The sequence below is a fragment of the Cavia porcellus genome, unplaced genomic scaffold (genome assembly GCF_034190915.1).
Source record: "Cavia porcellus strain 051 isolate PalLab524CR breed Dunkin Hartley unplaced genomic scaffold, mCavPor4.1 scaffold_20, whole genome shotgun sequence".
Taxonomy (NCBI): domain Eukaryota; kingdom Metazoa; phylum Chordata; class Mammalia; order Rodentia; family Caviidae; genus Cavia; species Cavia porcellus.
Genome location: NW_026947503.1, coordinates 27,363,896 through 27,435,984, shown reverse-complemented (window position 1 = coordinate 27,435,984; position 72,089 = coordinate 27,363,896).

Sequence of the window (72,089 nt, the reverse complement as noted above, 5' to 3'; positions counted from 1 at the left end):
ATTTATATTGTCCTTAGAGCCCCATCTCGAGAGTACTCTAAATTCTGACTCCAAAGGCTTAATGCACTTCACATACTATTTTTATCCACTGACCTCCTTGGTAGTGCTCAAGGACTGTGGTGCCTGAAAGGCTACACTGTTTATTGTTTCAATGCTTAAGTTCTTTCAGTGTACCATGGTCCATAACTGAAGCAGCAAAATGATGTGGAAAATCACAGAACCCAGTGTTACAGGGGGAAATTCCCAAACTAATCAACAAATAAATGTTCAGATCTCATTAACATAATATATACTGAGTCAAGAACAAGGAATACACATGTACAGTTCTGTGAACCAATCATATAGCTTCCCCCTTCCACTTCCTGAATGTCTGCACTGCTGATCTTTTTCTAGATGACAGAGCCATGGGTATAGATTGCATTCTAAGACAGAATGTTTTCTTCTTTACTTCGCTCTTTCTCAAAGTCCCTTCAGACACTGTTACCTGTTTATTGTCATAAATGATGTCTGGGTGCTTGGGAAAACCTAGGCTAGATAAATTATCTTGTAATTTCTTTTCAGATGAGGTTTTTTTGGGGAGGGGTGGTACTGGGGATCGAACTCATGACTGTGCGCTTGCAAGGAGGCGCTCATGACACTGAGCTAAATCCACGGCCCTCAGGTGAGTCTTAAAGACTGATAGTGGAGTTCCTCAGACCCTCTATTCCAAAAATGGATCAAAATTCTACCATCCCAAGAGGAGGAAAATGTTGAGATGTTTATTAAGGGATCAACCCAAGATCACAAGATATACTCATTTGGAATTGTTTTCCTCAAGTTACTTTGGAGTATGCTGGAGGTAGACTTACTTACCTCTGTTTCTCAGAGTCCTCTGATTCTCTGTGGGTGATAAAAGTCTCAGTGCAGAGAGATTGGAGGGGTTGCACATCATTGTAGGGGTACAGTGGCAAGTACCCTTTTGAGACACTGTGCCAATGAGGAAATAGTAGTCCCAGGACATGTTCTGACATCCTGAATGGAAACCCTAGCAAGAGATAATGAAAATTTATCTCTCTATTGCCATGTACAATGGTGTCTTTCTGTTTTGTGGCCCTAATTAGCAGTAACTAATTAACACTTAGACGCCTTGAGGGGGACTGGGAGAGAGGGAACTGAATGGTAGAAGAAAATGGTTGTCTAAAGACCCACAGAAATTCATTGTGTGTGAAGATATGGACAACTATTTAGAAGAAACCAAATAAAATATTTTGGTAGCCACTGTAGATCTCCTGTTGTCTTGCCTTGAAATCTGTGTCACTTACATTGTTTTCTTCTGATCTACTTCATTCTGTTTTGTTATGTTTAGTTTTACCCTCTTAAAAAAAAAAAGAAAGACCCAGAGAAAGGGAAATGGGATTATGCCCCCAAGTTTTCCAGCCACTTGCTACTTCTAGTGAAACAGTAACCCTGCCTCCCATATGGCAGCTTTGGTGCCAGTCTCCACCTCACCGAGTCTCTAGTGGTGCTGATGAGGGTGGCAGCCTGGTCTTTATGTTTCTCTTTGCTCTCGTGTTAAGCCAGGAGCACTGAAAGAACTCTTGGGAAAATATCCTTTTGCTCAGTAACTAAGTGGGTACTTGCTATGCTCTTCTTTTTATTTGTTTTCAAAATAGGAATAAAAACATGACAAAAACAGCAAATTTCAGTAATATTTTAATACATCTGCAAAGGCAAACAGTTTAGAGTTTCCCTTGCCCCATCTCAACTTGGAAACTCTCAGCACAGCAGGAAGCACTATTTTGTCTTGGCAAACTGCACCAAACAGCGTGCACCTGCGAGTGCGCCTCCCTGACGTGAGTGCTGTGGCCAGAGGGTCACTCTGTTCTCAGTTTTTCATCCAGAAACCGCATTCTACAAATGGACAGAAAACCCCTGTTGGATTAAAGTAAATCCTTGCCGTAGAGACTAAGCGTGCAACTTTAATTAACTCATCATTTTCTAATTAGCATCCCTAGAGCCCTGTGCATGGGCAGCTTATGTTGCAAAATGTGCCATCAAGCCTTTCCAAACAGTTTCATGAAATGAAGTTCTGTTTTCATGAACACAACTTGTAGAAAATTTGAAAAATATAAGAAAACATAAAAGGGTGAACCATCCATAACTTATCATTCCCATAAAATCATTTAATGATTTGGTCTTTTTTTAGTGCCTATATATCTTTTAAAGTTTACATTTTTGCACATAATTGAGATGGTGTCACTTAGTGAAGGGCCTTTGAGTATTTTTCCATTTAGGATTTTAGGTAAGCATATTATCACTTTAGTGTAAACTACATGAACAGAACTAATAATATCTGCAGTATGTTGAAATACTACTACTGTCAATTATCAATGTTTATTTTCCAAGTTAAACTGTAGAGTTACTTTAATTTTATAAAATTCCTGATGACACCTTAATTGTTAATTAGGACTTTACAAATTAGGAATTCAATGTAGACTAATCAATTCATCGTCGAAAATTGTGATGGGTCACAGAATACATACATTTGTTTTCATTAACATCTTACATTATTTACTTATTAGTACATGTTTGTAGCACATAATGTTTACATTCCTTGTGAGGAGTTGGTACATGTACATAACACCTCTTTGTTCCTGTTTTCATCCTTTGCCTTTCCCCCTTTCTTCCCTGCTCTCATCTCTTGATTCCCTTTTCCTTTGAGGAAATACATCTCCCTGCTTCCTTTTATCTATTTTTAATTTGTTCTTTACACTTTGAGTTTTTCATATAGGAGAAATCATGAGATATTGAAGCTTGTGTTGGATTCATTTCACTTAAAATTATGGTCTCAAGGTATATCCATTTTCCTACAAACCACTGAAGCTTATCCTTCTTCTTGGAAGTGCTCCATAGACTATAAATATGACACCACATTTTCTTTATCTAGTCATTAATTGATGGACATATAAACTGCTTCCAAGATTTAGCTACTAAGAAATTGTGCTGCTGTACACAAGGGTTATGTATGTATCACTGTCAAATGATGTTTTTAACTCTTTTAGAAAGAAACCTAGAAGGGGAATAGCTGGGTCAAATAAAATTTCACATTTTAGTTTTTTGAGGAATCTCCGCGTAAATTTCCATAGCCATTTTGCTAGTTTACATTTCGGTAACAATGTAGAGGGGATCCCTTTCCCCCTGCAGCCTCACCAGCATTTGTTATTATTTGATTTCTTGATGATGGCCATTTCTTCTGGCATAGAATAGAATCTTAGTCTAGTTTTAATCTGCATTTCTCTAAAGGCCAGAGGTGTTGAACATTTCTTCATGTATTTATTGGCCATCTGTACTTCTGTGAAGTGTCTATTTCATTTGCCCATTTTATTGTTTTTAAATACATATTTATATAACTGTATTCTTATTTTTTTAACTGATGGAAAAGAAAAAATTTCCCCCTTCGGAAGGTGTTTAGGTCAATTAAAAATTTTACTGAGTCCAGATTGAAGGTATTGCCTTAATTTAGCTACTAGGGAGGATAAGGCAGAAGGATGGCTGGGTAAAGACTGGCCTGGGCCATTAAGCAAGACCCCTTCTCAAAATTTAATGGAAAGACCTGGGATGTAACTCAATAGCGAGTGCTTGCTTGGCATACATGATCCTGGGTCTAATCTTTAACATACATACACATATATGTACATTTTAATGTGATAAAAAAGATACAAAAACAAATCTGTGATGATATCTTTGAACTTATTTGTTACTATTTCCCTAGAAGTAGCTCCTCGAATGTGAGTGAAAAGGTGTTCATACATTTAAGTTTGATGGTTCCTGCCAAGTTGCCTTTGAATAAGATGGTACCAATTTACACTTCTATTAACAGTGAATGAGAAATTCTGTTTTCTCACACTAGATGTTATGAAAATTTAAAATATTTGCCAATCTGGTGAATAATACAATCTCAATGCTATTTTAATTTGTATTTCCCTAATTACTAGTGAAGTGGAATACATTTGCCAGTGTTTGTTCCCACATGCATTTCTTCTTTGAACTGTCTCCTTATATTCATCTGTTAATTTTATGTTAGGCTCACTTTACTTCATCTCTTTATATAGTACACCCATTAACCCTTTGTCTGCTATGTACTTTGCCACTGCTTCACTCAAGCATTTCTTTCTTTTTAGTTGTTTATTAGTCTATGTTTGTTGTACATATTGTTTACGCTCCTTATGCGGAGTTGGTCCATGCACATAACACCTCTTAATACCTTCTTCATCCTCTTTGTCTCCCTTCTTTCCCCTCTCCCTCCAGCTCTTGATTCTTTTCCCACTTGAGAAAGATCTATCTCTCTACTTTCTACTATTTAATTTTTATTTTGCTCTTTATTTATAATTTGAGTTTCTCATATAAAAGAAACTATGAGGTACTTAAACTTGTGTGTCTGATTTATTTCATTTCACTTTATGGTCTTGAGGTGCATGTTGTTTTATTATCTTTCCTTATTAAGAGATTATTCATTTTCCTATGTAATCTGTCTTAATATTCATTTTAGTCTTTGTATTTTTCTCCAATTTTCTATAATATTACAGATTTAAAATATTTAAAGCTTCAATCTGTGTTAACTTTTACATACAGTATGAGAGAAAACATTTAAATTTTGTTGTCGCCTACTGAATATCTAGTTGTTCCCCAAGCTCCAATAAGCCTAATAAGGTCACATATCATAATAGACCCCAAATAATAGTGGTTCATACTAATTGCCAGGAAGGATATAGCACACTGTGGTGTAGCGGGTTGCCAATACTATTTTGAAGGTCTCAGTATCATTCTGTCTTACCACCCAGTCCTAGAAAAACAGTTTCTAATATGTACATATTTATACATGAAATACTTTTATTACATTTAATTATGATATTTTCAATCTTATGTCAAAGCGGTTGATTTTAGTTATTTCTTATTTTGAAACCCACTATCTTATTTACTACGATAGCTTATTACTTTCTATAATGTTCTTGAGATTTTCAAATAACAGCAATTTTTGTTGTCATTGTTAATCTATTAGATTTTATTCATCTATTTCCTTAAATAAACCAGGTGTATCAGGTTCAAGATTCTGGTTATTTGAAACAAAATTTTATTATGGACTCAAAGGCTGGAGAAAGGGTCAGGATGATAACAAGGTGAGAATTTCCTCACATGCCAAATTGAAGAGATGCTAAAAAGTTCAGTGATCAACAGAAACAAACTTTTGATGCAATAATATTTTTTAAAAGTACAATAAAAATGAATGAAAAGAATCCATGGTGAACAGGATACTGAATTTTTAAATATAGCCATGATCAGTAAGGACAGTAAGGTTTTTAAAAAGTCAGGAACCAAGCCAAACTGGCTACCATAGTGGCAACTCCCAATGACAGCCTTGTACATGAGGCCCACAAGGTGAACCAGCTTTGAGAAAGAGTGACAGTCTTGGAGAGGGCAACGTACCATGACTGATTGTCCAAGACTCACATGACAGGGGAAAGTTAATTCCTCAAAAGTCACAACTCCCCCAAATGACAACTGTCTACCATGTTACAGTCCCAAAATACATCATTCTTATGTTGAACTTTCCTCCAGCTCAAATTGCCATCCTGCAAATGTCAGGGCTTTATCTTCGCAGGTCCATGCTAATGCACCAGTCCTTCATTACTTCCCACTATACCATCTGCTCACAGACGCAGCGTTCATGTGCACAGATCATAAAACTCATGGATGAACTTGGTGATTTTAGAAGGTATTGTCATGGCTGGCAGTATAGCTCAATGGCAGAGCATTACCCGTGCCCTGGTTGCATCCTCAGTACTGAAAAAAACAAAAACAAAGAACACTGTCCAGAAAAAATGACATTCTAGGCTTTGCTTTAAACAATATTGGGTGTCTATATTTGGGAGAGGACCTCATGGAAAAACCCTGAATCTCTTCCTTCTTGAAAAGATTGTTTTGTGTTTGAAAGAAAAAGTGTGACTTGGCTGTTGAGTGCTTCATTCCAATCTCATATGTCCTGGGAAATTCCTTTCAAAAGAATTGACTTTTAGTAATGGAATGTGAATGAATATCTTCATAAGCATGTAAATGGAAATTTAATTAAATAATATTTATTATTGATAATGTTGAGGGTTTTTTCCCAGTACTGGGGATGGAACCCAGAAAATTATATTAATTACATTGTTTATTTTCTATCTTTCTTTGTAATAAAAGCAGTAGTGGTTGAGACTCTTCATTTGCTGATGTATGATGTTGCTAAGGAGGAGAGGATAGAGAGAGGAGAAAAAGAGAACTTTTTCCAGTTTTTTCCAGAGGGAACTGCGATGACAGAAGGGGAGCCGGAGAGATGCACTGTGGGTAACTTTGAAGATTAAGTAAAGGGCTGTGAGCCAAGAAATGTGGGCACCTTCTAGAAGTAAAAAGCACAGACAAATAGATTTTTTCCTTAGAACTTCCAGAAAGGACTACAGTTCTGCCAGCTTCTTAGTTTTAGCCCTGTGTCACACTTCAACTGACAGGACTGTAAAATCTTTAAAGCCACTGAATTTATAGTAATTTGCTACAGTGGCAATTGGCATGCTCCACACCAACGCAAACAGTTCTAAATATCCAGGATTCTGAATTTTGACAGTTGTTTCCAATGTTCTGCTTGTCTTCATAGAGGAGCGGAGTTTTGGATATACTCACTCTGCCATACTGGAAGAATTTTTTCCTACTTCCTTTTGACATCTGGTGCTGCAGATGAAAATCAAATCGTGTTGCTTTGTGTGTAATCTGTTTTTTTTTCTCCTCGGGAAGCTTTTTCAACTGTCTTTTTATTGTTCTGAATTCACTGTATTGTGACTAGAGTTGAGAGTTTTGTTTGTTTTTAATTCATTCTTCTAAACATTCAGTAGAGACGCGTGTCTTTCTTCAGTTCTGCAAAATTATCTTTTTTATTTACTTACACGGTGTTCATTTTCACTCTTTCTAGTCTGTCTAGATTTACTCTTAGATAAATCTTAAAACTTCTGGTTGTATCGTGCGTGTTTCTTACTTTAACATTTTTGTTTTTCCTTTGGTACTATCTGAAGAGAAATCTTCATTTTGATTTCTTTAGCTCTCCCCAGCAAAACTCCTTACTCCATTTTGTTCATTGATTAACTTTAAATTTCAATAACAAAAGCTTCTAACTCTCTGTTATCTAGATGGCGTCTATAAACACAATTCTTTCTCGTGTCCTTTAAGGATAATATATGCAATCATGAATTAGCCCCCCAGAAACCCCTGCAAATGCCAAAATTCACAGGTGCTCAAATCCCCTATGTAAAAGTCTATTGGTATAGAATTTATGTGTGTATATTTTAAATAATCTCTAGATTACTTAAACTACCCAATACAATGCTTTATAAATAGATACTATATGGTAACATGTAGGGAATAATTACAAGAAAAGTCTGTATATGTTCAATACTAATGTGTTTTAAAATGTTTTTGGTCTTCATTTGGTGAATCTGGGGATGTGGAACTCATGAATATGGAAGGTCAGCTGTACATTTTATTAAAAATCTTCACTGACTTTTAAGAACTTTGGTTTTTTCATTTTAAGTTCTGTGTTATATTGTACTTAGTGCATCTCCTGTCCTGTATTACTTTTCTCAAGTGATTGTTGATTCTTGGATCTATGTTCACTCCTGTAGTTTCTGTTTCTTGAAGACTATTTCCTATGTAGCTTATTTGGCAAAAGGATAGGACTCTTGGTACTCTTGTTTAAAGTGAGATTGGGGATGTCAGGAAGCCTAAATTAAACAAAGACAGATGTGATATGAACTACATTCTATGCATTGAAATCCAACAATTCATAAAATAAATAGGACGTTTCAGTTCTCTCTAGGTTTTGCCAGTGCCAAGGATCGTTGCCATCCTTCTCTGACCTGGGCTCCCAACGGCGAGGAAGATGTTCCTCTACTAGCCATGTCTAACTGGTGCTGGGGAAAAGAAGGTAAGATACATCTGTGTTTCAGATATATGCTTCCTAGTAAGGCATTGATATATAATGGTTTATTGGCCATGCATCTGTTTTATAAGTTGTAATTTTTATCAGTATAAAGTTACCCCATCATTTCTATAAAGTGACTTTGGCTTTATCCAACATGGCATTTCTGGCACAGGAGGTGAAACCCAGGGGTGCCTCACCCTTTTAAAAATTTTGAACCAGGGTGCTAAGTTGCCCAGGTGAGGCTTGAGCATGTGATTCTCCTGCCTCAACCTCCCCATATTCTGGGATTACAGAGCGCAACACTGCATCTGACCATTTTCTTTTTCTTAGCTTCCAATTGGAATATAACAACCTTTAAATTTTTCAGTGTTGCCAAGCCACTCTGCTTCATATATGCTTTTGGTGCTATTATTGAATTTTGTGTCTTATTATAATATAAATATTTTTCTCATAAAAATATCTATTTTCAAGTACTGACTCTACTTGTATTTTTGCCATATTTTAAGTGACTGTCTCATTGGACAAACTCAACAAATCATCTGGTAAGTAGACAAACAGTTTCTGATATCTAGATTATATGTTTACTCCTATAGTTTAGATTTGTACTGTAGATAGATTTTTCTAATACCTATGTATTTTCTCTCTCTACTTTAGTAGACACATTTAAAAATTTACTCTTATTTATATAACATATTTATAATTTTACTCATAGCTAATTGTAGGTTTTTAAAACATATTCTTTTATGTGTATGTTTCTGAGCTTCCTAAATACCTATTACTACTGCAATCACAATTTTAAAAATTGTGTGATTTTCAGGTCCATCACAGGTTACAAACAATAAAAATCAGCCTATATATTAGAGGAAGAAATGAGAGAACTGTGGATATAACATGAAAATGTAGACGTGTGAGTCCATTAGAGCCCTGTCTTTTAATTACAATTCAATTGAACTTTATAAAACTAACTCACATATCAAGAATAATCCATAGTGTGTTAGCAATCAAAGAATTACACTTACTTTTCAAAAAAGTCTGATGTGTACAATTCAATGATGAAGGTCATTAATTACATGGTAATTTCCTCAGATAATTTCCCAAGTACCATGTCCCAACTATACTGTATAAACTACCTAATAAGTATCATTGCTAGCTAGGTACATGTGAACAAAAACAAGCTCCATTATATATCTACATGTTAATCCACCTTTTGCACTATAGAAATGAAAAGGATGATATAAATAGTATGCTAACAGGGATTGTGATAAAAAGTTAAAAGAAACAATTCATATAAGGCATTTGGTGCAGGACCTGGCATTCATCACTTCCACTACTTACTAAATATATGACCCTAGGAAACCACCCAAACTTCTTTATGTCTTGGATTTATCATCCCCAATATGGGAATTACAACTGTACACACCTCATGCATTCAACATAAAAATCTCAGAACAGGGCTTAGTACTTCATATATTCTCTGTGAATGTGATGTTGTAAGTATTTAAATATAATAACGCCTACAACATTTCCACTCTGTTAAGAGCAGAAAGAATACTAAAAGAGTATCCTTTTAGCACACAAATCAAGGTGGTAATAGCTGCGATATAGTCCAAAGAGTAGAAATGGGATTAGGGCAGATATTCAGTTTCATGGCTATGGAACCATTGGTAATCTCTGTTTCCATTCTTTATTCCAGGACAAAATAGCTAGTGCAGATTTTATATGAAAATTATAAAAGCTGTGAAAATTATTTATAATGTATCAATAATCTTTATTGAGTTTTTTTTATCATTTTGATGATTAGTCTGTTATTTTATCATATCAGCTCCCCTTATTCAATTAACTTTCCTAGCCCCATCAACATTCAAAAAAGGATTCTGTATTTTTGTCAATATACCTGATCTTCTTACTTGCCCATTCCTGAGATATACATCATTAGCAAATCTGGGTACAATTACTATAAAGAGTAGAAATGAGACAATATTTTGTGAATTTCAAATAAATTTCTAACTCTTCATTTTGGCACAAAAAGTCTGAACCAGCCGCTATAGCTGTCAGGGTGATTTATGATGTTCTTCACCAAGCTGACAGCTAATGGAGAAAAACTCCATGCAAGAAAAATTCCTTGTATTTACCCTACCTAGTTTAATATCTGATGAACCATGTTATAAGAACAATTCTTAAAATATCCTTAAGGAGAGAATCTTTACATTTCCTAGGACACACCATCCATCATGGAAACACTCATGGGGAATGTAGGGGTAGATGGTGGGCCTGCTATGAATCTGCCTGGTTTATAGAAAAGTCATTGATTGGAGGCCCAGCAATAAAAACAACAGACCTATGTACTTTAAATTTTTCTTTCAATTATTTTACTTTCTTACAATAATACTTTATCTAAGTGATATTATTATCACATAAATATGAATATAAATAGGAGAGGGTAATATATCCAAAGAAGATGAGGTACGACTATTTCCAAAGCCTCTTAATTGGGAGAGAAAAGCAAAGTGAAGATAGAAAATGGTCAGTTCTCATTAGAGTTAACTATGTTTTGTACCTTTCCTGAAACCTCTGATAGTCAGAGCCCTTCAGAAAGTTGTACTTCATCTACTAGTCAACTTTTCTATTGCTCCACAAATAACCTGACAATCACAGTTTTGAAAACCAGAGCATTATTTGGCTCATGGTTTCAGAAGATTCAGTCCATGGTTGGTTCCAAGGCAGCATCATCATAGTAGAAGGAGAAGATGAGGCAAAGCTGCTTAGTCATGGCAGCTAGGAAACAGAGCAGAACAGAAGCCTGAGAAGAGAGAGCCAGACACCAGATATGATGACCAAGGTCATGTTCCATGATCCACCTGGACACACCCAGAAGTATGCTTTACTGATTCGCTGGACATATTCCAAGCCAATCAAGTTGACAATTAAGCTAAGCTATCACAGAGGTTTACATAACACTTGTTGTATATCTACTGGTTTGTATCATTTTGTAGGGCTATGTTATGGTGCAACTTTTCTTCTCACCTGGATAGTATCTTCAGCCTCTCCCAACTCTCTCTCCTAGCATAGAAAACTAGAAATCTCTCCAGCAAATTAAAGCTATTTTCTTCACTTCCTGTTTTTATTTACATCCTTATCTGCCTGCCACTCCTGAAAGCATAGACTACTGATATTCTGGAAGGGAAGGAATGTTGTAAAAACTTGACACTTGTATTAACCTGCTAACCCCACTCCTGAAAGCATAGAATTCATTCATTGTTCTACGCAGTGCTTGCTCTCTATGCTCTTGGCTTTGAGAATGTCAGTCTCTTCTTTGCTAGCTCTCTGACCATCTTTTTCAGGATCCTTCACTGACTGCTTTCTCACCTGTCTTCCCTTACCCATTGATGCCTCCTAGGGCTTACTTATTCTTAACTTCTCATTCAATTATTCCTTTGCACCAGTGTCTTAAATATGATAACAGTTCTTTGATACATATTTCTAAGGAAACATATTTCTGTAATTCAGGATTACGTTTCCAATTACATATTGCACACCTCATGTACAATATGTCAGTAACAGAACTTATTTTTCATCCAGTGTGGTCTTTTTATTTATTCATCTTCTTCATTAGGAAAACTCTGGAAGGCACACTTAATTTGCCCTCACCTTTACTTCTGTGATCTCTTTCATTCTACTTTTATTTCTTGAATGTACTCAATTGTTTCCACTTTACTTTGTATGGTCTTTTTTATCAATATTCTCACAACATTTCCTCTGAGCTCTTTTCATTTTCTCATTGTAATCCCTACTAACCCCCATGTCATCAGGGTGAATCTTAAAGTGACACTTAATGAAAGGGAAAAAATTTAAGTATGTCATTCTCCTATAAAAATTGTTGAATGACTCTCCACTCTCTTCAAGGCAAAGTTTTAACTCTTTAGACAAAGTCAAAACACTTCTAAATCTGAATCTAGTTTGCTCTCTTGAATAATCTGCAGTATTCATTCATGCAATCTTTCATCCTCATTCAATACCTTTCCTGCCTCCAAGCTTTTCTACATGCATATAGTTTTTTTCGTGGAGAATTCTCTCCACCTTGTTCTTCCTGGCAACCTCCATGTTCCCCTTCAAAACTGCATACCCAGTATCATCCTTTAGGAAGAACTCCCTAACTCCAATACTGTAAGACAAAACTGCAACATGCAAAATCTTATGGTATTCTAAGTATATGCTGAAATGATCAAGTTAGTTAGAGTTCCTATATAACCACTAGTTATACTAGTAGTATAGCCACTAGTAGATAATCAAATATGTCGAGTTCTTTGCTTAGGTTGCTATATGTGTCAGGAATGCAGATATGCACAGTAAATTCCTAGGTTTTATTTTTATCAGAATCACCTGTATTTCTGCTTAAGAACCTACTGTTTGACCTAATGATCAAAACTTCCAAGTTTCAAGTATATCATCCATATGGGAAGTACTGTGACTATTCAAAGAGGATGTCCAGGTATGAGGGATCCTTCAATTTTCCAATAGCAGCATATTAAAGGATCCCACACCCTGCTGATGACTGCTTCCCAAGCATTTACTTCTGAGGTAATTCAGTGAAAGTGTGTGTATATGTCCAGTCTCCATGGTTAACACACACACATGTGTGACTCTGGGAAACATACAGATCTGAGGTCATTAGAAGCTAAAAATACTGAACCTTCAACATTTGCTCTGGAGCTAGTGTTCTTAGCATAAATGTCAAAAAGGATTATAATAAAATGATCAAGCAGCTAGTCTACTCAGTATCTTGTGCTTTTTTTTTTTTTTTTTTTTTTTTTTTGAGACAGGGTCTTGCTATGCAGTTCAGGCTGGCCTTGGGCTCACTTTGTAGCCCAGGCTGGTCTCAAACTCGCAATGATCCTCCTGCTTCAACCTCCAGAGTGCTGGGATTACAGGCATGAGCCACCACTCCTGGCAATATATTGTGCTTTTTAAACACCAAACACAAACACATAAAACAACAACCTGGCAATAATACTTAGTGTTTCATACTTCTGGAAGGGAAGGGAATGTTGTAAAGATTTGGCATATATATTAACCTGCTGACCCCACCCTCAATAATGTACAAGATAGAAATAACTATTCATCATAAGAAGGTCTGTTGACTTGTTTGCTTAATAATGACTTTATTGAGATAGTAATTTATAAAGTTCATCATTGAAAGTATATAACTTGGTAGTTTCAGAATGTTCATTATGTTGTGCAACTTTATACAACACAATTTCAAAATATATAATTTCAAAATACCTTCAGCACCCCAAAAATGATCTCCATTATAAAATAAACATTTGTATCCTCTCAAATTTCATTTGTAGTGATGTAGCTCAGTGCAAAGGTCAGTTCAATTTCCAGTGCTGAAAGAATCAATAACGATAACAGACCAAAAAATTACACTTTATCCACATTTATGCACTAAGAATAAGACATATGAACACACAGTAAAAAGATGGCCATTACAAATCAGGAAAAAAAGTCCTTCCCAGGAACCATATTGGCTGGCACTTTGACCTTGGACTCCAAAGCAGTGAGAAATAATTTTCTGTTTTTTAAGTCACCCAGTTTATGGCATTTGTTTCAGCAACCTAAATGACTAATTTAAACCCCACACCCAATAGCAGGAACTCCCCATTCTCCTTTATCTTTAGTCCACAGAAAGCACGAATATACTTTTTATTATATGTTTTTGCTTGTTTTAATCATTTCTTAAAATATTAACTTGTTTCATTTGTGGCTTCTTTCACTTACCATAATGTTCCTATTCATGTAGTAACATGTATTTGTATTTCATTACCTTTCATTGATAAATAATATCACTTTGTAAGGATGGATCATATTTATTTAGGCTTTCATCAATTGATGAATATTTGAGTTATTTCCACGTTGGGGCTATTATGAATAGTGCTTCAGTGACATTTTTCTATGGGCATGGCCTTTAATTCTCTTGCGTATATCTCAGACCAAATTGCTAGACCATGCTAACTATGTCTGACATTTTTTAAGAACCACCAGACTACCTTCTAAAATAGCTGCATCATTTTACATCAGAACCAGCAGTGTGAGAAGGTTCCTATTTTTTCGTATTGTCATCAATTCTTGCTATTGTCCTTCCTTTTCATTTTAGACATTTTAATAGATGTGAAATGTTATCTCATTGTGGTTTTCATTTCCATTTCCTTAATTGCTAATGATGCTGAATACTTTTGCATGTGGCTGCTTCCCATTTGTATATCTTTTAAGAATATTTTAAAATTGTTGTTGCCATAAGGTGCAGTTGTATTATGCTGTCCAGGTTGATCTTGAATATTTGACTGTCTATTTAGGCTTGAGTCTTGGACTCTGTGGTCCTCCCATCTTAGCCTCCCAGGGAGCTGAGACTGCAGATATGCACCATAGTATTCAGAATCTTTGTTTGTTTTAAAATTGGCTTACCTTTTTACTGTTGTATGGTCAAAATTATTTATATATTTCAGATACAAGTTCTTATACATTTTATAATTTTCAAATATTTCTTCCTATTCTACGTCTTCTCAATTTCTTGATGATGTCTTTTGAAGTATGAGGTTTTTAGATTTGGATGTTTCAATTTTTACCTTTTGTTGCTTACATTTTTGGTGAGATATCACAGAACTCCTTATCTAATCCAAACTCAGAAAAGATTTTCCTGTGTTCTCTTCTGGAGTTGTATAGTTTTCATTCTTACATTTAGATTGAAAAACCATTTGGAGCTGACTTCTTATAGTGTGATAAGTAGGGTCGAGAGGGTATTGTTAGCCACTTTCTTCTGATGAACATCAGCTTCAAATGTGCAGAAATCTGTAGTTTTCCTGGGAGTCATCATTATAAAAAGCAACTTCTGTGGCAAACGTGACTCGAATGATTATTTGAGTGGAGTTCTGCTCAAGACGATGGAAGAGTAAAATGCAATAAAGACAACAGAAAGGGGTTTTAGCGGGACTGTGACCCAATTTTAAGAAGTTTTATAAAATCGTAAAAATATTTAAATTTTCAATATGACCTATAAATAACTATCAAATACTTTTTCAGCTCTTTTAAGTTTATTCAATCATGTGTTCATATGGAAGATTTATTCCATGTAGGTTTGATTAATTTATACAGAATTCTTCATAACTGTCTAAACCTCATTGTTGATATCTAAGGAACTCTAGGAGCTTCTCCAAAAACACTTGTAAAAATACAATACGCTTGTATTAACAACTACAGGATCCAAGTTGAAATCCTCCCACTTCAGCCTAAGGATCTTCAGCTTTGAAGAAGTCTGGGTACAAAAATCCTATTTTGCCATTTTGAAGACAAAATCCTTTCTCAGAGATGCTTTCTTGAATGTAAGTTTGTTATAACATGTTTGGGGCTGTGGACGAAGACCTTTGGTTTGTGAGTTGCGATTTTCATTTGCACTTATCATCAACAGTACAAGCTGAAGAGAATCTCAGGTCCAGGATCGGTGCTGAGGAACTGGAGAGAGTACTGAGGACTGAGACTGTCAGGGTCACTGCACATCACATTTTCTTGCTTGCTGCCATTTTTCTTTCATTCAGGGAGGACAATTAAATGAACTGATCTTTGTAGCTCACAACGCCTGGAACATTGTAGGTCCTCAATGAATGTTGATTGCACTTTCCTTTAAAGACTTTGAAGGTGCAGAAAGAAGGTTTTAAAAGGGGTTTTCACTTGTCATCACTTTGGCAAACTAGCTAAGGAGAGTAAAACCTGTGAATAAGGGAAAATTTGCAAATATCATGTCACTAAGCACATTACCTGATGGTTATATAAGTGATGAAAATCCTGTCAGCATAAGCAAATATGAACCAATAAGAATGCAAGTGAGTGCTTTTGTTTCTAACTACAATAGAGGACTCAGGTTTATAGGGCAATAGATTAGACTATTTGTGTCCTAAGCAATATTGTTGTCACCACCAATTCTAATGAGCATTTTACAATTTATGTCTTTAATGTATTTACTACGAGAAAGCTTCTGAATGTGTTACGTAAGTGATAATATGCTCTAGGACTGGAAATTTGGGAGACTTGACTTGCATATTCAGCTTGATTTGGATGCTTGGTTATTGTTATTTCTTTTTTTTTTTACTTTGAAAGATTTTAAAAATAGAGACGCTAACAAAATATATGACAGTGTTGAAAATTGTGAAGTGTCTCTTGTCTTAATATTGGTGAGAATATTGAAAACTGGCTTAAGCATATTATGGGGTAATTATGAAGAAATGAATGATGTTTTTACTGTAGGTACTTCAGAAGCATAGAAACTGCTCACAGATGTTGCTACAGGTAACAGGTAAAGTAATTTAGCTGTAACTTAATGACAAAACTCAGCAAATGTTTACTGGATTTGATAAGTACCAATGAAGAGCAAACAGGGTGGGATTTAAGTGAGTTAAGACATGGTTTTCTAGTTCTTGCATTAATCTATTTAGGATATGAAAAGGCATTCAAAACCTCTGTATCTGAACCTTACTAGTCATTAACTACTCACTATGTGAGGGACATAAGAAAGAGAATAGAATCTCTACTGGGAACAGACTTTTATTTTGGAGATGAAAATACATAGGAAATTTAAATATGAGCCTCTCAAAAATAAAAAAGAATACAGGATTTCATGAATTGCTAGGAAATAAATTCTTGTAAGTATTACTCACCTACCCCAGATGTCTTGTGTGATCATTTTTCCCTTACTGCCCAAATTACATTACAAGTTAACTTCATGATTATGAAAGGATGACCAGGCTCTTTCATCCATGGGTTTCTAAGGATTCCTAGGGAATGTTTTCAAGGCTCTGTTTTTTCTTCTGTATTTTGCTGTGTCTTAAATTAATTCATTTATTTATGTTGGTCTGGTACATTCCCTTTAGCAAAACCCATTGGAATGGAATAATATATGACATCAATATATAACCCAAAACTTGGGTTACTCAGAGTTTCAAACATAACACACTGAAGAAGGATTTCAGTAGGACAGCACAGGTTTTTTCCAGGTGTCTCTACCATAATATAAAATGGTAATCCTCTCTTCTACCCTTCCAATTAAGTAAGTTTTAAAAGTTACTGTGATTCAGTCTTATCTAAAATATACCATCCTCACTTCCCCAAAACAAACAAAATCTCCAAAACCCAAGAGGTCTAAGGGATGGGGGAAGGCATTCATCTCTCCCTGTGCCACTAGTGAGCTGCATGAGTATGGAAATATCTACTCATTAAGCCGCATCTGTATCTGTACTTTATTGAGAGTAAAACTTGTTTTATAGGATTTTAGTAAAAATTAAATGGGAAGAACACATGTGAAAATGGCTAATAAGGTGCTTGGCACAGCAGATACTCCGCTCTTTTTTCTTAGGAGGGTAGACTTTTAAGTACTGAAGGAATTCAGATCAACACTACTCAATGCATTGCACTTGCCTCTTTCAACCCAAGATGACGTATTTCATAGTAATGGAACAAGAATCAAGCCTTCCAAGTTCATTTCTGTGTTCCAGGAGTCAGAATGGAATCTTGTGATGACGTTTGATGCTTGATTATAGCTCCAGTGCCCCATATGACAGGGAAGATAGACTTAGAGTAAAGATTTTATAAAGGTAACTGTTACTAAGAAGGTAATTATTACTAAAAATACAAAGAGAATGTTTCTGAAGATTTGAAAGTTGATGCAGTTTTCTGGGATTTCAATTTGCTTTCATGATTAGCTTTGGGAATCTCAAATTACTACAGTCATCTGCTTAACTACTGAGTGGTATCTACTTTAATGATTATAGATAATAAAGGCATAAAATAAAAAGTGACATACTCTTATTAGCTTTTGGAAGGAACCTTTTGAATGCAAAGTCTTCAAATATCATTCAGTCATAATGCAGACTGGTAATATGTGTAACTTCTTTATTTTCTTCTGACCAAAAATATTGAACTTAAATGTTTGCTGCAGATATTCCCAATTTTTGTACAGATGCACAGGACTCAAACAAACACTTTCTATAAATCTTTAGGAGCAACAATAACTGCGAATGAGCTAGGGATGCTGCTGCACACCTGTAATCCTAGCATTCATGAAGCTGAGGAAGGAAAATCATTGTGAGTTCAAGGCCATTCTGAACTATATGATGAAAGCCTGTTTCAAAAAACCAACGTAAATAAATAACCACTAACTCACTTTGGAATCTAAAGATTTGAACTCACATTCCAAATTATTCGGCCTCTTAATTTAGTGTGCCTGAAACTAAGTGGTGATAATACTTTCTTTAGATAGTACCTGAAATAATCACATGTAAAGAACCTTGGACATACATCAGTAGCTAAATTTAAATCTACTAAAGGAACGCTTGGTGTGCACCAGAAGCTTCTGATAGATGACTTCACTTAATTCTCACCGTGCAACTGCAGGAAAATTTAAACCGAGAGAATGTGGGCCATTTCTCCAGTGCTCCCCATGGGAGCAGGTCATAAAAGAGCTGGGACTAAACTAAGATTGGCCTGACTCTCGAATCTCTGGCAACGTTATTACTTTCTCAAACAATGGAATGGGTAATGGGGATGGGATAGGGGATGGTAGAGAAAGTCTGTAGGCTTTCAGCTTTGCAAGGACAGAATACCCTTTCACCCTATTCCTTTGTAAATCTAAGATAGAACATTCCAAAAATCTTCATTCATCCAGTCACTCCACTTACCTATCTTCATGCTTGCTTGCTGGCTGTCAGCATACTTGTCTTTTGTACAAGGAATGCAAGAGTTGACAGGTTGGCAAGATAATCAGTACATGAATGACTATCAAAAGTACAATTATCAAGGGTACAGAAGGCAAAGGTTATAACCAAGTATTAACTTCGCTTTTACTATTATAAGGTCTATATGAGGAATAGTGAGTTTGAGGCAATTTGCTATAAAATGAGGAACTAATTAATCTATTACCACATTCCTTTATAAGACATTTAAACAAGGTACCTAATTGCCCCCATTGGAATGCGAAATTCTTTTCCTTCTATGCTAGAAGTTAAATTGGCTACGTGTACAAAGAAGAGAAACAATAAAGACCTATGGCACTAAAAACTCAATAAGATTAGTGTTTTTTGTGGCAGTCCACATAACATAAAATGATGTGAATTCTAACTATTCTTAAATAATCAAAACAAAATGAGACAGAGCAGACTTTATCAGTGTCAGATTTATATTTCCTTCAGAAATTCTCTGTTAGAATAAGTTTCTTTTCTATGTCAATCTAGGATATAGAGGATAATTTGTGGAGTTTTCAGCTCTAAGAAATAAAAACCTATGTTAACTTTCAGGTAACATTCAGAATAGCGTCCTAAACATTTAAATTTCATCAGAGAATCTTCACAAAGCACATCATTTCTTTTGGTATATCCAACCCAAATGTTAAGAAGCTTAATGAGTCCCAGTCACAATTATTTGGCTTATTAAAATGCTTGCCTTGGTGATAATTTGGGATAAAAGATTAGTGGTCAGAATTTTGTTTCATGCTGAAATTCAAAGATTTACCCTAATGCCTTTATGATGAAACCAAAGGCAATTCTACATGCCATGCAGAACTAGTCTTATTCTTAGGCAGAGGTTTTGCTGTTATCAAGTGACGTTTACGTTAAAATGCTCTTCTTGCTAAAATGATCTGTGAGTTTACAGAGGACATACTGTCTCAGCATGCTATGTCTGAAATAGATTGGAGAAAGGTCTCTTTAGAGACTGAAGTGGGAATCCATGGTTCCGCCTTCTCACAATCCACTGGTTCTCTCCAGCCCCCAGCCTCCCTTCTGGGGACTTCCTCTCCCCTGTTCCCCACAGTCCTGGTGAAGCTGTTAATCAAAATGCCCTTCTTACCAAGAATGGGGAAATGACACTAACCAGCATAAAAAGCTGAATATTGAGCAGCATGATAATATATTTTTTAGAAAATGATTGAAATTCATTCATCCCATTTGTAGCATGCTATAAAAATTACTTAATTCTTGCCACTTAGATTCCTGGAGTCATTCTTAGTTTGCTAAAGTCGACTTTTTCTGTAAATCTTTTGATTTTAGGAATTACATATTCCACCCTTCCAACAAGTTTCTTTCATTTAAAAGTAGTTGATGTTTGTTTTCTGCTTTCATGACAAAGAATCCTAACAGAAATAGATTTACTTAAACTGACAAAGATAATACAGGTCATTGTGCATTTAGAAATGAGATCTACCCACCAACAGGCAAGAGTTGCCCGTGAGGAGGAAGGCCTAAGATTGCCTTTAGCCACTCAGAGACTGGTCTGACTTCTTAAAAGTAAAAGGCCCCCAAAACAAAGACTTCAGCTTTTTTGCAGAGTTCAGGGACCTCTATAAATCCATATTCTCATTAGAAAGGCCACAAGTCCATTTGCAAAGTCTATATGGGAAAAATCTATTCTTTCTCAGAGTCCTTGAATACCCAGGTAAAGTGTTTGAGTCTTTCCAAGCATGGAAGGGGAGGGAAGAGACTTCACCTTTCCATCACCAATGTCCTCCCAGGATAGAAGGATCTGTTTTTATAGTAAATCTCAGAAGCTCTGATAGCTGTCCTGTGGTCAGGAAAATGGCCCAGTTAAATTACTGGGATGGTGTGGATCAGTGACTCTCTGGTTTTGGATTTCACACGTTACTAAAGTTTGAAAAAGTAAAAATGAACTTACTTGAGCTTGCCCATTTTTGTTTTCACAAAATAAAGATATTAAAGTTGAAGAAATAACCAAATATTGTTACCATTGATTCTTAAAAGGAAGGTAAATTTAAAGACACAATGACATTAATTCACAGACATACAAAATCAATTAAAATGAACTTAAGAAAAAGCTCAATTTATATCATCTTTGTTTTCTTTAGTTTGCTGTATGAAAAATAAACCCTGGACCAAGAAATAACCAACATTTATTCCTCTGAGGAAAATAGAAACCTGGGGCAGAAATGTGAAGCCCTGTGTAGAATCCATGAATATACACTGGTTTAGGGTCAAGCTTTCAGGTTTTCTCTTCTGGAGGCAACAACTATAATCACTGGTCCACGGGAGAGGAAATTTTTGCCCACATAAACATGTAAACTTAAGCTGATTAGCAACTGGACTTACCTTGTGTTTTTAAGAGAACACCTCTGACACATACAAGCAAATCCATGAACATACTACATAATGCCTTGGTTTAGACTATCGAACTTGAGAACTTCTCTTTGATTCCTTACTCAGCCTCCTGGACGATAGTCTCTAGTTTCTTTTTTGAACCAGAATTTCACCTCTCTGCTCAGTATGTTCAGATAGGTGCTGATGTCTTGACTGTATCCCTATAGAGAGGCCCAATAGATAGCTCTATCTGTCACAACATTTAGCCAAGTCTGCAACACTCGGGGCCTCACCCCAAATTACAGAATCCTCTGCCTATGTCTGACATCCCCAGGATTGCATTTTTGAAAGAGATTTTGGATGACTAGTGTATCACCTTTGTGGATGACATAAGAATGATAGTCTAAGTTCATTTGGGATGTTATAAACAAGTTACATAGACTGGAAATTTTCAAACAGAAGTTTATTGTCCACAGTTCTGGAGGCGGAAAGTCCAAGATGAAGGTAGTTGCACATTTATTATATGATATGAGATTCATAGATAATGGCTTAATCATTTTATCCTCATATAGTGGAATGATAAGCCACAGATCTGGAGCTCCTTCATCAGGGCACTAATCACGTACAATATTTGTGTTATGACCTAGTCACCCCAAGGTCCTACATCTTAATACCATCATCTTACAGTTTGTAATTTCAATGTAAGAACTGGGGAAGGGCACATGTAGACCAGAGAAAAACACATGCTATCATCATGCTCTATTAATATACTCTACTAGTGTAGATCAACAGACCTTGAAACATCCCATTTTAGGTCTCTGAATATTTTCTTAATAAGGCCCAACAGGTTAAATGTCTGCTCAGAAAATACTGGAAGCCTGAAAAGGAAATCACACCTGTAAAAAAAAAATGCTACATGTCATAGCTGTTACATGCTATAGTAAAAACAGAATTATGTTGGTTGCTAATCTTGCCATAGGTCAATCCAAGAAACCATGCATAAATAGAAGAAAGAGTCAATGGTAGCAAAACTATCATCTACACCACTGAAAACCAATAGTTTTATCGTTATTAGACTGATAGGTTGCTAAAGCCTCTGATAAAGTAATCAGAATTAATCATGATCTATATCAGGCATCTCAAATTATTCTGCACTAGTAAATCATTCTAAATCTTTGTCTGACAACAGAGGCTTAATTCTTTTGATGTTCCATATTTATAATATGCTGATTATTTCTTTTCACTTCAGGATTCAGATTGATGGAGCAGCTCCTCTCTGGAATATTAACACTATAGTCTTATGGCATTGGGAAAGAACAAATGGTGAAATTAAGGCAAATTAGGGATAGCCAGCCAGCTGCGCAAGTAGACATGGCCTGTCAATCACAGAGATCCAAAACCTACGTGCAGAGCGGTTTCTGGGCCCCAGCCCTTGAATCAATTAAAGTGTGCTGTGTTTAATTCTTCTGGCATGAAATCAAGAAGATTTTTGATAGGACATCCTAGATCTGACATCAGCCTGAGCAATGGGGAATATAAAAGACCTTTTTCATTAGCCTGTGCTCTTTCTTTCAAAGGTAAAGTCTCACACACCCCTTCAGAATGTCCACTACTTGGGATACATTCTTACACCCAGGGAACAATAGTTGTTTATGATCTAAATCCAGGCTCTCTGTGATCTTGGACCACTTGCCACAAAACAACAGTGCTACTCCTTCTTGGGAATGGTCCGTTTATATAGGATCTGGATACCTAATTTTGCACTAATGGCAAAGCCTTTTTATAATGTTACAAGTTCTGAATCTGAATGGGCACAAGTGACTGACTATACCTTCTAGGAAATAAAACATTCCCTTACTCAGGTTCCAGCATTAGGAATACCGACTTATGAAAACTTTTCTTCCTCTACATATCACAAAAGAGAAGAATTGCTTTGTATGTCTTAACCCAAAGGCTGGGACAAGTACTCTGCCCAGTGACATATTTTTCAAAAAACATACAGTGATTGCTAGAAGGCAATAGCAGCTATTGCTATGCTAAAAGAAGAAGCTACAGAACTAACTTTGAGTCAGATTCCCATCAGGTCAGGGCTATTCTTCCAATTAAAGGTTGTGATTGAGAGTGGCCCAGTGGTCAAGTATCAGACATGCCTTTAGATAACCCTGAGGTTACCAACAGAACTTGTACTAGTCTTAAACTTGCCTCATTGAAGCCTATCAGCTTAGAAGCTGGCCACACTTATAAACAGGTGATCTCCCAGACCATGTGCAAGCAGGCAGCACATCAGTTGCCTGCCCCTCCAGGCCCCTCAGGAAGTGTGATTCATTGATAGAAGTAGGCTGGTTCAAGAATGGCATCGAAAGGCAGATTATACAGTTATCAGTTCACAGCAGACCAAGGTCAATGCCCTTCCCCAGGAACTTCTACTTGAAAAGCAAAGTTCATTATCCTTACTTGGGCACTGATATTAAGAAAAGGCAAAAACCTAAATATTTACACTGTCTCCACGTGCACCTTTCTGTTGCTACATGCTCATGAACCAATCTGGAAATAATGGGTTTTGCTAACTAATAAGCAGTCATCTATAAAACATAAGAAGAAATCCTGCAGCTCCTACATGCAGTCTATCTTCTCAGGCAGGCTACTGTCATTCATTGTAAGGGATACCAAAGAGACATCGATAAAGTCTCTCAGAAATCAAAGTCTGATAGGCCAAAAGTGCAGCCTTACTGATCTTAGAGAACTCATTCCCAGTTCTTGAGGAAGCATTAAAACCAGACTCTATCACCCAGGAAGATAAATAGGCCTTAGGACAAGGGGGGACTAGAAAGACACTTTGGTGGTATGTCAAAAACAGACTGATCTTTCCTCAAAGGACACAATGGACAGCTATAAAATCCTTTCATGAGTCTTCCCATACAGGAGAGATGCTACATGACAAATGATTATTAACATTTTCACACGGCTAAGACTAGCAGTGACCAACCAACAAGTGTGCAAAGTTCATCTACTCTGTGCCTACAATAACCCTGGCCAGTCCAGGTCACCTCTTTCATTAGATCCTGTATGCAGAAGAGGGATATATGTTGGGGAGGACTCCACTTGCCACTATGTGGAGAATTTAAACTAATATTGGTCTTAATTAACACTTTTACAAGCTAGATTGTGGCCTGTCCTATCTGTTCAGAGAAGGCTATGTAGGTAGTCAAGGTGCTGCTCAAAGAAATTCTCTTGTTTGGACTACCCAAGTCCTTTTCGAATGACAATAGGCCTTCTTTTACCTCTTAAATAATTCAAAGGTTGGCAGAGGCTTTAGGAATAAAGTACCATCTCCATTCTGCATGGAGACCTTAGTCCTCTGGAAAGGTTCAAAGAACCAAACAGATTCTAAAGTGAATTCTGGCAAAATATTGCCAAGAGATTTCTGAATCTTGGCTCCAGTTATTGCCAGTAACCCTCATGAGGAATCAAAACACACACAATACTGGGCTAAATTTGAGTCCATTTGAAATATATGGAGGCCTTTTCTATCTTATGATATGGTAATAGATCTGGCGACCACAGACTCTTACAAAACCTTATGAATCTAGGCCACAAACAACAGGATATTCAACTATCTGGGAACAAATTCTTCCCTGCTTCTGATCCAGGGAGACCATGTAGTGTCCACTCTGGGTACCAGGTGTTTATTAAAGCTTTAAAAGACTTCCACAGACCAATTAAAACCAAAATTGAAGGGCTCCTTTTCAGTGCTTGTTGCCACACCCATTTCAGTAAAGATAGCTGAGATAGACTGATGGTTTCACCTTTCTAGAAAACATCTGAGGAAAAAGATCACTCAAAAAAACAAAATTACTTCTGAAATCTCTGAAAGACCTGAAGCTCCTCTTCAAAAAGCAACACGCCGGTACTGCTCTGAGTGCAGATAAGGTACTGCTCTGAGTGTAGATAAATAATCCTGATCCACCACAGTTAAACAGACACCTCTTTGGGGACTCCTGTTTTTACTTAGACCCACAAAATGGGAAGCTTGCTATGGCTGTCGGGATTTGAGCAGTCTATCTAATATTCTTCTCTGCCATTTTTTCTTCTCCACAGGAAATACTAAGATCTTTAATTGTTAGATAATGTCATAGTTCACCTTTGAAGACAAGCCAGAAAATACTTGCTCCTTCTCTTAGTTGGGTCTATATTCTCAATCTGACAGTAAAGTTGATCCATTCAAGGCTTCAGGTTGTGATCCAAACGTCTGAGAAATTCACCAAACTTTTCCCCATTGAACAGGAAGCTCAATAGTTCTTCATATATAGGCACTGACTACTTTCTTACCATCTTTTGATAGGTTTTTTCAACCCAGCCAATGAGTCACAACATCCCAAGGTTTGGAAAGAACATATCCCCCACAGGTAGAATCTACGGCCCCTTTCAACTGGAGGTAGCTGTATGAAGATAGAGACTGCCAGGCCCTCAATAATCCATGAAGAATTATGGGGATTTATATCTCTCAGAAGGAATGAAGCAGGAAATTAGGGCATGGCCAGCTGGGTGAGCAAGTGGACTTGACCTGTCAATCACAGAGTTCTGGGACTCATGCACAGAACAGTGTCCAAGCCCTGCACCTGGTACCGATCAGAAAGTGCTACCTTCAATACTTCTGGCAGAAAATCAAGAGAGTTTCTGATAGCATGGCCTATATCTAACATCAGCCTGAGGAATAGGAAATGCAAAAGACCTCTGTCATTAGCCTCCTGACCACTGTGTTCTCTCTTTCTCAGTGGCCCTCTCTCACTCTGCAGAGCATACTTCTTTTCTACCTTTAATTAATATAACAAAAAACCCTCATTAATTTTTTCTCTTGTCCAATTGTTTGTTCAGGACAACAAGAACTTGTAAAGAAACTCTAGAAGGATTCTATAGCACCTCAGACTCTGGTAAACAAAATCACACGGTGACTCTTAAAGTTCATGTCTAGAATTAGCATGTGACAATTCAATTCACATTCCATTGGCCAGAGAAGCCATATGACCAAGTCTAGCATCAATGGGAAGGATCAAGCATTGTTTAAAGTAATAATGCAATATAGTCTGTACGTATTTGGATTTGTCTTTCTCATTATTTCGTTAGAAATGCAAGTGCCAACAGTCTTTACAAATCTTATTACTCTGGACTTGTAAGCTGCACAGTACCCAAACCTCTGTCTTCAGGACTCTTTAAACCTTTCCAAATCAATTGCCAGTCCTTCAGTGCTCACATGGTCTTAAGGGGAGCCAGCTTACAAAATGGCAGACATGCTCACATGTGTGTCAGTTTTTAGAGTAGATAATGCAAGCACAGCGTTTCACCACAGCCCTGGTGGCTGGGTTGCAAAATTATTTATGACTCTCCCATTTATGGCATGCTGCTCAGTTTCCCATGAGTTGCTAGGAAAAATTCCTGATAGCTACTATGAGCTGTTGAAACCTATGAGACTTCATTTATTATGGCATAATATACACATTACTTCACTTGTGTTAGACCATATGGAGAGCTCTCTGTTGAATTTGGCATAGTTACTGGGGTGAAACGGGAATGGATTTTGTTCCTAGTCCTCCTCAATTATGTTGTATGTTGGATCCAGCAGCCAACTTCAACAGATCATCTGGGCCTAGCAAGCAGTCCTTAGGACAGTATCACTGCCTTCACCTACGCCAACTAAGAATAAAAATTTAACTTTGAAGGGTGTGCAGGAGATAATACTGTCTCAAGGCAGATCAGCTGGGCTCCCTGCTGCCATTAAGCTTCTAGGCGAAAGGTGAAGGACTAGAAAACTCCTTCCTGGGGTAGAACTGGAAAGCAAGAAATGCAAAAGAATCAAAACAGCTGAATCCTAAGCCCAAGTGTGCAACTATGGTAGCCGCAACTCCTTTAACAGAAGAATGGTCTGCCCAGGGAAGAATCACGGTGAACAGGCTGCCACGCCAACTTGCTTTTTGCTTAAAAAGGGAAATGAATATTTGGACTCTGCAGGCACTAAGAGAGGGGAATATTAATCCCCATAATGTAGATGTACGGGGAAAGTGGCCAACATCTAGATACTTCTTTTTTTTAATTTTAGGGCTGGTTTACATGATCTATAGTAGACTTAGTTTGTTTTGTTGTACACGTTATTAGCTTCTCCTGCTTGGATGGTAGTTAAGGTATACAAACACTTTGAGGAGCTGATTAGGCATGTTACTGGTCATTGCAGTGAATTCCTCCAAAATAATAGTAATCACATTAAAATTGGTCAGAAAATTCACATAATAATCTGAGAAAGTACTAATAGTTTTCTCTTTTTAAAATTAAATTTTAAGAATTGTTCTAAATTTTTATTTTTGGCCAGTCCACCTGTCTGTATTTGTGAATCTCTCACACACACATTCTCTCATTCACACACACACACACACACACACAAACACAAATATGAACACACATGTGCACACGTGTGCGCACACACACACTGCACTAAAATACAATGCAAAATTCAGTGAAGAATAAGATGTTAGTAAATAGTTTAAGAAACAATGTGCAAATACATAATCATAAGCCTTTCTCAACCTGTCCCCCCTTGGAATCTTCTATGTTTTTCATCTTTATGGCAATGGAACATTAATACCTGAGGAGTTCCCATTGCAACAATTTATCACTAATAATGAGCTATGGATGAAACAGACCTTCCCTTCCAAAAGAGAAGCTCTAACTTTGCTTATGGTTGACTATTTGAAATAAAATAAAAAGATTGGTGCCCATCCCCCAAAAAGTCTAATTAGTGTTCGTCTATTGGAGAGGAAGCTGAGCATGCTGCTCCACCACTGCCAAATGAAATTAAGGCCCAATTATTGATAAATGGAGAGTGGTTTGTGCTGGAGCCTGGCCTGGAGTCGCGGAAATACATCTGTCATTTGGCCTGCACAGGAGTCATTCATGTGTGACATAGCATCCTGTGCATTTATCATGCATCTGTAGATTTTTGTTTTAATTCAGTTAGCTGTCTAACTAGATTCGGTGCTGGATGCCTCGAATGGAGTCAGGATTTGGACTGACAGATGCAATTCTAGTCTGAAATGGTGTGTGACAAGACTAGCTATCCTGCATATTAATTATTACTGAAACCATTATAGGCAGCCGCTTTTGCACTAATGGTCCATTCCCTTATCTGTTTTGTGGCTTCTATGGTTAACAATTGCCCAGTTGCTCCAGGGCAGGTAGGAGACATGCTGGATCAATGGACCATTGTTGTTAAGTGCACTTACTATTACCATGGAAATTAGAATGGAAGTGCTTGAAAGGCAGGAGTGAAATGCCCTGTCTTACCATTATGCAAATTGCAAATTTCTATAAATGAGACAAATGGGGGGGGGGATACTTTTCATAAATCTTAACTAGGTAAAAGAGTTTATTAAGCCCATTGTCAAAAACAAATTGAAAACAAACATTTGTTAAGTTGATAGACAAAGAAAAAGAAAGAATTGTCTGTGGGCTTGTTCCCTTCCTCACCCCATAAACAAAGCTTAGTTTGGTAGCATGCTAACATTTAATTTAAAGTTCTTGTCATTTTATCACTAAATTGTATAAAACATTGAAAATAACTGTCACCTTCAAAGAGAAGCTACCAATGCAATTTCTGTCCAAAGTTCTGAGAAAATGTTGTATAGGTAAGACTGTAATGAGACTAGTTCCAAGGGCAATCATCCTGCCTTCAGCGCCACGATGTTCCTAGCTATTTACATACTTTACATTGTCCTGGTCCCACTGCTCCACTCCCAACCCTTTCTTCTTTTAATTATCCAGAGAACATTTGAAAACCCTATAAAAAGCTCTCCAACCACTGAGAATTGACCAAGTAAGTGTTGCTGAAATGCAGTGTTTCTTACCATTGCTTATCAACTTCACGTGATACAAACTGTAAGTTCTGTTACTGGACAAGCTTGAATTACTTATTTCCACCCTTTTAAAGCAATTGTAAAGTTTCTGTGGACCTTCACAAAGCAAAAGACAAAATGGTGACACAATGAAATGTATTATTTTGTATTAAATAGAAAATTAATGATAGAGATAAACTAGTATGATGAATTTGCATCCTTTCAAAAGATTCACATTGTTAAAGGACATTTCCTATTTGGTATTTCAGGTGCAAAAGGATTTCTACTTTCCTAAACAATTAAAAATTTCCATCTTAAAATAAATGCTTTTTCATCTCCTGATGTTTGAAAATGAAGTGTTTAAAAAGAATCTGGCTTTAATTTAAAAGTTCAATAGCTTGATTATCATATTGGGTTACAAGATTTTGGTTGTTAAAGATCATTCTGAATAAAAGCAAATTAGAAATTAATGATATATCTTTTATAAATAGATCTTCAAATATTAACAGTCATAATATTCAAAAAATATAAGTAAATTTTGGCTTTACAGATTGGAAGCTATTATCATTTTTTATGTGATTAGCTACTCTAATTTATAATGTTTCCTTCATTGCTTTATTTCTTTCAATAGGTTTTTTGTAAGACTCCAAAAACTTAATTATGGCTTATGCAAATATCATTTGAGGGGAAAGAGGGTAATATTAAATCTTTAAAAGCATTGTTAGGTTAAATGCGTGGAAAGTCATAGTAGGTTTAAATGGCATCCAGAGGAAAAATAGGACAAAGGTGGGGGAGGCTTCTCTGAGAGATTTCCCTTTCCTTCCCTAAAGCTATTTACTTGGATCAGATTGTCCCAACTTCTTAATCAAAGGTGAATGTTTCAGAAAACTAAGGAAAAGTTTTTGCTTCTGATTACGTACAGATTGGAGCCAACCTAAACCCCCAGGATGCCAAAACCACTGAAAATAACATGCATGAAGCCTGCAGCTACATCTTCATAGGCATAATGCTAAACTTATTTCAATTCCTTTATTATCACCTACATTGCTCTACAGTGATAGGAATCTCCAATCGTAGGCAAAACTTAAAGGGAAATATACAAGGGAAGTATGGTAGCAATCATGTTTAACAGGCCTGGCAAACAAAATTTTTAACCTAAGAAAACATAAAGTTGGAAATCAACTTCATGTTTTTAAATTTCCCATAATCTACTGAATACTGCACTTTTGAAGAATGTGCAATGTTCTGTTTACTATTATGAAGGCTAGCAAGAAAAATACGAACAAAAATGATGATTGAAGAGCAAAATGGCAAGAAAAAGTACAGCCCAGTGTTCAGGAAGAGAGGGGACACAGGTGATTCTAAGACCCTGTTTCTCTAAATTCTTGACTAAGGATACAGGGATTCTATGAACACTCACTGGCCTGCTGCTAATTGAAATAAAGTGTGGAAAAGGAAAAGTTTCCCTACTACCTTCTTAAATTAGTACTGTTTTGGCAGCTAAGTTAGATAAAAAATATTGTAAGCTAGGCCCTCCTGGGAGCCAGGGCAGAAGATCGGATACCTTGCAACCCTGGCGGAGACTGATATGTTCTACTGTGGGCCAGACCTCAAGACAAAAGATAAAACAAATGCAATCACATACTTCCTAAGGATAAACATCACAGACTGGTGTTCTAAATAGGTCTCTATCACCTTAAGGAAGCCAGAATGAACCACTAACACAAACCCAACAGGAAAAGGCCCTGTTGCGTATTCATGACTGCTTGCTATGTGACTCACTTCCCCATTGGATCCTGATTTAATCAATTTTACCTGAGCAATTATACTGGTAATCAGATTGGTTGACCATAGTTCTGTTCCATTTCATGTTCAGCTTGCAATTTCCTCTTTTTTCCCATATTGGACCCACTTCACATTGTGGTCTTGCTTTACAAAATTCCTAGAAAAGACAGGGTCTTTGGCAACCCACTCAGAACTCCTTCTTTCTCTCACACAGAAGCTTTCTTTCTCTCTCATAACCTCCATTGTTCCTAGAATTCATTCTTTGATTTTAGAGAGCACAAACTCATGATGTATATCTAGCAGGTTAGGAGTCTTTTTCCCCTATATCAGTATCTGGGACTTGCAAATGAAACTTTACAAAACTAATGGGGAGTGGTGAGGGGGGGGCGGAGATATAGCTCAGTGGCACAGTACCTGCAGTGCAAGTACAAGATCATGAGTTAAATTCCTCGTACAAAAATTAACAGGAGAGGAGACATAATTTTTATTAATATTTATGTGCATTGGTACTCATAGAAAAGAAACAAAACTTGGCCAATACTGATATAGGGGAGAGAAGCTCCCAACCTGCTGGACACAGTAAGAATCTGTGTTCTCTAAATCAAAGAATGAGTTTTAGGAACAATAAAGGTTGAGAGCAGAGTATCTTTATTAGAGAAAGTTTCTGTCTGAGAGAGACAGATGGAGTCCTTAGTGGGTTGCCAAGAACCCTGCCTCTTCAAGGGATTTTTATAGAGCAAAACCATGAGGTGAAGTGGGTCCAAGGTGGGGAAAGTGGGAAACTGCAAGGTGGGCATGAAGTGGGATAGAACTGTGATCAACCAATAAGATTGAGCATGATTACTCAGGAAATATTGACTAAGTGGTCATCAAATGAAGTGAGTCACATAGCAAGTAGGCCTGAAACAGAACAGGGACTTTCCTGGAGGGTTAGGTCAGTGCATCTTCTTAGCTTTCCCAAGGTGATCCACACCAATTTATATTATCAATCACTATTTATCCTTATGGGAATTATGTGAGAGTATTTGTTTTATCTTTTGTTTTGATGTCGGGCCTTCAGCAGACACCATGTGTTTCTCCCACAGTTGCAAGGTATCTGGTCTGCACTGGCTCTGTGGAGGGTCCAGCTCTGTCTGACTGCCTACAATATTTCTAAACTTAGCTATCTGTAATAATATGATCCATTTCATCAGAGTAGCCCTTCTCTGGATGTTCAAACTGGAGTCCTTTCCTACTCATCTTACGCTGCTTTGTAGATTCAGTCTGTCTTGGTCACCTCCTCTAATTAGAATCCTTTACCTTTTTCTAGCTAATGTCCCCTTCCATTTTCTCTCCTGAACTAAAGGTAGTTCCTGTAAAACCAGTCAATCAATTAATCAGTCAATTGGAGGACTTACTCCATTTTGACTCAGGAAAGAGATTTTGTCTTCAAAGAACCATAATTTATGGGGAAGTGACTAGGAAATATATGGGGAACTAATGAATGATAAAGCTTCTTTCAGTAAGATCTGCCCATATAAACTCATCATGATGTTAACCCTCATCTTCATCTTTGATGATGAGTTACTCTTTTCTTTCTGGTAAGAAAGAAAGGTTCTCAAGAGGAAATTTGCAGAACCTTTCTCAAAGGGAAATTTATAAGCTCCTTTTAGGCTGTTAAGTTAGAGGCAGAGAATTCTTCTATATCTGTCGATTCTCAGTTACTTTTGATATAGGGAAATGAAACTCCCAACCTACTATATTTCTGGTAGAAGTTTGTGTTCTCTAAAATTGAAGAAAGAATTTTAGGAACAATGTGGATTAAGAGCAGAATATATTTATTGGGGGAAAAGAAAGCTTCTGTCTGAGAGAGAGACAGAAGGGATCCTGAGTGGGTTGCCAAAGCCTATTGTCTTTTCTAGAGACTTTTATAGAGCAAAACCACAAAGCGAGACAGGTCTAAGGCAGAGAAAATAATATAGGGAGTGAATCTCCCAACTTGTTATGTCCAGTATGAGTTCGTGTTCTCTAAAATCAAAGAATGAATTTTAGGAATAATGGAGGTTAAGAGCAGAATATGTTTATTGACAGGAAGAAAGCTTCTGACTGAGAGAGACAGAAGGGGTCCCAAGTGGGTTGCCAAGGAATCTGTCTTTGCCAGAGACTTTTATAGAGTAAAATCATGGGGCAAGGTGGGTTCAAGGTGGGGAAACCGGGAAACCACAGGGCAGATGGGCATAAAGTGGGACAGAACTATGGTTAGCCAATAAGATTAATAGTTCAGGTAAAATTGATTACATTAGGGACAAATGGGGAAGCGAGTCACATTGGAAGCTGACATTCTTATGAGCAGTGACTCTTTCCTTAGGGGGCTTTCCTCAAGAAGTTGAGATGGTGACTCCTGGCTTCCTCTGGGGAATAGAGAACTATTTAGAGTATCAGTCCTTAGGATATGGGTGCATTTGCTTGATCTTTTGTCTTGAGGCCTGGCCCACAGCAGGAGGTATCTGTCTCTCCCCCAGTTGCAAAGTATCTGGTCTTCTGCACTAGCTCTTTGGAGGACTTAGCCATGTCTGACAACCTATAATATTTTTATCTAACTCAGTTTCCAAAACAATTTCACTTCAAAATAATCTTCATGCTAAATTGTCATATTTTAATCTTCCTCTAAAGGTTTTAAAAATGATAGTAAACACTTTCAGTAAATGTTTCTTTGCTATATTTTCAACTTTTAAAAAGGCCTTTTTTGGGGGAATACTGGGGATTGAACTCATGACCGCACACTTGCCAGGCAGGTGCTTGTGCTGCTGAGCTTAACCCCCTGGCCATAAAAAGTCCCTTCTTTCATGAAAAGATGTATAAAATTGGTGACATTCCATCCACCATGCATTTACTTGCCAAAATAAAATCTTAGTAATGAAATATTGTTTTTATTGCATTTATTAAGTAGTTGGAACAAAGGCTAAAATACTGTCTCTTATTAACAATGGCCGCATCATACAGTGTCTGTTCTGCTTCTTACAATGTGCAGAGAGATCTATAGTATTCCGACATAAACATTAATCCTAGCAGGTAGATCATATTATTCTGATTTAATTAATGAAAATAGCAAGGTCAAGAGATAATGAGTTGGTGGCTCCAGGTACCATGAGCAGAGGGTGATTTTATTGTCTACTGTTTAAACAATACTCTTTCAAGTAAAAGAGGATAATAGGAACACTTCCACCAACGGGCCTTTCTGGAAAAACAAAACTAAAAAGTTACTCTGCAGAGCAATTTCATAAGCAGGATTAAAATCAGTTTGTATATAAAGTCTATGCATATTTTTATCATTGTATTGGCTGCCTCTGAAAGTTTCTCTATTCAAATATAAAAATAAGAATATCTGGAGAAACTGGATTCACAGGATTGTATGATACCAGGTTATAAAAAAGATAATAATTCAGTCAAGCTCTATTTAGGATTATTTGTATAACAGGATGTCTACCCCCAGGTGATCTAACAAATGGCTTGAGACTGGTGAGCTGCTGTATGCAGGTACTGGGCCTCTGGCAGCACCACATGTTAGATCCTGTCCTGAAGGGAGGAACAGGTTTTCTCCTGGTGCAAGTTATTTCCATGCCATGGTTTTGTGAGATTCTGACTTCAAATGGTGCACATAGAGCAGAGACAGAGTTAGACTCCTATGCAGCCAAGCAATGCAATCTCAGGAATGAGTCTGAGATTGACTTAGAGCAGCCCCAAGGGAGGAAAAAAGAAATTCAGCCATTATTAGCCTTGAGAAAGAGCCCAGTCTCATTCAGTAGTTAAGGTCCTATGCTTAACTTTCTCTCTGTTATCTGGGAAAACACAGCAAAATGTGCATGCCTGGAACAGATCAGGATGATTATGAAAACACAGCTCAAGTGCACTAAATGTAAATACTGCCCCGTTATTTCCATCTCCCTATGTCCTAATCATGAATACTGTTAAACTTCGAGGTTGACTCCCAAATCTCCCACCTGCACTGTGACCTGTAACTTATTAATTTTGAGAGAAAAGGCTCTTTCCTTGCCAGAAAGTGCTTTCTATTTGTGAAAGAATATGTAAAACAGTACCAGGTGAAGAACGACTTTTTCACCCAGTCTTGAAACCATCACAAAGAGACAAATTTTGCTGCTTTTGCTTTGTGTGTGAATTTTTTTCCACACAGCTCTATTCATTGCCTGAAACAATGGGACCAGTGTTGGCCAGCAAAGAATAGTGCTATTCATGCACCCTGTCCCCTGCACAGTGCCTACACTTGTTAGTCTTGGCTGCCCTGCACTGCTGGCTGTTGGCAAGAAAGTCAGTCTATGTTGCTGGATGGAGCAGGCAGATTGGAGAATGAATGCTGGCAGCCAGATTCCCAGATAACCTCAGCTCTTCTAGAAAACTGTTGTTGACATAAGCCTGGGCTTTGAGGGGTGTCTTGGAATTCCAAGAACTTGGGCCAGGTGTGAGGGCAGGTGGTTGTGGTGCCATTCTAGTATCCCAGCCTTCTACCACAATCAAGTGTAATTTGGGGGATTCAATGTCTGGTTTAGGAACCAGACACCTGATTTACAATTCTGGCTCCAGGGCTAACTGGCAACGGGATCTTGGGCTAGCCTCTTTAGCTTCCATTTTGGAAATTCCATTTCTTCCTCAGTAAAGAAGATGTGTCATTGCTACCTCCTTTATGGGGTACCATGAAATTCAAACTATTATGTTATGACTAAAGTGGAATTAATGCTAGCAATTATTGACATTAATCAAAGACTGATGTAGTGATTACTGTCATTCATTAAAGACTGGTTTGGGCTTCTTTGTCTTGATATAAAGTTAACCACTGTGAAATTATGGGCGACATTGCCGTAACAATGGCAGATGGGGGATGGAAAGTGAGGATCAACTTCAGAGCTCAGCTGTGCTCATAGCAGCACAGTTGGAGAATATTTTCCACAGGGAAGAAGATGTCCACTAACCCAGACCACTCCATCTCTCAAGGACTCAAGAGACTGATTTGCTTTCCTGAGGCATCATCTTAAGAGATGGGTCTGTAAATGTATGCTAGAGATGGTCTCAGCGTCCTCTTCAGGATCTCTTCCTGCTCAAGTGCACAAACCTGGACCTAATCTTGGCCATTAATGCTCTTTTATTTTTCTTTTTTACAGTGATCTGAAGTCTTTTTGCTCACTTTGCTTCTGCAGGGAAGCAAATGTCAAGTACAGGCAACCTTTGAGAGACTTGTAGGGACTATGAAAGACTCTGGGATTCCCCAGGGCAAGAAATCTGCTGACTCACCTCTAGAAGCACCCACTGGAGAGCTCCTCAGATTGCTTCTTACTGCGTGTTACAGTTTGTGTGTGGCTGTCTCCCCAAAGCTTCATGGATCATGGGGAGGAGAGTGGGCCTTTCAGAGTCAGCTGACTCTAGAGTTTGTGACTGATTCATAGTCCAATGCTGGGATTAAGGGTGTGAATGCTACACCTGCCCTAGGGTGGGTAGCCAGTAACAGACAGAAGGAGGTTTGGCTGTCTCTCCCTTGTTGCTTTTGCTGTCTTCTGCCAGGTACGGATTGCTCTTTTCTGTAAGGCCACCCAGCTGCCTTGGAGCCAATTGATTACAGACTGAAAACTCTACGAACTGTGAACTAAATAAACCTTTCCTCTAACTATGTGTATCACAAATTTTGTCTCAGCGATGAGAAAAGTATCTAAAGGCTGGGGATTTAGCCCAGCAGCATAAGCGTCTGCCTTGTAAGCGAGCAGTCCTGAGTTTGATCTCTGGTACCGATTATAAAATAAAATAAAGAAACCTAAGACACTGTGTTTAAGTTAGTGCCACAAAGTGGTTGTTATTCCTAATCAAGTAAAATCTAACATGAGTGTAGAGCTGAAGAGAGACCATCTTTCAAGTTCCTTCCAATTCAAGATGCCCTGATCTTTGAAGTTTTTTTTATTAATAGACATATTTAATTACCTTGTTGCCTTCTGTGAAGATGCCACCATGAAAGCTGACACATTTTGCACCAATTACTTTTGGCATGATTTATACACTTGTACTCTTTTTCTGATATCATCACTTTAGAATCTGCTAATTCACTGTGTGATACATAAAGAGTACTAATCATGAGGATAATTTTCTGGGTTATATATCTTACAGAAAAAATGTAATATGTCCTTGGTGATTTTAGACTGGTAGCCATTACTTCTATGAACATTCTACTTCACTTGGTATAATCATATAATTAGAAGATATTATTGCAGTTCATAAATGGAATTAATTAAAAGTTTAATTAAATTTTCAAAATATAATTTAATAAAAGTAGGATGGATTATAAAATTATCAATGAATTTACAGATTCATTGGAGACATTTGTCTCTGTCACTGTTAAATTTCATTAAAATCTTTTAAAAGTAGTAGTAGATTATACTGAAACAGTCACCACATTGTTTCCAAAGGCAAAGATGTGTAGGGTACATCTTGATATCTTTTTATTGCATAGTGAATTTTATTAGTTGACACTGTCGAACAGTGTTGTGACACAAATTGACAGAAAAATAGAAACTCTTCTAGTATTGATTCTGAAATGAAACTCTTATTTGTTCAATATTATTTTTCATGAAAATATAAAACAAAGATTTCAGAGAAACTGAGGGATGAAGTAATTTATTGATGGCTGATTTAAAAGTCACATAGCTGATATACATCAAGGCCTATTCTAGCAGAAAATGGAAAAAAGGACTAAAATTTGTCAAAAATAAAAATATTGGGTCAGAATAAAAAGCCCTGGTTCACACAGGAATCCACTGCTTATAAAATATAATTAATATTTGCATTAGATCTGCTTCTTTATAGCAATAAAGCATGCATAGTTTTTGGAATGTTTGATGATTTTCATTTCATTGTTGCAAAGGGCATCAAACAAGAAGAAAAGTGTGAAAGTCATCCATTTTTTCTTTAATTCATTTATTCATTAAACAAATACAATGTTGGAACCTCTCTTCAGGTGTTGTAACAGTCAGTGAATCCACTCATCCCTATACTCAAAGTAAATCCACAATCCAATCAATGTCTCACCACCTCTGCAGTCACAGTTTCAGCCTTCTACCTTCTGCTTAAACAATAGCATCTGTTCTAACTTTTTTTAGCAGAATAAGAGAAAAAGGATTCTTCTGAAATGTAAGCAGGGCCTTCAAACTTGGCAAAGTGCTTGCCTAGCATGTGTAATGTCCTGGGTTCAACCCCCATTGCTGGGAAAACAAACAAAAGCAACAACAACAGCAAAACTTTCCAGAAACATCATCGTAGTTACTTTTTCATTGATCAGACAAAATAACCCACACTTAAAGGAGGAAACGCTGATTTAGCTCACAGTTTGTAGAGGTTTCAGTCCATAGTCAGCTGGTTCCAAGGCAGGTGGCATGGCAGAGGGGCATCACAAAGGAGAAACAGTTCATGGTATGGCATGTAGAAGGCACCAAACAGCAGGCAGCAGCAGCCTGCCTTCCATCTTTTATCGTACCAGGCTATAATACTTCTGGTTGATGCCACCCACATCCAGGTTGGGGTTTCTGTTTTCAGTAAATTCATTCAGCCACCCCCAGAACTATGTTAATTCCAGTCAGTGGGCTAATTTATTAACACACACCCTTAATCCCAGTATCACACACACTAGATCCAGGAAGCTCTGAATAGCCCCACCTATGAGTATATTAGGATTTGGGGGGTTCTAGCTACAAGCCAGAACAGACATTAACCCTCTGTTATCCTGCTTAGCTTTCTCTGTGACTTTCATCCACCCCTCTCATTTAATTCCATAAATACAAAGCCTGCTTCACTAAAAATTTGGAACCATCTTCTAGACACAGCCATAACTTGCTTCTTGGTCTCACTCAAGCTTCCCCTGGTCCAGCCTTTGGAATTGGAAGGCCTTCTCAGCCTATCTGATTCCATGCACATTCTTCCTTACAATTCTCTCCACTCCCTCACCATATCCACTTTCCTTCCTCATATTTATAATATTGTGTGCATCATCCATATTGTGTATTTGTTTATTTTCTTTCTTTCTTCTCTTGAATATAGGTTCTATGCAAACAGTATGTTTGTTTTACGTACTGCTATATACTTGAGGCTCAATAAACATGTATATGTTAAATAAATGAAGGTATCATCCTGATCTTACCCTTCTAAATCAACTGGAAAGGAAAACAGGGGAGAATTTCAAAAAAGAAGTAAGAAGAATCATGGACACAGTTAGAATCAGCTGGGTTTTTGAGGAGGTTCTATGTAGGTTGAGACCCAAAATATGAAAAGAAGCCAGACAAAGAGTTCTAGAAAGCAGTAATCATATCTTCACTCTAGTATTCTACTTATTTTGTTTAGCTCTATTCATGTATTACTGTCCTTGGTATTTTAGTTCTTGGAGATGTGACATTTAATTTTGACAATTCAGAATTGATAACATGAAAGGATTTTTTTTCTACAAAATCCTGGGAGAAGTAGACAAACCACTTATATTGTTTATGCAAGTTCTAAAAACAATTATGCATGGCTTAAACATGGAAATACATTGTAAAAAACCGATTATTAGGCAACAATATCACTATGCAAATTCCATAGAAAGCACTTATATAAAGCGGACAGTATAGCCTAGACTATATGGTACATAGCTATTACTCCTAAATTGTACACTTGTTACTATGTTGAATACTATAAAATTTATAAAACAGTGGTAAATGCTTGAGTGTTTAAATACCAAAAAGGTATATTAAAATACTAAGAATAGGAATATTCTTGTTCTATTATAATTTTATGGACCATAATCATATACACTGTCCATTATGACTGACTTATTATGCAGCATATGACTGTACATATTTGAGTTTTGGAGAAAATCAAGATTGTAGAAGAATGTTCAGATCAACCAAGAAATATTTTAAAAGTGAACTTGAAATCCTGAGCCAGCACTTAGGTAAAAACAAGTTCCAGGCTCAGGATTATGAAACATCAGAAAACATAAACCATGGCAAATGACACTATCAAGCACACACAAATGCACTAGGACCCAAAGAACTTCAAGTAGTAAATTAGTAGAGTGATATTATAAGATAATATAGTAAGAATGAGTAAAGAAAGAAATGAACATGAAACATCCATATCAGAAAAGACTAAGACTTTTGAGAAATGAATAGATGCTTTAAAAATAGCTAAATTGAATTTCTAAAATTAAAAAATATAAATATCAAAATGAAATTCATAGCATATAGTTGAAGAGACTTCAACATTTGAATATAGATTTTTCCAACATCTATTACAAATAAAAATAAGTAAACAATTAAATGTAGTTAAACACATTAGAAGAGAGTCCTAATAAGAGTAAGTAGAGGAAGAAGAAAGAAATTGTATGAAAAGATATAAAACCCCAAATCCCCAGATTTGATAAAAGACACACAATTTTAGGATTAGATTTAAGCAGAATTTGGCAATACTTGGTTATCTTATAGAAATATCAAGATAAACCTAAAATCTGATAGTAACAAGAGAGAAAATACAACTTAGAGCATCCATATTGCATCTTTTAGTAACAATGAGAGGAAGCAAAGGGAAATGGTATGACATTTTTAAAGGACTGAGGGAAGTTACTATCAGCCCTGATTTCTATACCTATCTATACTATTGTTCATACATAAGAGTGAAATAAAGAGATTGACAAGGTAAAACAGAGTACGTATCAATATTGGACACATGTGGAAAGCACAAAAGAAGGATGTACCTCATGAAGTAAAGATTTAATTCCAAAAGGAAAGTATGAATATAAGATTACGATCAAAGACTAAGTGTGGTGGTGCATATCTATAATTCCAGCATTGTGGGAGGCTGAGACAGGAGAACTGCAAGTTCAAACCAAGCCTAAACAACTTAGTGAAACCCAAATTCAAAATAAGAACTAAAAAGTGGGAGTGTAACTCAGGTTAAAGGCCCTGTATTCAAACACTTGCACTGGGAAAAAGAAAATCACCAAAAACCTGGAAAACGTGCATATGTGTTAAACAACCAATGATTATATAAGTGGTAATAATAGCATAAATAATCAATAGACTATACAAATTAGGTAGAGCTAAAATACTAGACAAAATAGTAGGAAATATAAGAAGACAGCGGTCAGAGTGAAAATGTAAGACATTTGCCAAAATGTCAATAGATGCTTTGAAAATAACTAAATTGAATTTCTAAAATTGAAAAATATAAGTATTAAAATGAAATTCATAGCATTCCTATTAGAGTAGAATAGAAAGATCAGTTAATTTCAGACCTTGATAGGCCAGGAATAATGATAAAAGTTTAAGAAATATTGTTTATATCTTCCAGCACAATAAAAAATGGGAATAAAGGAAACTTAATCACTTCAAAGTTAACAGAGAAGAAATAAAAGCCACAAAAATATGGTAAGGAAGCAAAAAGTAAGATGGAAAAAGCCAAAATCCACATGTAATTATAATAAATCTCAACTGAGTAGAATGACATCAGCAATGGCAAGAAAAGTACACTTCGTCTGGAAAATTAAGGGGATGGTTAGATTAGACAGACAACTAAAATACAGATTAGAATGTCCCCAGCAGCTGTAACATCTGTGACGATGATACATATGTCTGCACATCTATATTTATATAGCTACATCTAAATATTTATTTATATGTATTTCAAATGAATTAAGAGGACACTAAAACCCACTTTTTCCCCATGTGAGAAATTATGGGTTCTAAGGACACAGGTCTACAAAAACAAAGTAGCCCAGTAGCGTGTGGTCCAGCTACAGGAAAATAGTGTTCAAAGTAAAAATCCAGGTTGGAGGCCGTGAGGAAAAGTACGGCATAATAGAGTTTCAGATTTTAAGAATGAGAAACATAATGAGACAAGTCAAGATCAAAATGGTAAAATAAAAAATAAACAGACAAAATAACTGGCTACATAGAGAAGAGAGGCATGAATCAACCACAAAAGAGCCCTGAAGGAAGATGTGTAAACGGTGCCCTCACTCTCCCTCATATCAGTCTGGAGATGTCTTGAAACACTCTGAAATCTGCTCCCCCAGGTTTGTTTTTCCTCTCCATTCCATGTCATGAGGAACAGAGAGTGATGTCCTGTCACTTTGACGCCTCTCTCTACTCAAATGGCAGAAACCAACCAGGTGAGTTGTCATAACTTAGATGAGGCTGGGATAAAAATACACCTTGGAAAACTTGCTTCCTGATGACAGACTGAGAGCAGCAATTTTTTATTTGAATGAGTTGGAACTTAAATTTGTGCCAGCCCATATGAATGTCTAAGGAGAGAGATTATACCAGGAATGTAAGGATTTTTGTCTGTCTTCCTTCAGAATTCTTTGATTCATGGGTGAGTGACCTTGCCTAGTATCCTGACTTAAAATTGTAAGTGAAAACAGTTGACTCATTCAGTATTTGCTTCTGGGTTTATTTTTAAAATGAGCTTAAAAATTGCTGAGGTAAAGGTCTTAATCAGCTACATCATCTAACAATGTAGGTATTTCATGCTTTGATCTGATCTTTTTTATCTCCTAGAATGCAAAAATAAAAAAAAATCCCTCCTTGCAATTTCAAACATAACAATTTTAACCCTTACCCTAAATTCAAGATCTTGGTCTTCAGTTGGAGATAATTGTAGGAACTAGTTTTCTTTCTTTCTTTCTTTCTTTCTTTCTTTCTTTCTTTCTTTCTTTCTTTCTTTCTTTCTTTCTTTTTCTTTTTTTTATTTAAGGAGAAAAAGAAAAAAACAGAAAAAGGGTACAAGTAATACAAAATTTGAAAAATAAACAGTAAGAAATCATTACTTAATAGATTACATATTCTCATCTTAGAAATAGTTGTTCATGTTACAAAATTAAAGCATATAAAGTGGACTTTCAAACACTGACACTGCAAACAGTTTTGTTCAATGATTCAACGAAACTCAGTAATATGGTTATCTATCTTATACACTTAAACATATATGCAGTTATAACCTTTAGAGCACTTTCTTTTCTTTTTTTTTGTACAATGACAATTACACATTTTGGGTTTTATTACTCCCACAGTTCTTATTACTTTTTTTGAAGAGAGTAAAACCAAATGCAACATATCAGAACAGAGTCAGTCAAATCTAAAGGATGGACATAATAGATAATGTAAAAACAAAATATAAGATGATTAACAATGGTTACCATACTGCCTCTTGCTATTTTAAGAAGAATTGGCAGTTATAATAAAATTGAACTAAACAGTAAAGAACAAAACCAAAGCATTGGAGACATTACAGGATTTTAAAAGAAAATAATAGTCATCCGGAATGGGCGTCATAATGATTCTTATTGTCTTCACAGTTTTGCCTATACTTTCGAACTTGGTACTATCAAGCAAAGCAGAACAGAGGAAAATCAGTCAAAACAAGATGGTGAGGGCAATACAGGATTTCAAATCAAGTTAATAGGAAATCAAAGTAGGTTACTATAATGTATCCTGCTATTTTTTATTTATTTTCCCTTAATTAAAAAAATAAAAAGAAAAAAGTAAATAATTCAAAAAAAGGGCATTGAGATAAAAGAGGGCATAACAACAAGAAACAGATCACTTACAAAGAACTAGTTTTCAGTGAACTTAGCTTCTCCTAGCTTACGAAAAGAGGGGTTCCAATAGGCAATTAAGGCTTAAAACTTTTTGTGGCTATGGTAAGAGATAGTTTTGCATTAGGGTGTGGTTGTTGAAAACCACACCCTAAATTGTTCAGATGAAAGGACACAAAGAAATTACAGTGTTTTTAGGGGCTGCCAAAGAACTATTTTTAAAAATCCATTTATCATCCTTAGTATATACAAATACTGTATTTATACTAAATGAAGTATGTGACAATATCTCAGCATTAATAGGCAGTAATAGTTCATGAAAAAAATTAGGTAAAACAAAATAGAAAATAATTTACTTATTAATATTTGCATGTGTATGAAGTTTGTAAACCCAAAAATATATGACTCCCATATGCAGCACCATTTCTTGCTATGGATAAATAATATTATGTACGGTACAAATCTACTATATTTTGTTTATTCATTTATCATTTGATAGACATTTGGATTGTTCCAACATTTTGCCTGTTTTGTATCTTCTGCCTTTATTCACTTTACTTTTTCTACGTGAGCTGGAGTTACCTCAGGGAGCAGTCTTGGAGGAGCCTAGAGGTTATGACCATGACTTGTGAAAAGGCCCCAATGCCTAGTGAAAAACTGAGACCCATCACTATGTGCTCAAGATGACACCTGCTGCAAGAGCCAAACTAAAGACTGGGAGTTGTGGAATGACTTCCACATGTGCTGTATTCCTATAGGTTTCTTTGCCATTCCCACAATAGTCAGTAGTTTTAGGAAGTTAAAGGAGTATTACCACTTTGTGGACCTCTCCTCCAGGCAGTGAAAGGAGACATGGAGACCCTCTGGTAAATACTGGCTGACAGGGACATGCTGCATTGCCATCTACACAGACTATTTATTGTGAAAATTTCCAAACATGTATAAAAATAGAAAGGCTAGTCAAATAGACTCCCACACATCTATCACCTGGCTTCAACAATTGACGTCTGCCATTCTTATTTCATCTATTCCCTGAGCATCATGTTAAACTATTTTTTTGTTTTTATTCATTCTTGTGTATTTGTTACTGGGTTATTTTAAAGCTAATCTTAGACACAATATCATTCACTCACATATATTTCTGTGTTGCTTTTTAATATGACTACATCATTATCAGATCTCCACAACTGCCAAATATTATCAATTTGTGTTCAGTTTCTCCTGATTATCTTAAGCATTGATTTTTTTATGGTTGGTTTTTCCAATAAGAATTGAAACACAATTCACAATTCACATATTGCACTATGGTTAATAAGCTTTTTTTTCTATTTCTATATATAACCACAGGAAGTCCGATTTATGAACGAGTTCTGTTCTGAGAGAGGATTCAAAAGTCAGATTTGTTATTAAGTCCAACAAAGGAACCTCTGCACTTCCTCGCAGTCCCTTCCATGCCACCATTGCTTTTTCTGTTGCTTCCAGACATCCGGGCTCTGACTGAGCACTGCACTTCTGTACACTATTGCACTGTGTGGTGAGCGCACAGCCACATGACTATGACAATGTCCAGGAGACTCCTGAGCTCCTTCCATGATTTGTTTGCATCTATGAATGTTCATAATGCCAGATCCTTTCACTATCTATGAAAATTTTCAACTCAAATGTTCGTAAGTCGGGGACTTACAGTATTTTCCTCTTTTTAGTGGATTTATTAAATAGAGAAATGAGTGCATTGTCTTTGAGAACTGCTGGGTTTTCCTGGTTGTGCTTTCTTGGGTGTCATTTAATATATTTTCCAACCCTCCATAAGATAGTACTTTAAGCTAGAAAAGGAAGTAAACAACTCTCACTTAAAGAATCCAGGGGTAGTGTAGACATTTCAGGACCTTGATTTTCACAGAGTGAAACTGATTTTGGACGTTTTGCTCTCAGAACAATTAGAAAATAAATTCTTATTTAAAGCTGTCAAGATTTTGGTAATGTGTAGGGCAACCAGAGAAAGCTGATTCAGTATGATCTACTTAGTCCACCCTCAAAAAGTCCCCTAGCAACTTTTCAATAATAATAATTTCAGTTGCCTTGATTACTGTTACCTAGATTGGTATTCCATTAAGGAGTGGAAAAAAGTAATTGATAATTCTTTTATTTTTTCTGCATTTATTACACATGACTCCTTTGCTTTTTGCAAGCAAAACTCACTTTAACCACATAGAACACAGCTGAAAGGCTGCTTCCTCGTGAATGGGTTTCCTTGGCCCCTACATTCAAGGTGGACTCTGCCATCAACCACATTACCAGAACTGAATTTTAAAAACAAAGCTACCATGCTACCCGAATTCTAATGTTGCTCATTTGAGATAATAAAGTAACACTAAGCCTTTCTCTATGCCTGTATATTCTTTCTCCAGGCCTTATTTGTCATCTTATGATATTTGTCTCCTGGTAAATACCCTTCAAGAGATTATATGCAGAAGGTATGCCTTACTCACCTCTTCAATCTTGCTTTCCCACACCGCACATGTAATAGAGATTTAAACATAATTGGGAGTAAATTCTCTTTCATGCAAGAAAATTAGCAGGATAACTGTTTTGTCTCCCTACAAACCCTAAAGAATTTAAAAACTTCCATGCTCTTTATCTAGATAAGTATAATTAATCTTTTGTTTCATTTTTGCAGTAAAAGGTTCCAAATTTTAAAAATACATATAAGATTTAATATGCATTTCAAGTTTTAAAAGTTTCTCTTTTTGAATATATCTAATGAGGATAAAGGTAAGCAGGTGTTTGAAAACATACTGTTGTGAAGTACCAACCTGGCAGAAAACCTGTAGCTTTTATAATGAGAAGATAATCCAATTGAATTTGTAATTAGCACTTTTGAAATATGTTCATTATTATTGTTATTATTAGCTACAAACTATGCAGCTTTGGCTCACACCCATTGGAATTTTAGGGTGTGAATGTAGCCAAAAGCAGTCAGTATAGAACCCAATTAAAGAAATGTTGCAGGTTTTATGGAAGTAATTTCAAGTTAAATATCCAAGCAGGGCTATCAACTAGGTGGAAATTATTTACTATTGCAAGACAAAGAAAATGTTCACTTTCAAAGGTGCAGTTCTCTACAAAATGAAGCCCTAGTTATTTGAGAGAAAAGAATACACCCATGAGTGGAATGTATTTGGGAAGGAATCAGGAAAAAGGAATAGTCATAGTTGAAGAACACATTCCATTGATGCAGACAATACTTCGGAATTTAAGAACCTGTCTCCATTGAGCTTCTGGAGAAAGCTACTCAAAGCAATTTCTTTTTTGTCTAAGGTTGCATTCTGACCAAATCTCTCTTGATAACTTATGTAGGAAACGTAGCTGGACACGCGACAAACTTGCGTTCACTTTATCAGCATACATTAACCAGCACAGTGCACTGTGTTTGGTGCTGCCAGAGAAATAGAGATGATTTGGTAAATTGGACATGTATAAGTAGAAAATGATTTGGTGACAATAAAAAGGTAACATGTCACTGAGTTCAAACAGTAACTGTGGACTCACAGTTATTATTTGATAAGACAGGTGATGATGGAAAGTCATCAGGTAAGAACACAGATAGAAGGAAATTTCATTTTGATTTAGGTTCTAGTTGATACCTCTGCCTGGTTGGTAGAAAGGTTAGTATGTACACTTTCAGTTAAAGAACTGACATGTTAAGGTTTGGCATTGCTTTTATTTAAGACTTGCGTATGGATGACTAACATAGTGATTTCTTTAGCATACGTAGAATTTTCATGACACTATGCTTGAAATGAGGTCAGTAAATTATTTTTTAGTGCCCAGTAATAGTAGACACTCAAGTACTTACCAGTGCTCACTAAATATGTGAAAATCAATGACTTCGACTTTCTTTCCACCTATATGCCAGAGGGTATAAAAATAACACAACAAATATTCAACATTGAATAATGATTTAGTGAAATTCTAGAGGGGAAAAGCCCTTAGTTGCAGTCCTCCATGAACCACACAGTAGCCCACCTCTGCTCAATTATCTCTGTTAACTCTGTGTACCTTCGTCGTGTGACCCTTCATTTGGACAGAATGCATAGAACATACACTAAGCTGACCTAGATGACCATCATCCTAGATTTGGGAGCACAATGCAAGCCTGAGTTAGGGCAAACCAGCATTTGATGGTGAGCTGGGCTGGCCACTTCTGCCTTGGAAGAGACAGCCTGTTACAGTGGTGATAGGAATCAGTTGACTTAAATAACCCGAGGTAAATCAGTGCATTTTATATTCCTTCTAACTCTATTTTGATCTATTTGGAATCAATTATTGGTTTGAGAAGAAGAAAAGCAGGTATTGGGGAAGTCACTTGGTGATGGAACATGTACTTAGCACGCACAGGTTTTGAGTTTCATCCACAGAACATACACACCTACATGCACACATATATGCACCCACAGAAACAGTAGGAATAAAGAAGGAAAGTTATAAACTCAGAAGACACATAACATTGGCCATGTGATGTAACCTCGTGGAACTGTCCTTTGCTCTTTGTACTTTCATAGGGTCTATGAGAATTCCCTTAAGATTCGGTGAGCTCATGTACATAAAATGCCTAGCAGAGTGCCTGGAACATAGTCTGCCTTCAAAACCTGTTAGCAGTGATTAAGGAGGATAGAGGCTATATTTGCAGGAGATGGTCCAAACAGAAGCTAAGGGTCTTGAAAGGGGCTTTATGCCTCTGTAAGAAGGAAGTTGTGTGTGGGATGTCAAGCAGCAGGTCAAGTTCTCTACCACTGCTTCTGTCACCTCCTTTAAATATCCCATCCTTTGTCCTCCTAGTTGAAGGCTAGCACTCTTTTTTGTTTTTGTTTTTCAGAAGACTAGTCAATTACTGGATCAATTTCAGAAATACTGCCAAGAGTACATAGTGGTTGATCTGAGACTATTATTTTCAGTAAAATTAACATTTGCCAAGGGTCCAGGTCAGCCTCCAAACCAATTCTAATTTCCTAATGCCCAGGAATGAAAAATGAAAACATTCAGAAGTCAAAGACCAATGGTATTGTGTCTGGTATACCCTCTCTACCCACTCCCAATTCCTCCCTAGCATCCCCATCACCATTGCAACTGTATCCAAAACCTTAAATGGAAAAAGAACAATCCGGAAGTCATATTTTACAGCTGATTTACACATCCCCTGAAAGTGCCACATTTAGCCTTGACATTGTGCCTTGTGCACCATAAAAATAAAGGCACTGAGAAGCCTTTGGGGTCCTTGCTCTGTGGAAGCATTTCCTATCATATTTTTTGCTTCTCATTTTACTTCTTATTACTTTACATGAAGCTGTAGCTCTGGGGACAACTGCATACCCACTGTAAACCTCTATTATTGATTGTGTACTTACATGGTTGGCAGCATTTTATGTAAGAGGAATAAATGATATAGTTGTTTCTATCCATTAAACTATACTGTTATCAAGGGATTGAAAAACTGCCCCGAACATAGCAATTATTTTTGTAGGTTCTGTAATGTTTAACTGTAATTGCCTAGTAATCTTGTATTATGGTGTGGGCAAAGTATAACTAGCTTCATGTTGGCACCTTATAAAATGTAAGGACATTTAGCATGTTTAATTCTCTGGTGTATTCCTTTTCTTCCTGCATTTCTATTTCCCTGATGCTCCATTCCCTGGCAGTTGAGTGTCTGGTTTCCAGAGATTCCCAAATGATGTAATTTTTCCCCTCCACATTAACTCATCCTTGGAGATCAGTAACTTCATACTTACTGTGATGTGCGGCTTCCCAGGTTCCGGCCTTGAGGGGAGAAGAGTGGGGCCTCTGAGGTACAAAAGATTTTGTGTGATTAGTGGAGCTCTGAGAGTGAGCAAAGGCTCCAGCCTGGAGGAAGCTCAATTACAGTCAGGGGGAGCCAGTCCTTCCTCAGCAGCAGCTGCCTCTGTCCACCTGTGAGCACGCACACACGCACACACACACACACACACACACACACACACATGCACACGCCGCCCTTATGCTATCTATATGGGAATTCCCTTTGGAAGCTCATTTGCTTTTCTTACTTCCTCGTCTTTGTGGGCCCTAATCCTAGTATCCTTTTCCGGTTTCATTTCCCAGGATAAGCCAGCTCTGACCTTGATTATGTTTTTTAGGTTGTTGACAGAGTAAGCATTGAAACTTTTAAAACACCTAGGATAATGGAATGATCCAAGTAAAAATAACTGGGAGCTTGTTGAAGATAAGGGCAGGAGCTGTATGAGCTTTTTAGTGTATGATAGTCTGGGATCTTTAAATGCTCTGTTTCTCTTTGTAGGTACCAAAGATTTGCATGGGAGATTTTAAATGTGCTTCCACTATTGACTCTCAGGGGAAGAGTTGCAGACTACTCACTGCTAGATCTGATGGTTGCGATAGAGAATCCAAATGCACAATTCTTTCTTTTTTTCCGGAACTGACTTTCTTAACCTGCAAAGGAAGAAAGAAAGGGACTGCTGTTCTGTTTGTACAAACAAGGTATACCAGGTGGGCCCAGAGGTTTTGGGTTTGGTGTAGGAGAAATCTGGGTTAGTCCTCGGGGACTCTAAGGATCCAGTCCTGTGCCTGGCTTGTCTCATTTGAGATTGGGGTGTTTGCTTGACTGGGGCTACAATCCCTGGGAGACTGGCTGCTCCGTTTCGTTGCTGGAAGTCAGAGCACATTTGCCTTCATTAACCTAATCTTCCTTCTATTGTGCTTCTCTTCCAGTTTAGCAGAAGGCACATTGGAATTTACCTTCTCTCCTTGCCCAATTTGGCTTGGAGGAGCAGAACACACCCGGATAAGCACATGATCACTGGAGTCAACCACTGGGTCTCCAACCTGGCTCTTAGCAGTCCTGTAATCGAGTCTCTTTTCGTCTATACCTCTTAGATATGCCATCCTACAAGTGGGGGTAAGATAGGAACTGCATCCCGAAACTATTTACCGCATGAGTTTGTTGAATTGATGTAAGTGAAGACTACACAGGACATAGTCCTAGTTTCCCCAAATCTGTTTTAGAATAGCTCTAGTCTCATACCTTCACAGTATCTGTCCCTTTCTATCGTAGCAATCAATTCTGTTCTTAGGTCTTGTGTACTACATTGCAACAGCAGCGATTACAATAACGATGACAGCATAAAACTACTGTAACCTTCTTCTTTAGAGCAAGGAAGAGGAAACCACGCCAAGTGGACACCTGCTTTTGTTTCGCACATTAATAATTATCTTGCATTGATGTAGGTAGGTTTTTCAAAGTTGGTTTTCCTAGCTACTTGTCTTCATTTTTTTCTTCTTTTTCAGATCCTATTCTCCAAGCAATTTCTCGTTATTACGTTAGGGTAGACCCCAAAATATTTCTTCTGCTTAGTCTTGCCATTTGGCTCTCAGAGTCTGCGGACATTTCTTAGGATAATTCTTCTACTCTGGCAGAGAACCGCAAGGGACCAGAAAGAAAGAATTCAAGGAGAGGACAGGAAAATTCCCCAGAATATCATTCCCAAGGCTCCCCACTTCTCTTCCCAATTCTAACTGCTTGTCTTGCTTCCAGTGCAGATTGCAAACCTGCTGAGGCCCCCAGGGGCAGTTTACTACACTTAGTGCCATTAAACTTGTAAAGATTATGGTCATTTCTCTGGTCACTTTAATTTTTCTTCTTCTGTCAATGGGGGTGGGTGAGGCTGTTTAGAGTTAAAAAGAGAGCAAGTGTGGGAAAGTTATTGCCTCAGAGGACTGAATATCAGGATTGGTAAATTTTCAAATGTTACACTGCATTATGACATAGATCAGCTGTTATTTTTCCAGTCTCAGAGGAAACCTTGAGAATCTCATTCCTGCAATTCTATTAAATTATCTGCCAATATTGTCCTTTCCGCTCAGAGTACCTTCATTGAAACACAGGACTTGGACTGTAGAAACAGCAAAATCTCTTTAAAGCTATTGTTCCTTTGGAGGTTTGTTTTACCTTTTGGTTCTGCAACAACTTAACTTAATAATAAAAGGAGAATAAAATCGTTAGTATAGCATTCCCCACGGTAACATTAAAATGCTATACACACACTTGTCCTACACACCAGGCTTTGGAAGTTTCTCCTGGACCTCCTTACACTATAGGTGTAGACTCTGATGGCTTAAGATGCTAGGATACTAAATTAAATTCATTTTATTCCCATCCCAAAGAGTTAATAGACTCACAAAATACCAAAAATTCTTATCCACTTATATCCTTTGCAGAAAAGTCAGAAGTGAATTTTTTATGAGCTTAACAGTATGCTCAAACTGCTTGTATTTAAGTTGTTCTTCCAATTTTAGGCCTGTCCTCAAAAACAACAATAATCCCAGTCAAGACATGCACTTCTCTTTGTTGAGTTCCATAGTCTTACATAACTTACATGGAGGCAGGACTAGAAGATGAAACATTCTCAGAATGCAGTATTGTGGGAACACACATGTTTTTAATCTTCTATTTTCCAAAAGACAGCCAAAAGGGATCCCCAAGAGGTCACTTGGAGAAGCCTTTTACCACCTGGTAGGGTTATAAATTGATTCACTGATTAAGGTTGTTATTATTAGAGTGAATGAATGACTCAGAGGCTATAGAAAAATTAAATGGGAAGCAGAAGTTGATTCTGAACATCATGTCATGCCTTTAGATAATAGGTATTCATGCATACATGTAAATATGTATATCACTGTTGGTGCATATTTAGCATAAATTTAAAAACCAGATGCTGAATATCAAGTAGCAGATCTGTGTATCCTGTTTCTTAGCTCATTCTATCTTGAATATTAATACTGACATCCTAAAAGCAAAAACTGCTATTGGAAAGCAATCCAGTCAAATGCAAAACCAGTGGGCCTATAAAGTTATGCAGCCTAGAAGACTTGGGGCTGCCTATTTTCCTAAAAGAAAGAGTTCACTAGGTGAAGAAGAGACACTGGAAGAATAAAGCACAAAAGCAAGCAATTCATAAAAGAAGAAATGTGCCTATATATAAATGTATGAAAAATGTCCACTTTTACTATGAAGCAGAGATACAAATGAAAATAAGTATACCAGGATGTGGAATGAGGCTTCCGTTGCTGCTCTGAGGTCACTGCTAGGCCCAAGGCCAAAACCAACAGGTGCTAAGTGCACCATATGTGAAAGACTAGTGAGACCCCAATGGCAAATCACTGTTACATAAGTAGAGGCTGGGGAGGGCATGGAGGCAACTGGCGTTGTACCTGGGAGTGGCCTGGCAGTGTGGCAGGGTAATTCCTGAGAGGTTACTGCTTCTTTCCCCAAGGACCATGGTGGAAGTGCCCTCTCCCCTCTAATGCTACTCAACTTCAACAATGAAAGAGCTTCACAGAATATCTCTAATTCAGACTGAAGGAGCAAATGGTAGGCAGACTGATGTTCACTGCTCTGGCTATACCTCTGCTTCTAGAGCAGGCATACTTCTTGATCTGCTCCTGTCCTGTATGGTCATAGGAGTGAACTGCATGAGAGACAAGCACAAGCTTGGGTGGCCTGGAAGCAGCCTGACTTTCCACAAACCTTCATTGCTAATCATGTGCAAGCTTTTAGCAGTCAAATGGACAGCTATAGTCCAGTTTAGAATGTCAAAAAGGCTCTTTGGGGAGACTGAGAGGAGGTGAGAGGCTGAGATTGAACCAGATGTCCCAGAGTAAGGAAATACAGACCCCTTCTCACCATTATCAAAGCCAAAAGGATTTTGCATTCATGTCTTGAAAGAACCAATGCCTAGTGCCAGCCACATAGATGTAGCAATGCTCACCATAGTTACTTTAAGTCAGAAAACTATCCATACTTCACAGAAACAATATTGCCATTATGGTCATGTAAGCAAAAAGTGAGTGCTTGTTGTTTTCCCTCACTTGCCTTCTCTAATAAAATTATTTCCTGAGTGCACCACTCCCCTACCTTGAACTCAAATTGCTTTGCAAACTTGTTGCATAAGAAGATACTGTTTGCTATGAATTGTCATCCCTGTATCAGATGTATACAGAAATATACATAAATGAATAATGTCCATCACAACATTATTGACAAAAATAAAAAAGAAGAAACGTATTTCAAGTTGAAACTGGTTATTTAACTTAAAGATATTCCTGTGATAAATTATATTCAACCATTAACATTGTGTCTTAAAGATGTTGTGCAATTTTTATTAAAAAATAGAATCAAAATCAAATAGTATATCTTCCACACATGACAAGTAAAAGAGAAAAAAAGCATGTTGAATAGCAGAAAATACACATGTATATCTATAATATCTAAAATGGAATAAGTATTACAGGTGACAGAAGAATTTGTCAAAGTAGATAGGAAAAAATCCAACATAAACAAATTTCATATATATAAAGTAAAAGTAGTTAAAGATATGTTTAAGATATTAATAATAACAGATCTAGGCAAAAAAAGAAAAGAAAAAAGTAAAAAAAAAGTCCACAAAACCTATATGAATACTAAAAAAAGCACTCTTGAATGATGTGAAAGTAGACTTGAAGATATATAAAATAGTTTCTTGGATAGATAGGAATCAGTTCTTTCATTAATTTATAATTTTAATGTCAGTTAAAATATTTAGAAGAAACATTATCTAGAATGGTCAGGAAATCCTTGCAAAAGAATAGCAATGAGGATAGGAGGGGGTTGCCAGCTCTACTATATCCTAAAACATAATATAGAGCCTTTATAATTAATATAGAATGGAGTGGGCAACAAAATAGAAACTCCAGAAATATACTCAATTGCATATGAAAATTTAATACAAATAAAGGTGACATTTCAAATTCATGGAATAAAGATGGACTTTTAAATAAGTGGTGTTGGGATAAGTAGATAGCCATATGGAAAAAGATAAAATTGGATCCATTTCTCACATTGTAAACCAGGATAAATTCCAAAAGGCTTGAAGATATAAATGTGAAATAAATGAAACCATACATGTTTGACATGGGTATCTTCCTCCAGTAGCAGAGATGAAGAAAAGCATCTCATCTACTTATCAACATCCAGACACATTAAGGAGAAAATTAATTTTGGTGATATTTAAAAATGTTTTCAAAGAAAAAAGTATTCTTAGCAAATCAGAAAAAAAGACAAATCAGAAAAATTGCGACTTTTTATCATAAAAGGGCTAACTTGTCTAATATACAAAGAGTTTCTAAAAATAGAAAAGAAAAAGATTGTGACTTGGTAGATAAATGGGCCAGGGGAATGAACAGATTGTTTCTTTAAAAAGAAAGGCAAGTGACTCTTAACTATATATATATATATATATATTCAGCCTTGCTCCTAATAAGATAGACTGAGATATCATTTCTCACATATAATATTGGCAAAAATCCACAAGTTGGGAGACATACTCAGTTGGCAATGCCGTAGGAGAGCACGCACTCTGATGCACTGATGAGTGGGAGAAGAATGAGACCACATATATAAATGGGAACTGGGCAATCTCTAGCTAACTCACACCTACTCAATTCTCAGATTCCATCTTAAGAATGGACAAATGAACATGAAATGAGAAAGGTCATCCAGATGCATACTGTATTCATGACAGTAGAATCATGAAAGCAAAAGCCAAGAAACAACCCAAATATTCACCAGTAGAGATGAGCTTAAGTAAACAATTGGTAAAAACCACAAAATTATGTAGCATGTCATTGAGAAGAGGATTGAGGCATCTCAAACACTGCTTTGGGATAATCTCAAGGGTAAGAGAAAGGAGAAATATATTTATGTTATTTAATCATTCACCAAAAAAGGGGAAATGCTCATGTATACACATATTTGAGAATTGAAGACAAGTAATAGGAGAATAAACATTTAAACATTTTTAAATACTTACTTTAAGGACATAAGCAATCAAGGCAGAGGAGACTGGGATACAGGCTTGAGTAGTCTATCTTGCTCTGTTAATTAGAAAGGAAATTTATAAATATTTTACATAAGTACAGAATGAAATGTTTTTAAACTTAATCATCAAAAATCTGCACCAAAAAGGAATGAAACTAAATATATTTTGAGTTGGTAGCCTAATAATACTAAAAGGGAATTATTTTAAGTGATATTAAAACTGAAGAATGCTTACTGGATCCCTAGGGTGATACTGTTAAAGAACCAAAAGAACTGCAAAACAGAGTTAAACTGCTTCATATAATTATATCTGATGTTAAGATTGACACAATTATTCTGTGACCATAATGAACATGTTTTACAAAATAAAACATGCTATCAACTGCATCAGTATTTTTAACAATTGATTTTTAATCAGTTGAAAAAGAAGGTATGGATTTAAAATTCATAAAGTTATGGAAAATCCTCATAGCCTTTAACTTTTATTGGAGGTTATAAAGATGAATTCATGATTTATTTGTTCTAAAAATTATCTTCTAGGTTGTAAAGTAAAAAATACTAGATATAAAATCAACACAATACAGTGAGTACTCTTAACAAAGAATGCTGTTTCTAAGTATTATATTGACCTAAATGGTGTGCTTGTCTGTGGTATAACATAAACAGATGGACCTATATTTTAAAGAAAAAATTCTAGAAAGCAAGGACTCTATCAAGGTCAACTATCATGTTAACAGTTAATTTTAAGAGTCCATTGACCAAAGCTGGAATAATTTAAGCATCATAAAACTAAGTGTAAGTGATGGGTGCAGCAAAGATGTGGGTAGGTAACAGGTGGCTACAGAGGCTCCCTGAGATAGTCAACTTAGAATTCAACATAATACAGCATGGGGAGTCATTAACAGAGGGAGATGAATTCTCTCATCCCAAGAAGAAACTAAGGTGAGAAGAGCCAATCAAACATACAGTCCCAGTGCTATTATTGGAACAGCTAAAGGTTCAGTGCTCCTGCTGCAGAAGGTGACTTGCCAAGCTGAGCCACTTCGACTCACTGGAGGCGCAGTCACACTGAGGTCGGGGGTCAGCCAGCTGAACAGGGAGCTGAGCTGCGGGGAGCCTGCTGGTGTGTGATGAGAGTGGAGCCATTCCACAGAAAGGAGGGCTCCAGCGGATGACATTCTGAGACCAGGCAGAACTGGCAAGTACAAGGGGCAGCAGTGACTTCAGTCAGTTGTTCCCTTCCTGAACAGGATTGTTGGAGTGAGCTAGGCCTGGATCACATGACCTGGCTGAGACCCTGTAGGTATCTGAAATCAAGTCCCTATGGCAGTGGCGTGCACTAAACCAGTGAAGCCTCAGAAGTTTGACCTGGAGGGGAAGTAGCACACAGTAATAGAGTGAAGGCCTCAGCAGCTTGACTGACCTGGAGGGGAGGGGCCAACATACGATACCCCTGTTTACAACTCATTAACACAGTGTAGTGGAAAGTGTCACCTAGCCAGTGTGGTTCAGAAGAATTGTAACCAACAAAGAAAGAAACTGGGGCCTCCTGGAAGAAGCAAAAAGATGGGAAGAGGAAGCAACAACAAAAAGTCCCCAGGTCCCAACCCTGAGAACATTGACCCAAGACAGGTAAATACAAAGGAGAATGAGAACAGCAAACATGCAATACCAGTGGACATAAAGAGATATCTTTGGGACCTCATAGATGAGTTCAAAAATGAAATATTAAGTCAAGTAAAGCAAGATGTAAGAAGATTAATAAAAGAGATGCTAAGCACCCCTCAAGCAGACACAGGCAGAAGAAGGGAGGAACTCAAACAAAGGAGAGAACCATTTGATGAAGAATATAAACAAAATATAGAATACATGAAGCAGATTCAAAGAAATTACCAGGAAATTAAAAACTCTATGGAAAGATGGCAAATCTGCTTGAAAGAAACTAAGGATGGATTATCCAAACTGGAGGACAGTTTTGCAATGTGAGATTATGAAAGGAAAACCTTTTTAAAATAACAAGGAAACAAGGAGTAACAATACAAAGGCTAGAAGCTGACAAGAGGATCTATAACTTGAGAATAAAGAATGTGAATGAAGAAGCAGGGTTACAAACAAAGGAACTACAAATTCATAGAATTAATTAAGGAAAACTTCCCAAACCTAGGAAAAGGAAATGATAGCAGATGTATGAGGCATACAGAGCTCCAGCCACCTACAACCAAAACAGAGCTACACCCAGGCATATAATAATCAAGATCCCAGAAATTCAATATAAGAACAGAATATTAAAAGCCATCAGAGAAAAGAAACAGATTACCTATAAAGGAAAACCCATTAAAATCATGGCAGACTTCTCGACACAAACCATCAAGTCAAGAAGAGCTTGGAGCAAAATATTCCAAGCCCTGAAAGAAAACAGCCTCCAACCCAGATTGATATACCCTCATAAACTGTCTCTAGAAATTAATGGAGAAACAGGATACTTCCAAGACAAAGAGGAACTTGGGAAATTCACAACTACCAATCCAGCTCTACAGTGAATACTTCAGGGCATTCTAGAGAGAGAGAAAAGTACTAGGATTCCAGGAACAGTGGCAGAGAGGCCTCAATGAATGGAGCAGAAAACAGAATGAAGAAGATAAGCAGACAACTGATGCAAAAAAAGAACATAACAGAAATGAGGCAGAGAAGGTTGGTTATAATATCTAATATAGATGGCCTTAATACACTAAATTAAAAAAAAAACACTGGTAGAGTAGATCAGGAGCCAGGGTCCACTGAGATGCTATTTATAAGAAATATAATTAACATGAAAAAGAGTACATGGACTGAAAATCAAATATGAGAAAACAAAACTCTATGTAGCAGAGAACCAGAGAGTAACAGGGGCAACTTGACCAGTATTTGTGGATAGGTTGGGAAGACAAGTTTTAATAGGTAAAGAAATACAATTAGAGATCAAGTCTAGGAGAGAGGAGCTTTGGTACCACTTAGATAAATAGCATATTGCCCCCTCCCCCCAATCTAAAACCAAGGGTTTTGGTCAGACCTCAAAATGCACAGTGTACCCTGGGGATGTTAAAGGGGAGGGAGAGTCTTAAAAAACATGACAGAAGGTATTGTTAATAGTGTATCAGGATTTAAAACCTACATTACTCACACCACTCTGCTTAGATTTTATTCTTTTTTAAAATAGGTTTTATTCTGTCTCAGTTTGTCTACTTGCATTATATTTGAGGGCACAGATAGCTATCCCAAAAACATCAAGATATAGCACTGTAATCATCTATAATTTTCTATTATCTTAATCTGGAGCCTTGTATAACTTATACTGATCTTAGTTAAATCTGGTTTGTTTGATTGCTGTTTGGTATTGATGGATTTTATTCAAAACTGTTATGATTGATAAAATCAAGTTGAGAGTATAGGTAACTACACCGAAGATGACAAGACTCTACGATACACATTCTGGTTTGATAACTGCTTGGTTTCGAAATTTTATACTATATACAAAGTGGTGTTTTTATTAATACTGTTGTGTACTGATATATTCGATTATACTATGTCTATGATATAGCCAGTTCCATTGAAGATAACAAGAGACAACACAGGTACTATGGCAGAACTCCTTGTACAACAGTCTTATATGTCTTTTTCATTTCATGTATTTATAGGAATATGTTTTGTTTTGCCTTGCTTTGTTTTGTTTCTCCCTCTAATACAGAAAGAATAGAAATACATATTAAGACTCGTGCATGTGTAGCATCTATAAACAGTTCATGAGAACTGATCTTATGATGCATGATGAAATGAACAGATACTTTGAAGAAAAAGAGACACTAAAGTGCCCAGTGCTGATCCTGGAGGGTCATAATGTGAAACCCAGCAATAGTATTGTACTTTGTTCAGAGTGATATTAGACTCCTTGGGTTTGTTCAATCTCGACATAATTGAAGATATGGATAACTGCATGTATGTTTAAGTTTATAGGATTGAAAACCATATTTCTAAGTTTTTGTTGGATAGTTGAACAGAACTGGTTGCAGTCTCACTGTTTGAATCCCTACTTTATGTGCTTCACTTTAGTATCTTGAATAACTATTTGTAAGAGGACAATCTGTAATCATCAACTAGTGATTTCTTACTGTTTATTTTTTTCTTTGAAAGTATGTATTATTTTTACCTGTTTTCTGTTTTGTTTAGTCTTTCTTTAAATAAAATTTTTTAAAAACTAAGTGTAAATCCATGTGCTTATAAGGACTTTGAAAACAAAATAGAAGAAAACAAAAATTCATTGATTATCGGTGGTGAATTCTCAAAATTCAACTCATTTTGAAAGCTGAAAAACAGAAGGGATGAATCAAGCATGTATTCTGTTTTTCTACATGAACTTCATCTCAAAGTAAATAACTGATTTAGGGAAGTTTTTATTTGAAGAAAAATGTTAAATAATATATACAAAAAGAAATTAAAAAATTAGAATATCAACCTTTTGAATTAATGGACCTGGAAAATGATTATTAGTGATTACTAATATCATACAAATAAGTACATACATACAGAATAAGACATTGTATGGCACAATATTACCTATCCAACATTCTGGACAAGAATCAAACCTAATCTGACCAAGGGTTGGGAATTCTGTATGCTTTTGTGATATGCCAAATATGCATTTGGCAGCACAACTATTGAACTCAGCTGGACTCTTTCTGATAACAATATTTTAAAGATACGAAATATATATAGTTGATAACTAAATCCAATTATATTTAATTACATAATATATATACAAACATAAATTTTATTTAAGTACTTTTTTATTAACACATTCAATAATAAGATCTAGAGGCAGGCCCGATAGGTACAATAATTTTGAAAAAGTGTTAAGTTTAAATACCATCTAGATATATCTATGGCAGCTGAAAAGTGATATAAAATTATCAGTGATTTCTACTGATATAAAATTATGAGTGACAAAATAACATATACTACTAAAGTTTGAGCCCATCCTGGACAACCTAGAGATTTAGTGAGAATCAGTCTCCAAAGGGGAGTGGTGAATCCCAGCAGAGGTCCTGTGGTCCAGCCCCAGGAAAGGGTGGGGAAGAGGAAGAAAGAAGAAGAGGAGGAGGGGGCAAAAGGGGAAGGAGAAAAGAAGAAGGGAGGATGGAAGAGGGAAAGGAGAAGAATAAGGAGAAGAGGTAGAGGAAGAAGAGGGAAAAAGGAGGAGGAGAAGACAAAGAAAGAAAGGAAAGAGGAAAGAAAGAAAAATTCAAAAGTAGAGGAAACGGCTATACATTTTCCTCAATAATTGGATAATCTTTTATTATCAGCAAACATCATAATAATTGGTCGGTCTGTCTAACAAATGAAGGAACTGAAGTCATGCATTATGATCCTTTTGTAACTTGCAGACATTAAGCAGGCAGCTCCGGAAAGAAAAATGAACCTAACGGATGACTGAGGAACAGAAGCTTGGTTCCATGAAATGGAGAATGATTTGGAAGTGGAAGTGGCATTAGGAATGATTTGGTGAACATGGCTATCACTTTGGACTCTCGTATCAACAGCAGCAGGATCTGTAAGAAACAAAAGGCAACAAGGTGTGTTGACTGTGGGCTTTGGAGGATGGACTGTGGACATTGCCAGAGGCAGGTAAGAGAGGTTGAATGGAAGGTCCTGTGTGACAGCTGAGAAGTCTTATTTTGAGCATTTATAAGATCTTGTCTGAACAGAACTTTGAAGAGGTGGAGGTTCTACAACAAAAGACAAAGAAACAAGGCCTCTTGGTAGATGGGATGTGCTTTAATGTTCTATGACATACAGATTACAAGTTTTAATGCTGCAGTTACTGTGTAAACTTCTAAAACGCACAGAAAGGTGAAAACAAAGAATCTCTTGACTTGAACTAACATGACAATCCACAGATTAGATATTTTAAACAACAGAAATCTTTTCTCATAATTCTGGAGGATGGGAAGTCCAAGATCAAGGTGCTGATTAGTTCTGTGCCTAATGAGAGTTGTCCTCTCAGCTTGTAAATTTCTTACTTATTTTCTGTATTCATGGATCGGCAAAGTGGTGGAGAACACACTCTGTTTGGTGTCCTTCCTCCTCTTATGAGACACCAGTCTAGTTACAGTAAGGGTTCTGCTCTTATACTGTTATTTAACTCTCAGCTAATTTCTCAAAGTCTTATCTCCACAGTTACATTTGCTATTAAGGCTTAAACATATGAATTTGTGAGAGACCAAATTCTGTCTATAACACTTGTTAAGAACTCAGCATACAACAAAAGGGTAACACATGGAAGCAGTAAAACTTTACCTATTGACAGTAAAACATTATGGCATAAGGGACTCCACCCTAAAAAACATGCTAAAAACTTGTAGGCTTAGGAAAATAGTCACAAGGAGTACTTGAAACACAAAGGGGATCATAGGGAAGATCAAGTACTCCAATTTCCAATAGACAGTAATATGCCCCTCCAGAAATCCTAGTCAGACACTGAGTTTTGGATAGGTGATAAGATAAAAAAATGAACGACTCCTCAATCTAAAATATATCGTAAGAGGTGCAAAATCTGTAACTTCACTAACTCAAAGACACCTTTGTTGTTTCTGAAACAAGCAAAATATCTCATGCAAGAGAACTTCTAACTCTCTATAAATCAATAATAAGTCATCAGCATGGCAAAAGAGTATTGCTTCGATTGCAGTATTTCCATAGGTAAGGACTAGGACCACTGGTGATGAAGGCCTGGGTATTGGTACTGAAGGGAACTTAATGCCTTCTTGCCCAGGAAGGGAGTTTCTGCCTCTTCTCATTGGTTTCTTCTGGTTAAACCACTGGTTGCTCAGCAGACGGGATGGAGAAGAAGTCATTGGGCTGGGAAGAAAAGATCATAAGTATAGGAAACAGGACACAGATACAGGATGCCCTATATCCAGGAACATTTCCACTGCCCACATCATAGCATATGAATGTGCTAAATGAAACTAATTCAACAAGCATTTAAATGCGTCTCTATGGCAAGCACTGATCTAGGTTTCAAGATAAAGCACTGAGACACACAGCCCCAAATTCTCATCCTCCTAGAACACACCTTCCAGATGTCTTTCAGTTTTATTTTGCTATCAAGTCTGAGAAATATGCAAGAACTCAGCCTAAATACCACAAAGTTTACCCAAGAACAGCAACTGCTCCTTTGACAGTACAGTTACACAAATGAAAAACAGTAAATATGGATTAAAATGCTCCAAGACTGTAATGGTTGATACACTATATAAACTTGAGAAGTCTAGAAGTTTAATGAAGCAACTTAGCAGGAGGCCAGGGTCCCTACTTTGTAAACATCCTCATCCTGTGCAAGAGAAGAGTATGGGAGATGGTGTGAGTGCCACACCCACCCACAAGGGTGGTAGTCTGCTTACAATATATGGAAGGAAAAGACACGTGCTTTTCCCCCTTTTTGTTCTTGCTGCTTTTGTTGTCTTCTGATGCCTTAAAATGTTGGCCCTGTGCCATGCACCCAGCTGAGTATGGACTGAAACCTCCAGAAACTGTGAGCTCAATAAACTTTTTCTACCTTAATTTTCTGTGTTGAATATTTTGTCCCAGCAATCAGAGAAAAGTAACCAAGGCACAAACTTAAAGATGGTCTGATAGCAAATGTATGACCTTTTATTCACTCTTTTCTTGTGAGTTATCACTAATCATGTGCCACATTCATTTGTAAACTTGTCCGTTTTCATTTATACAGGTGCAAACTCAACCTTCTCATAGGCACAGGTTGTGTGCACTTTTGTTTGTTTGTTAGCTAACATTGCCTACATTTGGAAAGGGTCAATAGCCTGTTTACACAAACTCCCAAGCTGGAATACTGCATGCCAAGTCTCTTTCGAGCTCAGATGCTCAGGAAGTCCCTTGGAAAACTAGAGCACTGTTTATAACAGGAAGCAGTGACCCCAGATACAAGACAGCTGCACTGTCAGTGTGCTTAAAGCTGTCCTCTGGGTCCTTGTTAGGGACTTTCTTTTACATGAGGTTGCCTTGTCATGCCTCCTTTACTTTCTAGAAATAGCCCTCCTTTAGCTGAGGCCCATGACACTTGGTGAGTGAGAACCTGTATTGAATTCTACTCCATGTGGTATTGTTGGTTAAAGTATATTAGGATCTGGTGGAAACTGTAGATCTTACTGCATATTTTTAATTTGATGCTTAGTGTAATACTTCATATGATCGACTGAGCAAAAAACATTGTTAATAGAGCCTGGTTATTCATGATAATTATGTTCCATAAAGTAACTGCAAATACAAAATGAAGAAATACTGAGCCATTGCTTTTAAGGGAAATACAGAATAGATTCCTATAAACCTCTGATCACAACTTTTTGATTATCAGTCAATACTGTATATTATCTTATTTTATGACTGTTTCTCTTTAAAGGCACCTTATTTAACATATGTCACTGATTGGTTAACACTGAACTCAAAATCAACAGTACATAGTTAGCCTTATAACTCATGCCTGAAGGATGCTTATTTAACATTTATTTTCTCCACAAAACAACCATTTGCACTGGGGGACACTAGATAGCACTTCAGAACTAAATTTAGGGATTATCTGTTTACTTATTCATTCTGGGAATTGAAACTGGTGGCTTTTCAAAAGCCAGGCAACTATTCAGCTATCACTGATCTGTATCTCAGTCCCTCACAGATCATTTTAAACACCAAGATCATCCATACAAATTTGATTGTGAAAAATATGGCACTAAACAACAATATGAAAGAGACTGTTTGCAGTATAAAAGCTAAAACAAGAAGGAAGAATGTCACCTTACTTGATCTTAGCTGGAAATGTGCATATTAGGAACTCAATTTTTTAGGGGGTGCTGGAGATTTAGCTCAGTGGCGTAAGCGCCTGCCTTGCAAGCACATGCTGGTGAGTTTGATGCCCAGAACCGATAAAAAAAAAGGAACTCAATTTTTTTTTAGTACTTATTCACACATTCATAAGTGACTGGAAACATGGCCCCAGTATTGATTTGGGGTTGGAAATAACTTCGAGAAAGTAGGAAGATTCATTTGGGGTTGGAAATTACTTCTAGTAAGTAGGAAGATTCACAACTGTGAATTTGTGAATAACAAGGATCAGCTGCATGTAAATATGTTCAGTTTCTAACTCACCACACACACACACACACACACACACACAAAAGGAGTAACATGTGTGTAGCTTCTAGGCACTATGAAATTAAATGTGCTCTGAGCACCACTTGTCTGACTAGTGGAATCTCATTAGCTTATTTTTTTTTAATGTTGATTTTGTGCTATGAAAAAAGGTGAATAAATTCCTTCCTTCCTGTTTTAGTTACTTACTTTGTTGCTGAGATAAAATACCCAACACCTAAAGTTAAAGGGGGAAAGGTTTATTTAGCTCACAGTTTGTAGAGGTTTTAGTCCATAATCTGCTAGTGCCAAAGCAGAGTAGAAATCAGGACGGGGGTGGAAGATAACAAAAGCAAACAGAGGATGAGGAAACAAGCTTCTTTCTTCCCCTTTTATTTTATGCAGACTTTAGAGGTTGAGGCAGTACCAATCCAACCAGTGGATTGACCCAGCAATTATCTACCTTTGATCACAGTACCCTTAATTCTAGCATTGAACCATGACTCAATCACAAACTCTAGATTTAGCTGCCCCTGAAAAAGTCCCATCTAAAAGTACAGGAGGATTTGTGGGTACATCTAGACGCAAACCATAACATTCTGCCTCAGTCCCCTATGTTACTTCCCACAAAAGCTGATTTCCTAACAGTTTCAGTAATGTTGAAAAGTCCATCTTCCAAATCTCCTCTGAGACTTAAGGCAAACTCTTAGCTGTGAGCCCCTGTACAAATGACGAGAAAGCTAAATACTTCCAACAGTAAATGGCTCAGAAAGACATTTCTATGTCTTTGTAAATTCCAAAATTTACAAGAGGGGATATTAAAGAATAGGACTAAAACAAATCCAAAATCCAGCAGGGTAGATATTAAATCCTGTAGTTCCTTCTGCACTACACAAGGCAATCTAGCGCAAAATGTGAAATCCAAAGGGCTTGTGTGGCTCTTCCCCTACAGCACTTCCAGTGGTTGTAGCTCCTGTGGCTTCTCCCTTGGATTGGCTCTGCTCCCTCCTTGCAGTTTTCCTCAGATGATCCATATTCCTGATTTCTCCAAATTTCTGAGGTTACCACTGCACCTTCAGTTTTACACTCACAACTTCACACACTGCCCTCTCAGGGGCACACTGTCTGGCCTCTCAGACCTTCTTCTTAAATCTGGGTAGAAGCCTTCCTGAAATCACAACTCATATCCTGCATGCACATAATCCAGTGCCATATGGATGATGTCAAGTTCTGCTGCCAGCAGGAGATATATCCAGGCTTCCCTCTATTTTGGCTATGGGCATCAAGTCTATTTTGAGGAGCAAACTCCCTAGGCTGCCTCCATTCTTGAACATGGTGCTCTGAGGCTTTCTTCTCAAAGCAGTCTTTCACTTTTGCAATTTTGAGGCTGCAAAGTGTGGAGTCCTGCTGCTTCTTGTGATGCCCTAAGGTCATATTTGTATTCTCCTGTTTCTTCTCAGCAATCAAGAGCTCCTCTACTCTATCTTTGCAATCCGCAGCTTTACTGGTGCTTCTATTCTAGATAACTCACAATATTTTAAATCATTCTGCTGTGCTCTTTGCTCTTGATTCTCAGTATAAATCTGGCTAAAACCCCCAACATTAGCTATGCCACTGCCCAAACATTAGACTGCCTTGAAATTTCTCCTGCCAGATTAGTCTGTCACCCTTAATCTCAGTCTCAGGCAAAGTCGCTGGACACAAACAAAATGCAGACAAACATTCTTCCAAGGTATAACTCACATCATCTGAAGTCCAACAACCATTGCTGTCCTTCCTCTCAGCAGAAGCCTAATGACCTTAGTCTTTACCAGCAAAACTTTTGTCAGCCTTCTGGTCTCCTGAGCTCTGACCAGAATCTCCCATAAAGCCTAAGGTGTTCCATCTCTACTTTTTCAACTATCCTCTGTGAACCTTTTCTATTTCTCTTTCAACTAGCCAGTTCCAAAGGCTCTTGAGCCACAAGACCAGGTAATACAATAGCAATGACTCTTAGTTACTTTTCTCATTTCCAAGACAAAACATCTGACAAAGTTAAAGGGGGAAAGCTTTATTTAGCTCACAATTTTTGGAAGTTTTGGTTCATAATCCAAGACAGGTGGCACATGGCAGCGGGCAATAGTTCATGGTGGTGAAAGACAGAAAAAGCATTAATTTAGAGCATGACAAGCCTCTTTCTGGCCCTTATATTGTATCCGGTCTAATGGGATTATAGTGGTACTAATATAAACAAGTGATTGATCCAGCAATCATCCATCCTTAGTTCCAGCATTGCATTACAAATCAATCACATGCTTTAGATTCAGCTGCCTCAAAAAAAAAAAAATCTATAACTGCATGAGGCTTTTGGAGGACAACTGTACACAAACCTTGATACTATATCACCAATATTCTATCATCATCACTGTCTCCTTAGTCATCTGCCATCAGTCTTATGTGCAGGCATTCTAGTGTCACTCAAGCAATGGCCACAAGCAGCTACAGAGGGCCCTTCTCAGTAGTCATCACAACTGACTGTGATCACACCCACAAGGAAACTCATTACTACTTTCAAGGTCAGCATAGTGCACAGTGTCCAGTTCCTCTGTCACAGTAGTTCCTCACTGGAGTGTGGTCCACCACAAGCCCCCTTGTTGGAAAGACTACTGCTCCTCTGTGTGGCCATTTTAGGAATTCCCTGCTTTCTGTGGATCCAGTTATCCCTGCCCCTTTTCTCAAAATCCTCAAAGTGATTTGTTTTTCACTGCTTCTCAAGGGCCTAAGGACAGTGGAATGAGGAGATGAAGACTATTTTGAGACAGACCCTGCAGGAAGGAGGGTTAAAGATGTAGGACATTTGGAAAGATAATTCTGGCTGCTTCTATGCAGAGTGGGAGTAAGAAAAAGAAATGCTTTTCTTAATAACTCTTTTTCTTGATAACTCGTTGTGTTATAAGTAACAGTGTCAGGAATTGCTTATTTTGAATTGCTATAATGCTTCTTTATTTGAACATTTAGGTAAAAGTTGCAAATCATTACAATTCTTTCAGAAGAGGGGACAAAGTGGACAGGGGAGTTGTGAGGCTTCTTTGGGACAGTCTATTGTTCTGATTTCAGTGGTGCAATCCACAGCATGAGGACAGTAATAAACTAAGCTGGAATGCAAGACATGACCTATAGCAAGGTCCCCATACTGTCTCAAGCCCACTGTGTATTTCTGCAAAGAACTCAAGAAAAAGGACACATCCATAACAGTTAAGAGAATCATATCACATAAAATGAGGAGCTGACTATTTAGATGAACAATGAACAATTTCATAAGTGACCTTTCTTAATTTATATCTTCTATAGGTTTAAATCTTATTACATATTCTGTCCCTTTAATATAGGATTTATCACAAACTGCTAAAATAATAACCAAATTAAGGAATGTTTTTTCAATCTGAGATGAAATTAAAATAACAAATACTCTGATTACTGAACCACTCATATGGTCTACTATTTTTGAACTTGACAGCTAAAACTGTGAGCCTCAGTTTCCTCATCTGAGAAGTGGTAATAATAATATTCTCTTCAAAGAGTAGTTTTGATGATAAATCAGACGATATAATGAAATTTCATAATGAATTATAAATTGTAAATATGAAGAATGCATGTAAACATGAAGAATCACTATGAATGTTATTATCCCTTTTTAAATTCTTATCAAATTCATATCATTAACCAAGGCCCATATAAAGCTAACCATCTCCTGAGACCTTTTCTTGACCTGCACAGACACACTTAAATTTTTCTCTTTCACATCCTATCTCCACGTGTGGTGTACACCTCATAGTGGTGTTCAGGTGGTGCTCATTCCTTTAATGTGCTGTATGTATACATTAATTCTCAACCTTAAATCTAAAGGAAGAAACTATGTCTCTACAGTGTACTATTTCACATACAAAACAAGATCAAATAATATAGGGGATATTTAAATTTAAAAATAAAGAAATTTATTATAGTAAAAGACACATTGCCATTAATCTCTCTCACAATTCTTCCCCTCATTTTGAACGTACTTATTCCGTCATTCTTTCTGCTTTCAGAAATGGTTCTAAAGGTCCTCTTTCAGGTGTTTTTATGGCTGCCTTGATGTCCTCAGTTGATTAAAAACACTTATGGCAATTTGTATCAAATGAAAATATTATGGCATGCCCTCTTTCACCTTACTCACTGGATCTGGTGCCATGTAATTTCTGGATCTGCCCCAAAGTCAAAATGACTACAAAAGATACATGGTTTTAATTGATTCAGGACTTAAGAGTCAGCCAGGACAGTGGTACTAACGATTATTTAGACACTTCTAGAATTGCTTCAGAAAGTGGCAAGTATGATGGGATAAATAGGTTTAAAGTGAGGGGCAATATTTTGAGGGGGAAATAATGGCAATGTGTTATTTACTATAATATATTTTTTTAAAAATTAAACAATCTTCCCTCTCTCTCTCTCTCTCTCTGTCTCTCCTTCTTCTTCTTGTTCTTCTTGTTCGTCTTGTTCTTCTTCTCTTCCTCCTCCTCCTCTTCCTCTTCCTCCTCCTCCTTCTCTTTCTCCTTCTCCTTCTCCTTCTCCTTCTCCTTCTCCTTCTCCTTCTCCTTCTCCTTCTTTCTCCCTCTCTACCTCCATCCTCATGTCCATCTCTAGTGTTCCCTACTGGAAGTTTATGTCCTGGGTCAGCCTCTGTGCAGCATGCCTCTGAATTAGCTCTCTCAGCCACCTTAGCTCAGAGTGTCTTTATTTCCTGCACTGGTCCAACCCAAATGCTGCTGTCTTCTTTCCCAGCACCCTAACACATCTCTTTCAAGGTAGGAAAAGGTGGTTTTGGCACAGCACGGAAAATGTAATAATTGACAAGTGAATACTAATTACCATTATTATTTAATAGTCCCTCGGTCATCAGTTCCACCTGGACTTCTGATTGGCCACTTTTTTTTCCAGGCTTCTTGCCAGCATCTTGACAAATTGCTCAGCTCTCTATAACCACCAGTAAATTCCAGTGACCAAGTTTCAAATTCCAGTGAACTTTTTTGCAGTGCAATTTAGCTGTTTTCTTTGTCTTATTAATTAAGATAGCAGAGATACCATTTATATGAGAAGGGGACCATCGGGATATTTTCCTAAACAATTTCCTAATTTCTCTGAAATTAATCATTTCACTTTTGCCAGACAAAAGTAATGGAAAATCAGCATATTGTTTTACATAGTAAATATTTCCTGAATTTGTCATTTTTAAATTCTGTCACTTTAAGGGCCGGGGATATAGCTCAGTGGCTCGTGTCTGCCTGAAAAGTACAAGGTTGTGAGTTTGATCCCTAGTACCAAAAAAAAAAATCAAATAAATAAAAATAAATAAATAAATAAATAAAATAAAATTCTGTCACTTTAAATTTCCAGAACAATATGACTTAAACTTCTTCCCTCAGTGGTCTTTTCTTTAGTAATCAAATACCTTTAGGACCATTTTATTCTATCAATTTCCAGAAACCATCACAAAATGTGAATGTCCTACCTTCTTGAAATGCTGAGGTTTTAGTGGACACAAATACAACCTAAGATTTGTTCTGGCCTTAAACCTATTCAGTAAGTTATTGTATACTAGATACTTAAAAACAGACTTTTTCACATCATAAACATCGATTATAAGAAAAGCCTGTCTTTGAGCTCACCAGCCAGCCTCCATCTGTTTTATAAAAAAAAGTTATTTAGCTTTAGGGCTTGATGACAAGAAGCTTAGTGAGGTATATTCTGGGTCTACCAGTCTTACAGAACTGATTTTCTTTTCCGTTTTTCCTTTCTTCATACTTCAGCACCACATTGTCTTCTGTATGAGGTTTTGTCCTTTAACTATATCATACCACTTTTGTCCTAGAATAAGATGCGCTCTCTGCCTATATGTAAATAATACTATTCTACACCACATTATCCAATGGCTCCAATATGTGTTACCCCAGTTCTGCATACAAATTTTGTTTTGTTTTATTGTTTTGGGTTTTAAAAAATTGTCCTGGGTAGTGATTCTAGGGCCTTCACAATAAATTACATTCTCAACCTTTTAAAAAATGTTTTATTTTGTGACAGAGTTTTGTTAAGTGATTAAGTTGCCCAAGATGGATTCAAACTTATCTTCCTCGCTCAATCTCCCAGAGTGCTGGGATTACAGACAAGTGCCACCCTGCCTAGCTAAATTATACAGTTTTTATTGGCAGGAAGTATGTTTCACATTTACTACGACTCCATGTTAGTATCTAACATAGTGCTAAGTATCATAGAAGGTACTCAACAAATCTGTTTAATATTTTTAAAAAATAATGAATTGCTTAAAGCATATTTATCCTTTGAGAGTAAAATACAGAAGCTGAGGAAAGGATTAAATTTAGTCCTCTATGTTTTGGCAAGCAAAAAATTTGCTTAACCTCATCACTCGTTGATGGATATGGAGCCCCGTTAGTGTACAGTTGTCTGTTAGAAGCTGTGGGGATATTCATAGAAGGGAAGGCATAGTGTTACTCCCACAAAAATTTAAGACTTTCATTTACCTTTTTTGTTTTATCAAAAAGGTACCCAATTTGGCATACACTTACAAGATATGGACAATGGAACACCAACACATTGAAACTCAGGTAACATTATATATAGACAGGGAAAAACTAAAATAGCTTCTATTAAAATATTCAGCAATTACTAATTCTTTCCAGGTTAAAACAGTTGATCTTCACAAAGCCATTTTAACTTTTGTTCAATTGTTGAACAAAAGCATTTTATAGTGCAGACAGCTTGAGCAATTGACAGCATATAAAATAATTGTGTATTTTTAATGTACAGATAGTGGAGGGTTGAATTTTCTGTGCCATCAGGTCTCCAGTAGCATGTTTGACGATGTTATTACTATCCTGCTGTAAATTGCTTTTAGGGAATGGTAATGAGAAGTTTCTAGTTATTTTTCAACAATTTTCATCACCTCTTTTAAAGCAAAATTATATTTTGTCTTTACAAGTGATGTAAAAGTCAAATAAATCATTAGTCTCTTACCAGATTGTCAATACTAACCGTGAGGAGAATTGGAACAATGGCCCCAACACACACTTACTTTTGGAAACATTTTCAGGAGTGACCTGGAAACTGCAAGGTGAGAAAGAGGCTTAGATAAATCATACTTGGCAGGAAAACTGTCTTAGAATATTCCTGGGAAAGTAAGTAAAATCAAAGGCCATTGCTATAAAATTTCCACAGTACTCCAGGGGGGTGGAGAATTTTGATTCAAAAGGAAATCCCCAACAGAAGCTTAACGTGAAACATTAAATCTTATTCAGTTTTTTAAGGAGTTAATCATGGCTGTAGTAAGCATTGTTGGGTCTACATACTTCCATGGTGTCATTAATCTCTTGCTTTATATATTGGCAGGTAATTTATTTATGTAATATACAACTAAGCAAATTATCCTAACAGTCTATCAAATGGTCTTCTCACACAATTTTTCCATCAGCAAAGAACTACAAGCCACAGTTGATTGCAAAATCTTCCTGGATACCAAAATCAAGTTTTTGTACACAATGTGATTCCTCCCAATCTTGCTCCTCACTAAACACCTTGGTCTTACTCACATATCAGCCCTTCA